General features: G+C 50.8%; 1 protein-coding gene across 1 annotated transcript; it reads right to left on the bottom strand.

The window, feature by feature from the left end:
• Positions 1-26,784: 26,784 nt before the first annotated feature.
• Positions 26,785-69,391, bottom strand: LOC102135860 (uncharacterized). Its single transcript, XM_065530687.2, has 4 exons — positions 69,295-69,391; positions 68,903-69,045; positions 35,829-35,880; positions 26,785-30,879 (listed from the first exon to the last, which is right to left on the bottom strand). The coding sequence occupies exons 1-4, from the start codon at positions 69,389-69,391 to the stop codon at positions 30,416-30,418; spliced, it is 756 nt and encodes a 251-aa protein (XP_065386759.1). The 3' UTR covers positions 26,785-30,415.
• Positions 69,392-71,578: the final 2,187 nt, after the last annotated feature.

The following is a 71,578-nucleotide window of genomic DNA, read 5'->3' as shown; positions in this document are numbered from 1 at the left end:
ATGCATAAGGTGATGGAGGATAATACGTAAATATTAATGCATAATATTTGAAACCTCATTTTCAAAGAAATCTAAATTTATCACATACTATCATTTAAAAGAGAAAATGTTGCCCAGGTGCAGTGGCTCACGCCTGTAATGCCAGCACTTTGGGAGGCCAGGCAAGCAGATTGCCTGAGTTCAGGAGTTCAAGACCAGCCTGACCAATATGGAGAAACCCCGTCTCTACTAAAAATACAAAATATTAGCCGGGCGTGGTGGCGCATGCCTGTGATCCCAGCTACTTGGGAGGCTGAGGCAGGAGAATCGCTTGAACCCTGGAGGCGAAGCTTTCAGTGAGCCAATATCGTGCCATTGCACTCCAGCCTGGGCAACAAGAGCGAAACTCTGTCTCAAAAAAAAAAAAAAAAGGAAATGTCAAAAATATATACATAATAATTATTTAAGAAAAATGATCATAATGGAATATGAAATCTACCAACAATAAGAATCCTAACTGGTTATCCCTGATTAGTAGAATTGCCAGTAATTTTTCTTTTCTCTATTTGCTTTTCTATATTTTCCAAGTTTTCTGCAAAGACATATTGCTTTTAAAAAAAGTTTTATTTGTACCATGTAATACATCACCTGATAACCACAGTGGAAAAAAAACCAACAACAAAAGAGCTTATGACGCAAGGCAAAGGTCTTACACTCATCCCTCTCCACCTCTCCGGGGAAAATCTGATAGCTGTTCCTGGATTCAGTCACCTGTGATTGCCTGTGATAGACGCCTCTGTTCTGACAAGTTATCAGCTGTGGGAAACACCAATTGACTTTCCACTTGAAAAGTGAATATTTTGCGGCCAGCCGCGGTGGCTCATGCCTGTAATCCCAGCACTTAGGGGGCCGAGGTGGGTGGATCACGAGGTCAGGAGTTCAAGACAAGTCTGGCCAACATAGTGAAACCCCGTCTCTACTAAAAACACAAAAATGAACTGGTGGAGCGTGCCTGTGCTACTCGGGAGGCTGAGGCAGGAGAATTGCTTGAACTGGGACCTGGGAAGCGGAGGTTGTGGTGAGCCGAGATCGCACCACTGCACTTCAGCCTGGGCTACAGAGTGAGACTCTGTCTCAAAAAAAAAAAAAAAAAAAAAAAAAAAAGGAAGGTGAATATTTTGCTAACTTATAGTACCTTCTTTTCCCAAAGTCTGACATTTATATTTACGATTTTAGTTAGTTTATTTGTTACCTTTGGAACTCTAAGAATATCTTTTGATATCTGTTTTACCAGCTTTCAGGAGTCATTCCTGACACCTTATTTTCTTTTTTTGTTTTTTTTTTTTTTTTTTTGAGATGGAGTCTCGCTCTGTCGCCCAGGCTGGAGTGCAGTGGCCGGATCTCAGCTCACTGCAAGCTCCGCCTCCCAGGTTTATGCCATTCTCCTGCCTCAGCCTCCCGAGTAGCTGGAACTACAGGCGCCTGCCACCTCGCCCGGCTAGTTTTTGTATTTTTTTTAGTAGAGACGGGGTTTCACCGTGTTAGCCAGGATGGTCTCGATCTCCTGACCTCGTGATCCGCCCATCTCGGCCTCCCAAAGTGCTGGGATTACAGGCTTGAGCCACCGCGCCCGGCCGACACCTTATTTTCTAAGATGAAAGAATAGCCATGAGAATAGCAATTCCCCCACCTTTGTTTGACTTTCCTACCTTTTTCTAAATGTCCCTTTCCCCGCCCCCACCTTTTACTTTTGACCATCTTCACTTTAGTGACAAACATGCAGCATGTGCTCTGTTTATAAATGATTTCTACCAGTTAAAAACAAATAAACATGATTCACATTTTTTTTTCCAGAGACAGAGTCTTGCTCTGCTGCCCAGGTTGGAGTGCAGTGACACGACCTTGGCTCACTGCAACCTCTGCCTCCCAGGTTCAAGCAGTTCTCCTGCCTCAGCCTCCCAAGTAGCTGGAACTACAGGCATGCACCACCACACCCAGCTAATTTTTTTGTATTTTTGGTAGAGACAGGGTTTCACCATGTTGGCCAGGCTGGTCTCGAACTCTTGATCTCAAGTGATCCACCCACCTTGGCCTTCCAAAGTGCTAGGATTACATTCACATTGTTATAACTATTAACTATTGTTCAATTCTGAGCCAAGTGGAGCTACCCTAGGAAGGAGCTTCCTTCTCTGCCCATTCTCCCATCCTGCAGGCCAGGAACAATATTCCCAGCATGAAGATCAACTAATTCCTCCTGTCTTATAGCTCTTCATGGCTTCATTTCATAGCATCCTTTTATTTGTTTCGTATTTGCACTACAACTCTCTCAGAGTGCTTATCATTTTACCGTGTTTTTAGTTACCTTGTTTTTATGGGTTTTCTTCCTTCTGTATTTGGCTTGATTACAGTCTCAAAATTGTTCCAGGCCCTGAATCACAATTTCTCTCCTATTGGTTCTTTTCCCCTGGATATGTCTTTTCCAGGCCTTGTCAATAAGGATCCGTCAGAATACAGTGCAGCCGAGCTTTAGTCGGGCAGTGCTGTGCCCTCGGCCTTGAGCTCTAAGAAAGGCGGTTGCTTTTAGAGAAACTTGAGGGGGCAGTACTGTAGCTCCTGAGGCTCTCCCGCCATGAAAGATGATTATACCCAGTTTATATGTGAGGACCGGGAATGTGTATACCCTTGTATGGTTTGAATATTCCCTACAAAGCTTGTGTTGAAACTAAATCCTCAATGTGGCAATATTGAGAGGTGGGGCCTATCAGAGGTGACTGGATCATGAGGGTTCTGCCTTTAGGAAGAGATTAATCTCTTCATTGATAAACAGATTAAAGGGTTATCTCTGTGGCTTTATGAGCAGAGGAAAGCATGCTCAGCCCCCTTACCATGTGGTGCCTTGCTGAGCATATGCTCGCCAGTCCCCACCAGCAAGCAGGCCCTCCCCAGAGGCACACCCTCGACTCCGGACTTCCCAGCCTCCAGAACTGTAAGAAATTCCCTTTCTTTATACATTACCCAGTTTCAGGTATTCTGTTACAAGCAATGGGAAATGGACTAAGACAGCCCTCTAGGTCATGTGGCTCTGATAAAAGTCAGAGGGGAGACTTGAAGCCCATCCGATTCCCAGTCCTGTGCTCCCAGGACACAAGTGGCTCTGAGCCCCTCCTGCCCCTCCTGACAGGTTTCAGGAGGGGAATGCTGTGGCCGGCCTGGCCACTCAGTAGGCACGTGTTTACATTGCGCATGTGAGTAAGTAATAAACCAGAAGCAGAAATTACAGACATATAGGATGGGCAGGTGGAGCCCTGCAGCTTCCCTTGAGAGCGTGAAAGAAATATTGAACAGGGGCTAATGTCATTCTGTCCTTTGACACTGAAGCCAAGAAATAAAATGCCCTACAGAGGGGAGGGGCCTGAATCTCTACACCAGTGTTCTCATTGTATAAACCACAAGGAAATACAGCTTTCCGCAGGCCTCCCTGGCTTCTGTGGGAAGCACTGGCTCTCTGGTCTCCTGTTTGCTGTCCCAGTGAATAGGCAGAGAGAGGCTGGGGCTAAGCTGCAGGTCAGCCATGCTGCGCCTCACCAATGGAAAGAGGGAGCTGGAAGTGAACTCTCGGGCCCCCCAGCTTTGACATCTGTGCCCATCCTGGCAGACTTTCACAGAGCTGGCATCCAGGGTTGGATGAAGGAGCACCCTGGGATCCATAGCGCGGGGCAGGGTACATGACAGCGAGATGCAGGCTTCCTGCCAGCCTGGGCTGGCCCCGAGGGGGCTGTAGGTCTGGGATACCGCTGAAGCCTTGCCCCTGTTAGGCAGCCGCCGGCCCTGTGCGACTGCCTCCTGGACTGCACCCCAGCGCTGGAGGTGGCCACCTGGGATGGGCGCAGTGGCTCAGGAAGCTGAGGTGACCCTGAGCCTGGCAGGAGGCCAGCTGGGGGCTGTCTGCTGACCACATCCCTGCAGCTGGGCAGCAAGGTCTTCCTGGAAGGGAGTCTGGAATGCATAGCAGGGTCCACCAATGCTTCTAGAAAGCTGCACATCATCAGTATCATAGCCATAGACGTCCTTTGTAGAGGGGCTTCTAGGCATCCTACATCTGATCTCTCACTTACCCAGGGGGAAACTCAGGCATAAGGAAATTGAGTGATCTGCCCATAAAGGAGAAGGAAATAGTTTTATAAAAGAGAAAGCATATAGTCACCAAGAGGAGAATGGGAATGGCAGAATTCGGTAGAACTGCTCTTGGGAGCTGCCTGGGCATGTTGTTCAGAACCACGTGAGAGCATTGCTGACTCTGACCTTGATGCTCCCTGAGGATGAGGGCTGAGCCTGGAGCAACACAGGTGGCAGGGCAGGAAGAGCAGGCCGGCTCCCTGGGGGTGGGAACCAGCAGAGAGGCTGCAGCTCCAGGCAGGAGTGACCAGGTAATGTTGGAACATCTGTCTGGGCATCCTGCAAGAGGCTGAGTCAGCAGCTAGCTAGGTGTGATTTAACTGGAGTGCATAGAGCTAGACGGTAAGAGAAAGGAGCATTTTTATTGTCTTGTCAGAAAATAATAATGCTCTTGTGGCCAGCGTGGATCTCAGGTGAGCAGAAAATTTCATCTTCTTCATTTCCCTACATATAAAGAGCAGGATCCTCCATACCACGTGGGTGGGAATTTCCATCTGGGCAGTTCCTGGGCCTCTCCCTTCCCCGTCCTGGAGTTTGTCCAAGTTGTCCAGGTTTACGCAGGGCCAAGCCACTGGAGAGCCTCCCAGTGCACACGGTCCCTGCCCTAGTTCCAATCTTCTGCCCAAATGGGCGAAACCTCTGTGAGGATGCTGGAAGCTGGAGGTGGAACATCTATGTCCACCAGATCCCCAGCTCCCCCAAAGAACAGGACACAGTCCTCCTGCTGGAGGGACACACAGAGAACCCTTGCAGAAGTCCCACATCCAGGGGAAATCTGTGTCCCCTGCGCCATTCCTCTCTGTGGGTACAGGCTGGAGTGGAGGAGTAAGACAAAGCAGAAACCAAGCAGATCAATTCGGTGATGGCGTCCCAAGGATGACAAGGGAGGCACCCAGATACTGACGCTGTGTCCGCTCCCATGCTCTGCAGTCAGGCCTGACAAGGAAGATTTATTTTTGGTGCAGGCAATAAGGCATAAAAGCCCGCTCACCGCACGTTCCTGTGTTTTGTGTGGCATGAATACATGCTAGCCGTGACCAGCAAGAACGCAAAACCATTACTCGGTGCCTGCAGAGGGAGGCCTGGCCAGTTCCTACAGCAGGACAGCAGCCCGCACTGTCTCCAGGGAGAACCCCCAGCCTGCAGCTTGATTCACACAGCACGGATCCAAGGCACCACCCATGCCTATTCAGATTGTCTCATGCTCCAGAGAAGTCCATGGAGTGCCGTCCAGATATTCCAGCCCAATAAACCTTCTAAGGGAGAAGCAGGCGCTGACTGGCCCTCACGGTCCCCTGGCTCTCTGCCGGAGCCAGAGTTCCCGACAGGACTTGTGGAACAGAATGTCAGCATTTGCTTTGTCTGGAAAGCTCAAGAGCATGTGGGTCTGGCCTCAATCAGCAGCCCAGAAAATCTGCCCCTGGCATTGGCGGGACATCACCCTGTTCCTGCTGAAAGCACAGCAAGGGCTGCCGATGTCCACAAGGGACCTGCCGGCCAAGGCAGATTCTGTCTCCCAGGTCTTCGGAGCTCTGCCCAGCTGCCAGCAGATAGGCTGTGCCCAGAGAAGGACAAAACTTTTTGCCCAAGGACCTTTATTATGCAATGACTCGAAAAATTACCATGTGAGAGAGACTTTTATTCCTCAAAAAACACATTTTGTTGGAAACCTTAAATGTTATGGTATTTCCTATGCTGTATATTTAAATACTTTATTTTTCTGGGCAAAAATGCCAGGAAAATAACTTGCCTCTCTTGAGGAATTACTCTACATTTCTTTTTTTTTTTTTTAAGAACTGGCACTTAAAAAAAAAAAATCCTTAGCTGTTAAGAAATGAGAGTTAAATATTAACTCCATGCCAGCATCCACTTTATCTTAGATTCCTGATGTATTCATTTCTCTTCCCCACTTTTCTACTAAAGTCTGCCAATGTCCTTGATTTCATTTTAACTTCTTGTGGGAGCATGCCAAGGCACCTGCAAGCCTTTTGAAAGAAGAGGAGGAAATAAAAGTAAATTAGCAGAGGCACTTGTAAGTAAGCAAGCGTAGGGCTTGGCATTTGTGCCCCATAATCTGAAGCAGCCTTGTTGAGGGCTGAGAGCTGGAAATGGCAGGAGAAGAACCCTTGGGCCGTCTCTCTGAGAATCTATGGACTGTCCAGGGAAGCATGGGGTTTCCTAGTCTGGATGGAGATGGGTAATAGTAGGGAGCATCAGGTATCCCCATTGTTTAGTGCTGTGTAACAAATCATCCCAAACTGAGTGCCTTAAAACCACAATTATTTTATGCTCTCTCCTGGTGTCAGGAAGGCTCCGCTGGGTGGCTCTGACTTAGGGCTTTCTGCAGTGTAGTCAGACAGTGACAGGAGCTGTCAGAGGATGGCCAGGCATCTCATCACACGGCCTCAGTTCTTCCCACGTGCTCTCTTCCCATGCGATATTTTGTGCTTCCTGGTGACATGGCGGCCACAGGTGGCAAGACTTGTTGGGTGTTGTTAACGCTCAGGGCTCCAGCGAGAAGCTCCCAGCGGCACTCAGTGTAGAAGCTGCAGTGCCTTTGAGTGCTCATCCTCAGGAGTCCGGCACCATCCCCTTCTGCTGGACGCTGTGGATCCGCCAGTCATGAAGATGAGCTTAGGTCGCAGGGGAGGAGGCAGACCTCACCCCTCAGGGGTAGGGCTGCTGAAGAATATGTGGGTGCATCTCAAAACTGCCACCCACAGTATGCAGCAGTCGCTGGCTCCAACCCCAGTTGGAAAGTAAAGAGGGATAAGACAGGTGGACTTCTTCTCACATAGTCCAGGGAGGTGATGACAAAGAGAGCTGGAGCTTCTGCTGCCGGCCAGGCGTGTCTTTACAGAGAGGCAGTGCTGGAGAAGAAAAACACACTTCCCTCTGAGAACAATCCACTACTCAGCATGTGCCACACAGACCCTCTCCCACAGCCCTGCCAGCCCCTCACCGGGGGCCAAGCGTATGCCTGGATCTGGCTAGGATCACTGCACCACCAAGAAAGCGGCAGCCTGCAGGCCCTCCTACTGCCCATGCCTGCCAGGGGCACACTTCGCTTTTGCTTTAGGGGACAATGAGGACACTACAGTCTAATTGCCCTCCGGCTCTGGGGCTAAGAGACAGCGCAATATGTGCTTTCACATTTTAAAAAATTTAATTTAAAAAATCATAGCTAAATTCCTACTCTGAAACCTATCTCTTCTGCTGAATGATCTGGAAATCGTACCTTCAGATGCCCCATGTTTTTGGTGGGGTTTTTTTTTTGTTTTGCCTTTTGTACACGGAGTCTTGCTCGGTCACCCAGGCTAGAGTGCAGTGGCACAGTCTAGGCTCACTGCAACCTCTGCCTCCAAGGTTCAAGTGATTCTCCTGCCTCAGCCTCCCGAGTAGTTGGGATTACAGGCCTGCGCCACCACACCCGGCTAATTTTTGTATTTTTAGTAGAGACGGGGTTTCACCATATTGGCCAGGCTGGTCTCGAACCCCTGACCTCATGATCTGCCCACCTCAGCCTCCCAAAATGCTGGGATTACAGGCATAAGCCACTGCGCCCAGCCTGCCCCATGGTTTTTGAGAACTTTAACATGCTATGGCAGATGAAGGTGGATTTGCAAGTCACTTGGGCCTTGGAAAAGATGCCAGTTCGAAAGAGGCAAGCCTAGGTACCTCCTCCAGAGCCTGGTGAGGCCAGCTGCTGAAGGCTCTGTGCTCTCTCTGGAGGTGTCTGTGGCCTCTCCCTCTGCCTCCAAGGGCTTGTGTCCCAAGATGTCACGAGGCCCCGCACTAGAGGGAACCTGCCTGTCCCCATGCAGGACTTCCACGGCACTTGAAACCTGTGGCAAGCAGTCTGACTTGTGTAGCTCCGAATCTCTGCGGAAGCGGAGAGATAAAAGCCAGGAGCAAGTAAGTACAGCTGACCTTTCTGCATTGTCTTCCCCAAGACGTCACTGCCCACAGGACCCTCCGTGTGGCAATGACACTTTGCCAATTCGACTCTCTACTAACACCTTCCGAGCTTGGGAAGGTCGGAAGTAGGAGCAAAACGGTGATTTGGGCCACAAATAAGCAAGCCACACGGGAGTCAGCTGAGTGCGGGTGTGTGTGATAGTGTGCCCTGAGAACATGCTGGGTTTTTTTTTAGTTTACTGTCAGTCTCTTTCCCCAGTTTCCTGAGCACAGGTCGTGTGCATGGACACGAGCATGGCCCCGGCATGTTGCAATGTGCTGAGTGAAGATTGTTCTGAACAGCAATGATTTCTTTCAGATCTTTTTCTTATACTCAGCAGACAAGCATGTGCAGCCGCAGGGAGCCATGCACGGTTCCAGGCACCCTGCAGGTGCTCACACATGGTGGCGAGGCTCTTCCCACTCACAGATGAGGACACTGAAGCTCAGAGAGGCCGTGTAACTTCAGGTAACCCTCCCTGCTTTGGGCCACCCTGCTCACTGACTTTGCAGGACAACATGCCATTTCTGAATTCTGTCTTTTATGGGTTCTGCTTTTTATTTTTATATGGAGCATGCAGACTCACTCCAGGGTTACTAGCACAAAATCAGACAGTGCTCAGTCAAGCTTTGAGGCGGCACGAGTATCGTGGGCCAGAGAGAAAGTCTGGATTCAGATGGAGAATGAAATGGGGCAATCCACCTACTGAGCAATCCTTTTACTGCGAAGAAGCTGTTGCTGAGAGGGCAGGTTGCTGTGCACATCCTCGGGCCACATCTGGGCTGGAAGCAGCTACTCTGTCAGGGGGCCCCCTATGGCTGAGGCACCCTGCGATGGTTGGGGGTGGGCAAGCTTCGGGTCAGCCTTTCTCACCTGCCTCCCAAGACGCCAGAAACCACAGCCTCCGGCCGTGTTGTCCCCAGCAGCTGGGCCTTTGTGCCGGAGGCCCCTGGTGTCCTGTGATCCGCAAAAGCCCCTGACCCCCTGCTGCCCTCCCCCAGCCCACGAGGCGGATGCCAGCGCCGAGCGACCAGGACGGTCACTGCTGCCTGCTGCCCTGAAACCTGCTTCTCACCAAAGCCAGCCCTCCGTGGAGGCATGGTGGAGGGCTGGCTGGGGAAAGACGTCGTCTGCATTGGCTCTTCCCATTTTTTTCTTCTTAAAACTTGTTTTACTATCATTACTATTTTTTAAAATAGAGAGCAGGTCTCACTATGTTGCCCAGGCTGGTCTTGAGCTCCTGGGGTCCAGCCATCCTCCCGGCTCGGCCTCCCAAAGTTCTGAAATTGCAGGTGGGAGCCACTGTGCCCAGCCATATTTTCTCTTTTAAAAAATTATTTATTTATTTAAATTGACAAGTAAAAATTGTATCTATTTATAGCTTACAACATGATGTATAACTCTGATATATGGCTACATTGTGGAATGACTAAATCAAGCTATTTAACATATCTGTCACTTCACATAATTATTTTTTTGTGGTGAGACACTTGAAACTACTCTCAGCAATTTTCAAGTATGCAATACATTGTTATGAACTTGAGTCACCATGATATGCAATGGATCTCTTGCACTTAATTCCTCCTAAGCACAGTGTTATATCCTTCGACCAGCATCTCCCTGTTCCCCAGGCCCCCAGCACCTGGCAACCATCTTTCTACCCTACTTCTGCAAGCCCCACTTCTCCACTCTATCTGCAGGTGAGATCACGCAGCATTTGTCTTTGCGTGCCTGGTTATTTCACTTAACATAATGTCCTCTAGGTTCATCCAAGTTGCTGCAAATGACAAGCTTTCCCTCTTTTTTAAGGCTGAATCGTCATACCGGACACACAGCTCCTCCCAGCAGTTCAACTAGTATTTCAGCAAGAAAGGAATTTCAGAGAGACCAGGGCTGACCATCAAACCCAGAAAAACGTCAGTGCCATGTATTCTCCGACGCCAAAAGCCTTCAGAGAAATTGAAATGACCTTATCAAAGAGCAGCAAAATGATTTTCTCCTGGTTGATAACTTTTGTTAGGTTTTTTTCAGTTTGGTAGCAAACGGCCCCAACGACTTTTTCCCATATCTCCTGTCCTTGGCATTCAGTTCCACTGAGCTCGACCTTGGAAGGCCAAGTTCCAGTGTTGCCTTTGGAGCTTACACCAGAGCCAGCGGGCTGCTGGGAGCACATTGGCCAGGCAGGCAGTCTTCTCGGGGTTTCTGTTCTCCACCTGCCTCTTCATATATATATATATACACACACACACACACACACACACACACACATATAATCATATCATAGATATCATACATACACATATGTGTACTATAATACATATATCATACATATACACACATCGTATATCATATCATCTATATGATACAATATATCATATATATAATTAAGCTTCTTTGCATGAAGAACAGTTGGGAACCCATCCAGCAAGGCTCTTTCATCTTTTGGGTCCAAGGCTGAATCAAGGGACCACATTTGTTGTTCCATGCTCTTCTCAACAGCCGTGCCTCTTCATCTTCCTGCAGACAGGGTGCATTTCCATGAGTTCTGGAGCCAGAGGAGGCACAGAGCTTATGCGGATGCCTTCAGATATGTTCCTTTCTAAATAAATGGCTCCAAGGCAGCGTCCTTACAGCCCCTCCAGACACACCTGGGTAACCCTCCGGTCCCCAGAGAACTGGGAGCACGCACTTGTTGTTGCCACTAACATTAGCTGAGTAATTGGCAGGACAGCTCAAGTCTCCTGAGTTCCATTCTATGCTTTGGAAGCAGCCCTGCTGCATCTGACATTGTGTAAAAACACGTACGGCAAGTGGTAGGTTTTTATGCAGCCTGCACTATGAACAGAAAGCAAAGATGGCACATGTATACCCCAGAAGTCCTGAAAGGAAGTGATTGAAACTTGACTGCTGAAATAACTGTGGCCAGCCCTTTCAATGGAGAGCACAGGTCCGTGAAGCATTCCTGCGGCTCTTGACCTATGCCAGCCCTGCCCATGGGGCCCTGCTGAGTGTTCACAGGAGCTGTGGGACATCTCTAGGTTTTGCACCATCAGGATCTAAGAAGACACTCACCTTCCTGCCATCAATGTCTAGTGTGTGAGCTTTCACCCTTTGCTGCTTGCAGTGCAAACTCCATGCTCTCCATGCATTCCTTGGCCCTGGCCAGCTGCCAAGGTTGGAATAGAGACTTTGAAATAACACCAGCCACTCAACAGCTGAGGTGGCCGCATTGTCTCCTGAAGCCACGGGTCAGCATGTCCCCATGCCTGACTCTGGCCCCCAGGACCTCTCTGGCACCAAGGTGCATGTGCAGGTAGCTGTATCCACACTCTTTTTTTTTTTTCTTTGAGACAGTCTCACTCTGTTGACAGGCTAGAGTAGTACAGTGGTGCAATCTCGGCTCACTGCAACCTCTGCCTCCCAGGTTCAAGTGATTCCCCTGCCTCAGCCTCCTGAGTAGCTGAGACCACAGGCATGCACCACCACGCTGGACTAACTTTTTGTATTTTAGTAGAGATGGGGTTGCACCATGCTGGCCAGGATGGTCTCAATCTCCTGACCTCGTGATCCTCCTGCCTCAGCCTCCCAAAGTACTGGGATTACAGGTGAGCCACTACACCCAGCCCACGCTCTTCTTGAGAACATGTCTAGGTCCTTGAGTCCAACCTACCAGACAGACCTTTGCAATGCTGAAAAAACAGTCAAAACCCCAATCTTGACTTTTCACAGCACAATAAAACACAGCTTCCACCTTTTCCCCATCCCCAGGGATTCTGATACAGCTATTCGGGGACAGATGAGGCCTGGGCATCTCTTAATAACCTCTCCAGGTGATACAAATGTATAGGCAAGAGGCAGGGCCAAAAGAGAAAAGTATCAGCTAATACCTAGCAGGAGAAGCAGTCAATTTAATGCAATGATCCAGTTATCACTCACTGTATGAAGAGAGTAGCTCATTGTAAAAACAAAAACAAAACAAAACAAAACAAAAAAAACAGCATGTTAGAGGTGGCCACTACCACAGTGCCCGGGGGCCTCTCTGGGATGTGGGTCTCCTGTCTCCTGTTTGCTGACTGAGCCCCTTGTTCTTCTGCCACAACAACCAGGTCAACTGTAGACTTGTCCTCTTGGCCCTGGGGAAACCTTCCCACCTGGGGACCCAATCACATCCCACAGCCAGAGCAGAGACTCGGATCTCTCCAACTGAGTCAACTTTGGGAGGACACTCTGTCCTTCAGGCTGGCCCAGGAGAGTGTCCGTGCCCAAAACAGCAGCCCTGTCTCCTCCTCCACACACTCAACACTGGACAACATAATCCCAGGTGGCAGGGACTGTCCGTCACAGATGTACTAGGAGCTGATAAGAATACCAGGCCTGGGCCAGGGCTGCTCTGGGCCCAGGGGATTGCTGGGCGAGGTGCCAAAATGTCCCGGAACTAACAACTTCCAGATGTGTCTCTACCTGGGAGGGGAACCAGGATGACCACACAGATGGTCTACACCTACACTGCCCCAGTTGGCCCTTTTAGCATTTGTATTTTGACATAATTTCAGACTTAGAAAAAAAGTTGCAAGAACAGTACAAAGAATGACCATAATCTTCACCCGGATTTCCCAAATGTTGATGTTTTACCACTTTTGCCTTCTCTCTTCCTCCGTCACCCCTTAATGGAGATATGTGTAGAGAGACAGAGTTGTAATTTTTTTGTGAACCATATGGGGGTCAGTTGTCGGCATGATGCTTCTTTACTCGGAATATTTACTGTTTATTTCCTAAAAAAATCAGAGACATTCTATTATGTAACCACGGTACTGTCCTAAAACCCTGGAAATGAACAAGGATGCAATCGTGTGGTCTAATCTGCAGAACTGATTCCGATTTTGCCGGTTGTTTCGACAATGTCCTTTACCACAGAAGAGCGTCTCCAGTGTGTGCTGCTCGCAGCTGGCCTGCCTCTCTGTCTCCAGAATTTCTCTGTCTTCCAGGACCCTGGCATCCAACTCGAAGCAGAGGTCATGTGGGTCTGTCAGATGTTTTCTCAAGGTTACCTCAGGTCATGCATTTTTGTCAGGAATATTTCTAGAATCAAGGCCTCACTGCCCTTGGAGCACCCTTGCAAACCCACGAAGCTGCCGTGGGACCCCACCAGGCACATGGGAAGCTCCTGAGGTGTGGCAGGTGCTTTTCCTATTAAAATGGCTATTGCTATCTTCCTTCTGTGCTGCCTGATTTGGGGGACTGACTTCCAACCTTGTGTTTGCTCAAGGTTCAAACCCTTTTCGTCACACACGGTGAAGTGCAGGCCAGGGGTCCCCCTCCAATGCTCTCAGCAGTGGCCAAGAAGAAACAGCAAATCTGAAAAGTCAGACATCCTGCCAAGGAACAACAACCACACCGGCGCGCTGTCTGCCAGCCTGCCTCCTGCGGCAGTCACCTTGCCACTTCATGGCTATGAGTGTATTTCATTTACCCGGCACCTAAATTAATATCCGCACGCGCTGTAGCAAAGACGTCCTGTGGAGTCCCAGCTGGAACTGCACTGATCGAATCCCGGGGTGCCAGCGTCCTTGCTGGACATTTAGGGGGCCCGGCCTCTGCCCCCCGGCAGTGGGCATGCTTGTTATATAAACACAGAGCAGCGCCAGGGTGGTTAGCCCATCTGCTCCTCTGCACACTTCTTGCCTACACTAATCATTTTCCATCCTCTTAGGTGAAAACTTGGAAAATGTAAGGGCTCCCAATCTCCTTTTCATTTGCAAACGAGCCATTTCAGCTAAGCGTGGCCCCCTATTCTTCTCAGGCATTTGTGTTTGTGAAAAGACCCGTCTCAAATTTCTGGGGCAGGAGCAGCTGCTGCAGGCCTCTTTTCACTTGGCCTGGCTCCCCCAGCCCTCTGCCTCCCGCCCCCTCCCTCCTTTTGTCTCTGTCAAAGCCAGCTCCCCTCTTTGACCCCTGGCCAACTCGGAGCCTCCTCCTTTGTCAGTCTCCCCAGACAAGTTTCACCCTAAATCAAGCATTGTTTGGGCTCCTGAGGCCAGCACGTGCCCATATCCCCTAATCTTTTAATTTCACCCCAGGAAAAAGCAGCTGTTAGTGATACACGCAATGCACAGCTGTTGGCCGGGCCTGCTGCCTGCTCTAGAGAACAATGAAGAAGAAAGGGCACTTGCAGGGCTGCAGGAATATGTACATCTCCCTCTCTCTTTCTTCTTCTTAGGATTTTTTTTTCTTTTTGCAACAGTTGGCAGCACGTGCTGTGAAATGCTGCCCTGCTAGAAAAGCCACCTCCCCCACCACGATTTTTGTCCCCACCCGTTCAGCGCTCCGCACACCATTTGGTTTGCAGTTGGGCTCATTTAAGAACCAAACTTTCAGTTTCAAAGATCCCTGGCGTGTGGCATGATCCTTTTGTTACAAACATGCATCTAATGAATTACAGGGGACCCAGACAGACAGACAGAGGCTTCACACTCACCGGCACATGCCCACATGGGCCTGCCAGAGCCCCCCACGCTGACATTCATGGGGGCAGGGCAAGGGGGCTGTTTAGGAGCATCCATGCTTTTTGGGACTTGGGCATGCATGACCAGAGGACAAGAGGATCTTGTGGAAATACATATTACCGAAGCCAACCAAAGTTGGCCTGGCACCAGGGAGGGGCCTCCATGAAGGTGTTTGGGGGCACCTCATGTTTGCCTGCTGAGTCTTTGCTGAAAGGCGTGTGGTAGCTTGATTTTCTGGAGCCTTTCTCTGGGCACACCTGTGCCCCCAGCAGCCTAAGGCATTAGGGAATGAGAGTAGAATAGCACAGTACTGCCCTACACTGCCAGTGTGCCCCGGAGCAGGGCAGGTCACCTTGTCAGGGCAGGAGGACAAGGGACTGAGAGGACTCTCCACAGCACACTGCCCCGTGGAACTTTCTGCAATAATGAGAAGTTTCTCTGAACAGGGTCTGCACTGTTCAGTACAACCACTGAGCACTCGAAATGCAGCTTGCACGTATAACAGACTAACTTTAAAAAATGCTAATACGTTTAAATTAAGGTAGCCACATCTGGCTGGTGGCTATTGCCTTAGATAGTACAGCTCTAAACGATGGGTTTTCAAACTTTGAATCACATGAGAAACAAAAAATTCAGATGCCTGGGTTGGTTCTACTTCCAGAGCGTCTGATTTAACTGCTCCGATAGTAGCCTGAGCATGGGGATTTTTACGGCTCCCCAGGTGGCCATGATGGGGAGAAAAGTTGGGGCCCTGTCTTAGGCTTCCAGCTCCAAATCTGGGCTCTGCAGGGACAGACAGTGCATTTGGAAGGCACACATCTAATTTAGCCATAAACGTTCCCTGTTTCTAAAATGCAGGGGATTTTTAAAGCAATTATCCACCCTGACATTTGTCCCTCCTCTGCCTGCCCTGCCCAGGTTTCAGGGCTGTCCCTACCGAGAAGTGGCCCATGCAGCCACAGGTTGGTGCGGGCCCCTTTCCACTCACTTTATCTCACCTGGCCGGTCATTGAAAGATGCTGGCAGAAACCCGACGCTCAGCACAGCATATGGTGAGCTGCACACCTGCCTCGCGGGCACCTGCTGGGCCTCCCAGGGCTGTGGGGCGGCTGTCTAGGGCGCTCCAGGCCAGTGCAAAGCCTCCGACTCATTTGCATGCTGGACGCCTGCCACGTGCCTGGACTATGGCAGATCTGACACGGCATGTCATTGCTTTGAAGACCAGCCAATCTGGAGAAGCCTGCGCCTTCAACAACAAAGCCGGCAGTCCGTCTGAGACGCGTGCCGGGGCCGTGCACAGGAGCCGGCACACATGTGCACACACGGGCCACAGACACTGCCACCCGCAGACTGTCTTCTGTGACTCAGGGCCTTGAGAAGGTTGTAGCTTGGCAGTGGCCAGGGGTCAGCCCCTGAGCTGTGTCCAGAGTCCCCTACAGATGCTGCCCAGGAAAGCTGGACTCTGCCCACGCTTTGATAAATGAGACCCTGGTGGCGTCTGTCCTTTGACATTTCCTTTTCAAACAAGGAATCAGTCTATGTTTTCATCATCTCTAAAGCTAGGCAAAAAGGCAATGAGTGGCCATGTTTTAATAACGCTATCGTACGTTGCTTCATCCTAATGCTGATGGTTGCATTAGGTGAAAGCTCACTACGACTGAGCCTTCAAACGCCTCCAAAAGAAGCGAATTCTCTTTTTGCCAGATGCAGTGTAAATAACTGGAGACCTTTGGCTTCCCCTTTTTGCTGCACGCGTCGATAATAATGAGGGCGAGTGTGAAGGGCTGATCCAATTTGGATGAATTCTTTCCCCCGAGGATCCAGCCCTTCACTCTGGAAAGGGTTAAAAGTCAATGCAGCCACTGCTGCCCTGTCCCCTCTGCCCTTGCAGGGGGACGACTGGATAATCAGTGAATGAGCTCCTGCCAGGGCCAGAGGCCAGCAGCCTCCAGCCCACCTCAGCCATCTGTCCAGACACGGGGACAGCCACGCTCTCAGTGGAGGCAGGGCTTGGAAAGCACAGAAGCTGGGCCATGTGGCAACCCGGCCAGTTCACCAAGGGCGGGGAGAGGCATCCCATAAAATATTGTGACACTTGAGGCCTGGCTAATGGCTGCAGCTGAAGGCTGGGTGGCCGGCTCACATCCCTGTGCCCAGGCTGGCATTCCTGCCACCCGCCCGAGCCAGGATGGAGTAGAGGAGGCCTTTCAAGTTGGGGGAGATGAGGCTTTCCTCCAGCAGCCAGCAGGGCTAGGGAAGGTAACAGGCAGGCATGTTTTAAGGCCATTAGCAAAGAACAATGGGAAGCTGAAAGGTAATCCCAGTGAATAGAAGACACAAAGTGGGCTTGTGCCAGCAGCCTCAGGGTCAGCTCATTATCCCAGACGGCAGATGGAGGGGGCCTGGTTGCTGGGCAGAACTCCGAGCTGCCTGCTGGGCGGGGAAGGCAGGCGCTGCGAGCCCAGGACTCCTCCCATCAGCAGCACGAGCAGCACTGCCCCGTCCCGAAGCCCTGTGCAGTGAACTCACCGGATCAGCGGACTCAGAGTGAGGGGAGTGCTGCCTTCTCGGTCCCCATAGGAGCCCTCACTGATGGAGCATTTTCACTCAGCTAAGACCCCCTCAGCCCTGTCCAGCAGCCTTCTCCAATCTAAGCACTCTGACCCTGGGGACTAGAAGGTGCTTGAGAGTGGGGACCATGTGCCCCGCATCCTGTCCTTATCATCATCTCAGCACAGGCGCTTCTGACTCTGCTGCATTGTCCTCATGTGCCTACATAGGCTGAGCCTGCACAGATGTCCTGGAACAGGCTGGCCGGGGGCTGTGGATGCTGGAGCATGTGAACACTGGGGGAAGGATTGCTCATTGGGGGCTGTGCACACCAGGTGTATTGGATGTACACACTGGGGTGTAAATGCTGAGAAAGGGCACACTAGGAGGATATGCACACTGGGGGGAATGCACTCTAGGTGTGTGTACATTGGGGGGATGTGCATACTAGGGGAAGTGCACTAGGAGATGTGCACACTGGGGGCATGAACACTGGGCTGATGTGTACACTGGAGGCATGTGTACACTTGGGGGCATACATAATAGAAGGACATGCACACTGGAAGAATGTGTACACTAAGAGAATGTGCACACTGAGGGAATGTGTACACTGGGGGCATCTGTACACTTGGGATGTGTATACTGGGGGGCATGCACACTGGAGGGATGTGCACATGGGGGATGTGCGCACTGGGAAGATGTGCACACAGAGAGGATGTGCACACTGTATAGGTGTACACACTGGGGGGATGTGTGCACTGGGGGGATGTGTGCACTGGGGGGATGTGCACACTGGGTAGATGTACACACTGGGGGGATGTGTACACTGGGTAGATGTACTCACTGGGTAGATGTACACACTGGGGGGATGTGTGCACTGGGGGAATGTGCACACTGGGTAGATGTACACACTGGGGGGATGTGCGCATTGGGGGGATGTGTGCACTGGGGGGATGTGTGCACTGGGTAGTTGTACACACTGGGGGGATGTGCACACTGGGTAGATGTACACACTGGGTAGATGTACACACTGGGGGGATGTGTGCACTGGGGGGATGTGTACACTGGGTAGATGTACACACTGGGGGGATGTGCGCATTGGGGGGATGTGTGCACTGGAAGGATGTGCACACTGGGGGGGATATGTGCACTGGGTAGTTGTACACACTGGGGGCATGTGCACACTGGGTAGATGTACACACTGGGGGGATGTGCGCATTGGGGGGATGTGCACACTGGGGGGATGTGTTCACTGGGAAGATGTGCACACACAGGGGATGTGCACACTGGGTAGTTGTACACACTGGAGGGATGTGTACACTGGGAAGATGTGCACACACAGGGGATGTGCACACTGGGTAGTTGTACACACTGGGGGGAAGTGCACACTGCATAGATGTACACACTGGGGGGAAGTGCGCACTGGGGGGAAGTGAGCATTGGGGAGAAGTGAGCATTGGGGGGATGTGCGCACTGGTGGGTTGTGCACGCTGGGGGTATGTGCACACTAGGGGGATGTGCACACTTGGGGGATGTGCACACTGGGGGGATGTGCACACTGGGTAGTTGTATGCACTGGGGGGATGTGCACACTGGGTAGATGTACACACTGGGGGGATGTGTGCACTGGGGGGAAGTGAGCATTGGGGGGATGTGCGCACTGGAGGGATGTGCACGCTGGGGGTATGTGCACACTAGGGGGATGTACGCACTGGGGGCATGTGTGCACTGGGGGGATGTTTACACTGGGGGCATGTGCACACTGGGAGAATTTTTCACTGGGGGCATGTGCACACTAAGGGAATGTGCACACTGTGGGGATGTGCACACTGGAGGAAACATAAGTATGTACATACTGGGGACATGAACACTCAGTTAATCACACCTGGGATGTGCACACTGGCCAAGGCACTTGCGTTCACTGTGACACCCATAGAGCAATGGCATTAGCAGACCTCGATCACCCTCCATGGAAGGGCACCTTTCAAATCTGCGTACTTGGAAAGCCATCATCGGTTGTGGGGTGGTGAGATTGCTGAACCACAGAGGTTGGAATGCCCTGTCCTCCTCCTCAGCCTGCTTTGAAATCTCTATTACGTCTTTCCTGCTGCCCCTGCTGCCAGATGATTCCAGCAGAATCTTTTGCTTTTTAGAATTTGAGTGTTTTGTTTTGCACAGTTGAGTTTTCATTCTGCTGCAGCCTCTTCAGGCAACAGTGAACCCAGCCTGGAGCATGCTCTCAGCAAAGCCTCAATGACCAAAATCCACACTGAAGTGCATTTTGCCCCTCTGCTTCTAGGCAGTCAGCTCTCCAGCCGTGGCTGCCTCACCATCTTCTATGTTCTCTGTGCTAGAAAAACAGTATTTCAAGAAAACTTCTCAGTGAGCTTTCCAATTTTAATTCAGCCTATTGCTTAACAAGCAGTCATATAGAATAAATACCAGTGCTGAACCCATGCTGAGGCTGCCATAAAGAATGCACAGAGAATTGACATTGTTCTTCTAGACTAAAGTTAAAAAGCACAATTTTATTCAGGGGAGATCTTTATAAGCCATTCATCCAGCAGAGCTTGCACTACTGGATGTAGAGGTGCACACAGAGATACATCCATACATTTTGCGGGGCAGCTTCTTGACAGAAATGCAATGCTAGCAGCTGCCTGCTTCTGTTCCTTCAATGTCTTAATTCCTATAGTGAAGCAACAGGAAGTAGTGCCCTTTGTGCAGCATCCATATTACGGTGTCTTCAAGAGCCACTGCATGCCACAGACAGAATTACATGACTCTGCCCACACTGGCCATCATCAAATTCTACCCAAAGTGTTTTCTTCTAGATTTCCCTTTTGTAACACAGAGTGTCAAAGTAGTATAAATCTTTTAAGAAAAATTTTATAGCACATAACATCTTTTTGTTTTTGTTGTTGTTGAGACAGAGTCTTGCTCTGTCACCAGACTGGAGTGCAGTAGCGTGATCTCAGCTCACTGCAAACTCCACCTGCCAGGTTCAGGCAATTCCCCCGCCTCAGCCTCCCAAGTAGCTGGGACTACAGGTGCGTGCCACCACACTCGGCTAATTTTTTTTGCATTTTAGTAGAGATAGGGTTTCACCACGTTGGCCAGGATGGTCTTGATCTCCTGACCTTGTGATCCGCCCGCCTTGGCCTCCTTAAGTGTTGGGATTACAGGTGTGAGCCACCACACCTGGCCCACATAAAATGATATTTTAAAAATTCAATCTCTTGACAATGGTAGGAACATTTCCAGTTGAGAGGAATTCTCTTTCTGTGCTTTCTGTGTCCATTTGCTAGGGCTGCCATAACAAACTATCACAGACTGAGTGGCTTATACAGCGGAAATTTATTCCAGAAGCCAGAAGTCTGAGATCAAGGCATCGGCAGGGTTGGTTTCTGAGGCTGAGAGGGAGAATCTGACCCAGGCCTCTTTCTAAGCATCTGGTGGTTTGCTGGCCATCATTAGTGTTCCTTAGCTTGTAGATCTCTGCCTTCATGTTCAAATGAAATTCTTCCTGTGTGCCTGTGTCTCAAAACTGCCTTTTTTATAAGGACACCTGAACCAGTCATTTAGGATTAGGGTACACCCTCATGATCTCATTTTAACTTGACTGTGTCTGTAAAGACTCTGTTTCTAAATAAGTACCCAAGAGTTGTCATCAACATCACCAGCATCTCCACCATCTCGATCACCACCACCACCATCACCACCATCATCACCACCAACACCACCATCTCGATCACCACCACCACCATCACCACCATCATCACCACCAACACCACCATCTCCATCACCACCACCACCATCACCACCATCATCACCACCAACACCACCATCTCCATCACCACCACCATCACCACCATCATCACCACCAACACCACCATCTCCATCACCACCACCACCATCACCACCATCATCACCACCAACACCACCATCTCCATCACCACCACCACCATCACCACCATCATCACCACCAACACCACCATCTCCATCACCACCACCATCACCACCATCATCACCACCAACACCACCATCTCCATCACCACCACCATCACCACCATCATTACCACCATCATCACCACCATCTCCATCACCACCACCACTGTCTCCACCATCATCACCACCATCACCACCATCACCACCATCTCCACCACCACCACCATCATCACCACCATCACCACCATCTCCACCACCACCACCACTGTCTCCACCATCATCACCACCATCACCATCATCACCACTATCATGACTACCACCGTTACCATCATTATATCTAAACTTTAAACTAATCCTGTGTGAGGTACCATGTTAAATGCTTTATCTGAATTCACTCTATTAGTCCTCCTTAGAGCCACCTGGTGCATGTGGTATTATTATCTGCATTTTAAAAAGGATGACTCTGGACCATAGAAGGCCACACAGGCAGGTGCTGGGAGGCAGAATTTGAATCACAGCAGTCACGCTTAGGAACCTGTGCCCTTAAGGGAATATTCAGGTGGGCATTGTTTGCAGTAGCAAAAGCTGTAAACCCTTTGAATAATTCCTACAAGGGAGCACTGTGAAATGATTGACCAGCAGGTATAAGCCTCAACATGCACACATCTCATGAGCAGAAAAAAGCAAGTCACCAAATTTGTACTGTATAACTTTATTGACAAATGTTCAAAAACAGATAAAGTTTAGCCATCTATTGCTTGACGACTCACACATTTACAGTAAAACTTTAAACAAGACAAGGTAATGATTAACACATAATCCGGGTCAGTGGTTACTGCAGTGAAAGTGGAAAAAAAAAAAAAGAAGAATGTTATGGGACCATTTAGAGGTCTGTGTAACATTCAAACTGCTAATCTGGGTGTATCTTCATTTATTATTGCTATTTTCCATGTATATGTAAGTTACAGGTACTCTTTTGTGTGTATAGTTCATTTCAGAATTTTCAATTTTTTTTTTTAATTTCCAACCAGGCAAAAAAAAAAAAAAATTCCGGAAGGGATGATGAGAAGCATCTCTAGAGGCTACTCTGACCAGGGGCTCCTGCCTGTGGCCATCTACCCTCCACAAGTCTGGCCCTAGGTGCCTCTGTCTCCACAGAAGGCCTAAAGTGGTAGACATAGTGATTATAAATCTTAGGCCAACACATTACATTTTGTTATTCCTGTTTAATTTGATTTAAAGCTAAATCTAGAGCTCTTTCTTCCAGGCAGATAGGAAACCCAATCTCAGATTTAGGAGAGCCTTGAGCAGGCCTGAACCTGGAGGCTCCCCTCAGGACTGTAGGTGGGACGATGGATCCCCACAGCCCCACACACTCAGGATGCAGGACAGCTGGCACCAGCGTTCTTAGTGACGGGACTCACAGAGCCCTCACGTCTGTGGCCTCCTTACCTGCCAGGGCACTGGGGAGGGAGGCTCCCCTTCTCGCCTTCCCCCTTTGCCCCTGTCCCTGAACATGGGCTACTTGGCCCAGGTCCAGCCTCTGCTGGGTCCACTGGGACAAAAGGCAGCGTGACATGGGACAAAGGAGCCACCCCTCTCTTACCCCAGGACACTCACTGGGCCAAGCAGATGAACTCTTAAGTACTTGGTGCGCACACCAGAGCCACTTTTTTTTTTCTTTTTTCAGAGACTTGCTCTGTCGCCCAGGTTGAAGTGCAATGGTGCGATCTCAGCTCACTACGACCTCCTCCTCCCAGGTTCAAGCAATTCTCCTGCCTCAGCCTCTTGAGTAGCTGGGATTACAGGCACGTGCCACCATGCTTGGCTACTTTTTGTATTTTTTTAGTAGAGACAGGAGTTTCACCATATTGGCCAGATGGGTCTCGAACTCCTGACCTTGTGATCCTCCCACCTCAGCTTCCCAAAGTGCTGGGATTACATGCCTACACCACTGTGCCCAGCCCAGAGCCACTTGTCTCTGGTCAATCCTTTGGCTGTCCTGGCTGTTGCCCCACCCAACCTTCCTGGGGGCTCCAGACTATCCAAGGGTTGATTCACCTCAGCAGAGGCTGGACCTGGGCCAAGCAGCTCATCCTCAGGTCGCTCCTGCCCCAGGTCTCTTCCCTGTAGCATCCACCTCTGGTGCTGGCCTTTAGGTCCCCTACCCAGCCACCGCTTGAGGGCACAGGGCCTATCTGCAAACAGAGCCAAGTCCTGTGGCCAAGAAGGGGCCTGACTTTTGGGTCAACTGGGTTTGTTCGGTCAACTGAGTTTGTTGACTTTTCAGGTCTGAAATTGCTAAGCAGTCACTCAAAACCCAATGAACTTTGAGAACTGACCATTACTCCATAACTCATTTGGAGGCCAAGCTTGACCTGAACGCCCGTGAGTCTTTATTTGCCTGATTTGGTTTCACTGTGAAACACTAACCCATTTGCTTACAGGGTGCTCCCCACACCTTGAGGGGTGGTGTAGGGTATATAGTATCCACACCATAATCCAAAAAATTCCCAGGTCCAAATGCTGTTTTGCTCCAAAGGTGCAGGTGAAGGTCCGTGGGCACAGAAAGTGGGCACAACACCATCCTCAAGGAAGGCTGGGGTCTCCATGAGGCTCCACTGCTCGGCCACCATTGCCAGGGTCTGCTTGTCACTGGATGGTGCAAGGAGTTGCAAACACACACAGGAACACATCAAGTCTCATGTGCACCCATCTCTCAAACTGGAATAGATGTGTCCACAGCTTAACGAAGCTCCTAGAAGACCCAGAGGGAGGCCTCCAAATGCCTGTCAGAGCCAGGCTAGGTCCTGTGAATCCTGCCTGCCCACTGCCTGCTGCAAAGGGCTTCTGGGGGCCTGTCTGTCCTCTTCCTACCCCTCTTATGACCCTCCCCAGGCACATGAACAGGCATGCACACCCATGCAACACAAACACACAGTTGTACACACATGCTCACAACACACGTACACATGTGGGCACATATACACACAGCACGTAGGCACACATGCACACACACACTCTCCCTATCCAAGTTTTTCTCAGGACAACAGTCCACGGGACTCCATAACAACCAGCTGCAGCACGCACTCATGGTTTCCAACTCAGAATAGCCCAGAATGTGCACATGGAGTGACCCTAAGCCTGGTGTCTCCCCAGAAAACCACCAGAACTTACACAACCAAAGTCACGTTGTCTGGGGATGGCCATCCACTTCTTTCCAGGATTTTATTCTAGATAGCTTTGGGTCCCCTCTTCCAGAATTCTTCTCAAAGCTAATTTCAGAATCAACAAAGAAACATGACCCATTGCACACCTGCCATGAGGAAACGGAAGCAGTTGCCGAAGTCAAACGACTGCTTCAGATCGGTCCGCTCCCTGGTGCACATCAAAGGCTTTGCCTCTCAAAGGGGGATCCCCAAACCCAACTCAGCTGCCACATGGAAAGCCATAGGGCCTCTGTGAGAAGGTGGGAGGGCATCCTACTGGATGGAGGCAGAAGGGCTTCAGGAAAATGCTTTTAAGTGTTCTAAACCTGGAAAAGGGGAATTAGGAATTTACCCTCGTCATATTCAAAGAGGTCACAGCTCAGTGTTGGTGCCTATTTCATACGCACAGTTTCCAGAGTCCTCAAGAAGTGGCTCTGGGCTCCTTTATGTTTTCCTCCCACAATATTGAGACGAACCCAAGGAATCGCCCCCAATCTTGGGATCCACAGGCCTCCCGGCTGCCTGCCGGGCAGTGGCCGCCTCCTTCCTCTCTTCCCATCTGACCGTCTTATCTCCTGTGTCAACACACATTTCCCAGTACTACTGAATGTCCTGAAAGCAAACACTCAGCCACCTCCAGGAACTGGCTGGATGTGATGTTCTAAAGGGAGCAGGTGCCTCGGCCAGGACAGACTCAGCAACAAACTTCCAGGCAAGTTTGACAGAGGGAGAGACAGAGCCAGGGCTCACTGGCCTGGGGGATCCGGCCCAGCGCCTGCAGAGCAAAGCAGCAAGGGCATGGTGAGCCTTAGGCAGACCATTTTTCCAAAGGCGGGGGCTCTGTGGAGGGAGGCTGGGCTCCAGGGCCATTCCATCAGCAACTTGTATATGAATGCTAGACTCAAACAGCACCTTTAATCCTGAATAATTTTAACATTCTCTCTACTATCCTGCAATGAAACTTTTGGATAACATAATGTGTCTATAACGTGATGGACAGATGATGCTACAGATGGATAGATGACAGAAAAATAAAGATGATATAGATAGACTAGATAGACAGATGATAGATGATATAACAGATAGCTGATACATGGATAAATAGATAGATCATATATGTAATGCTTTAACGGTAATACAAAAACAACGGAAATAGATACAATACACAATAACATCTGATAGTAAATGTTTAGGCACAACTACCCTAGATGACAAATCAAGTCCTCAGATGCGTGCATTCAGGTAAAATTTCTGAGGATTCCACCAGACAGTGAGCCTTGCTTTGGTAATTCTAGCATTCACTAGGGCTGTGGTTTTCTGAAATTATGACCAAAGCTTGGCAAAGCTTGGAGCAAAACAAAGTCTGGATCCTCCCTTCGTCTGTGCCATAGCTGCAGCACTGGGAAATCCAGGGTCTATCACAGCCATGAGAGAAGTGGGTGGTGTTGACAGAACACAGGCATGGAACTAGACCAGACCCCCAAACACAGATCTGCCACCCAAATCAGAAGCCAAGGGAGTGACGATAGCCACAGTGCCGTCTGTCTGTGTGGGGCTTTCTCTGCCTGGCAGAACCTCGAGCGTCCTCAGTCCTGGACCACAAAGCCAGTAGTCCCTGTGGTCATTGTTTCCACCAAAAAATGCCCCCACAAATTTCCAGCATGCCCCTTTGAGACCCACTCCCACAGTGAGTGCTGACGCAGGCAGCAGAACCCAGCCCTGCAGTGAGGGTGAGCAGGGGCCAGCCCTTTGCCACCATCCATGCCCAACCATGATTCCTAAACTCCATCCTCAGCACAGGCATAGAGCCTTTGGTGGCCCCTCCGAGTCCTCTTTGTCAGCCCCTGGACTGTGTGGTCAAACCTGTGCAGAAGCACAAAACCCAGGCCATGCACAAAAAAAAGTCAGCCCTTTTCTGAGTGCCGGGGGGGGTCCAAGCAGGCAGCTGGTTAGCTCTGCCTCTGGCACGCCAGCCTCCCACAGCCAGCAGCGTGGGCCCTAGGCCAGCTCAAAAGCACTGGAGAGTTCCTCACATGTCAGCCCAAACCTGTAAATTACCCATCAACCCTGCATCCACGTGTTTTGTGTTTTGGATTCTAAAGAGTTGCCCTTGGATGACCGGATTCTGAACCAGGAAGCCTCCTCCTCTCCCAGTGGCCCCAGCCCTGCTCCCTGCACATTGCACCTTTTTTTCTCATTTCTTGCCCACTTTGCTTAGTACTGAACATCTTCATTCTAGAGGCCCCTTGGCTTCCAGAATGTGAGTATGCAAATGGGATACGGTGCCCTGCCCTGTTGGTCATCAACCAACCCACTCTTGCTCCTCTCCTCGGGTGTTCCTCTGTCTAGGTCCCACAGAGAAGACCACAGCTGTGTGGGAAGGTTACGAAAGCTATGGGGCCAATGATCTTGTGGACAGCCAAAGTCAGCACCTTTGCAAACCAGGATTCATAACTAAATATACCGGCATTTCTGGCTTTATTCAAACCACTTCCCAACAAGATCAGCACATACACAGAATATCAGGTTCTGGACATAAACATGGGTCTCCTTCCAAACATGAAACAAGCTAATGAACCAGCGAGAGTCCCAGTCTTTGACTGGCTCATGAACTCAGTATTTAAAACAGTAACACTAGGCTTTTGTGGGAATTATTGATGCACATTTAAGTCTTTTAATAAGGTTAAGTAAGAAGAACTCATTCTAAAAATGACTCTGGGGATGTTTTCTGGGCTAGTACTAAAGCACATGGCCAGAGCTTGCTAACTCGATGCCCAAATCTGGTGTCTGCTGACAGCTATCCTCAATAGTGAGCAAATTTCTTGGGATCTGGTTTTCTCAGTCTCTAAATGAGGCCAGGTGTGGTGGTGCACACCTGTAACCCCAGCACTTTGGGAGGCTCAGGGAGACAGATCACTTGAGCTCAGGCATTCGAGACCAGCCATGGGCAACATGGAGAAACCCTATCTCTACCAAAAATGCAAAAAAATTAGCTGGTAATGGTGGTGTGTACCTGTGGTCCCAGCTACTCAGGAGGCTGAGGTGGGAGGATCACTTGAGCCCCCGGAGGTGGAGGTTGCAGTGAGCCAAGATGGTACCACTCCACTCCAGCCTGGGTGATAGAGCGAGACCCTGTCTCAAAAATAAATAAATAAATGAGGCTAGGAATGGTGTGGACACACCCATCCGGGAGATAATGAGGACAGTGATGGTGAGGGGCTAGGTGACATGACAGCAGGAGGCCCCAGAGCTGCCGGGAGCCCCTCCAGCTGGGAGGCACGATGGGTACAGCAGCCCAGATGCTGCTGCAGGGCCACCCCAGTGTGCTATGCTGGGCAGAGCCCTCCCAGGTCTCAGCAGCATGGAGGAAGCAGCAGTGGGGTGTTTCATGGGCCAACTCTGTTCTCCTGAGCTGGGCTGGCTCCCGTCATCTGGACCTAAAGTGGCCAAACAGGTTTTCCAGGTGGCAGCTGAGCTCCTACAGCGCCGGGAACACTTTGTTCCTAGTAGTGTCCAGGACGGCTGTGTTCACAAGCCAGGTTCAATGTGCGCGATGGGAGCCTGACAAGAAGGGCGTATCCTTCATGTGTCCCCAAGCGTGACCCGGAGCACTCCAGAGAAGAAAGTCACCCTCTGTCGGGTTAAACAGGGCTGTGTTTTTAGAGCAAAGGACAGAGGGAAAGGCCAGAGGCTCTCTCCTTCGTGCCCTTCTCAGGAGGACTCTGAGCTCCCACCAGAGAAGAGACCTAGACAGGTGACACATCTCTAGCAGGGCCCCAGAAAATTACATTTTGGAGAAAAGAATGCCTTACCTCATTCTTTGCTTCATTGTCTATGGTCGTGGTTCCAAATCTGGGGAGGTATTTTTACACAGATTCCCAGGCTCCAACCCAACTAGAATCTCTGCAAGGGGAACCTGGGAATCCGTGATTCTGATGTTAAGGTGTACAGGACTAATGTTCAGGTGCTGTGACCCACACTCCCAAGATTTCTGGGATACTTACTCCCCAGTGTTGAGATGACAAAGCCTGAGGCATTTCTAAAAATATCAGTCAACTGGTTGAATTTCATCTCTGGTCATGACCACTAAAATTCAACTGAGTTCTAGAGCAAAATTCAGAGATAGCGCATTTTTCATTGTTTTCTTGCCAGAAACTTTGGCTCCGTATTCTGATGCCATCCATTACCATTAGCTGTGTGCTCGCCTGCCAGGGCCGGCCCTGCATTTGGGTGGCTCACACACCCTCCAGCCCTGGACTTCTGGGCCTGGCCAGGGGCACCTATAGTCAATAAGCCACTCACATCGGTAAACCTGGTTTAACTCAACTCTCCTGGTTTCTGTGTTTCAAAATCAGAAATTGGCCAAATGTCACTCCCAACCTGGACGGCCAGCTCCGGAGGAAGGGCTGTGGGGTCTGGGTGTCTGCAGCTCAGCTCGGCACCCGAGGGTGCAAGGAAGAAGCCAGTGGGTACATGAAGGACAACTTGTTTCTCTTTCTTACTGCTGGCTCTCAGCCAATGTCAGAGGATTCTCATAGCCCCTACTGCCTCTCCTCTTCTAGGCCTCCACTCCCTCTCCTCTTCTCCAAGCTGCCATTCCTGAAAGCTGCTTTCATCTGCCTTCCTTCTTCAATAAGGGAGAAAGGAACTAATAGCAGTTGAATTTTACTGTGCTCGGTGCTTTCATTCTATGTTATCTCTGAAAGCATCCCATTTCTCAAGCAGCCTTTTGTAATATTATCCCAAAGAGAAAGTAAGGCCCAGAGAACTTAAGGACTTTTTGCAAGGTCACACAGCAGGTAGCAGAGCGAACATTCAGGCTCCAGCCTGCATAAGGCAAAGTTGGCCCTTGAGCCAAGCTCCCTGGAATTCAGAGGAAATGCTCTTGTTTCAGAAATTGTCATCTCTACAGGGCCAGGTGCCACGAGGTAGAAGAACAGTCCTGTACCCATCAAGACCCACAGCCAGAGCCCAGGGCAGGAAACCCACACAGGAGAGCCATGGCACCCACAGAAGCCACTCCCATCAGCCCTGCAGGACCTGACAACACCAGGCCACTGCTCTTCCCTCCAGCCCCGCCCGGGGGAGCCAGTGGGATAGAACATTCAGGGAGAAGGGGGTGCTGATGGGAATCCCTGGGACTTCCCCAAGGTGCCCAGATGGCCCACAGAAGCACCAGGAGGGTGAGCCACAGCAATTGCTGGTGACCAGCAAGGAGACAATGTGGATGTCAGAGTCCACTTCTGGGGATTCTTGGGCCCGTTTTCTTTGTGCACCGTCTGGGGGCAGTGGAGGGGGTCAGTTCCTCTTAGATCCTTCCAAAAGTCTTCTCAAGGACCCCATCCGAGGACTGTTCCTCTTCCCATCCCCCACTCCGAACACCCCCGGCGACACCTCAGGGGGACGTTTGTGCTTGGACTTGTGTCTTAGTCCAAGCAATGACCTCCCACTGGATGTCTCAAGCATCAGCTGCGGCACTGAAAGTGTGTGCTTTGCCGCACACGGGCAGATCCCTGGGGTCCTGCTGTCACTCCTTGGTCAGCTGAAGAACGGTGTGGGAGCACCGAGCAGGAAGCAGCTCCAGCAGCCTCCATCCAGAAACTGCCCCCCGAGCTCTGAGAGCAGAAGGAAGACAAAGGGGAGGGCCTGGCTGACCCAGTCACCGTGCAGCCCACCGGACACCTTGCTTAACTGCCTCGCACAGAACAGCAGCCGCTGTTGCCCTTCATCACAGCCCCTCAGCTACAGGCCAGGGCAGCCATGGGCAGGGCGACAATCGGCAGCCACCCAGCTGCTCTCTCATCTGTAAAATGAGAGAGAACGTGAGGCTGAAACTATAGGACACAGCACAGACGCCTGCCCGGTAGAGTACCCCAGGTGGCTGCTAATCACTGCATGCTGACCCCCCACCCCCCCTCCCCACCATGCACCCTTGGCAGATGGAGAAACTGAGGCTGGCAGCAGCAGTGACATTGTTGGTGTCCGGATAGCACCCCCAAGGCTGGCGTACACGCCCCGAGCCCTCGGCCCCTGAGGGTGGCTTCCAGATGGCCTCTTCGCACAGTCAGCTGCCTCTGTTTTCTTAAGAATCTTCAGCAAAGGGGACAGATGACCCGGTTGTGTTGTGCAATTTGTGTAGTGCTCCGGGTCTGCCTCTCTGGGGTCACTGTCTGCTGCCGTGGCCAAAACAGCATGTGCTGATTTGTAAATAAACACAGTGAGGAGCTCCCTGAGCCCGCAGGAGATGATGATGGTGCTGGGGGCTGAATTTCACAACGGCGTCCCTTTTTGTTTTCAATTAGCTGGGGAGGTGGCTGCCTGCAGGAGGGCAGGAGGCGAGGAGGACAGGCTGTTTTCCCTCTTGTTCTCGGGGTTGCCCCAGGAAGAAGCCATTCCACAGACAGACAGGGCGTCCCTCCACTAAGATCTCGCTCCTCCTGGGCTGCCCTCCGGATTGGTGGATCAGTGGATTGGTCGCTCCAGGCCCAGCCCAGCTGCACTTGGCAGGAGTCCAGCAAGAAGCTGTTGTCCAAGAGCCAGGCAGAAGCAGGTTCCTCTGTTAAATGCAAAGGGCAGCTCTGCATTAGCAGGCTATTCAGACGTGCAGATGCAATTTTAAGAGCCCTTTAGTAATGACAAACATCGTGTTTAGCACAACGAAGGATAAACAGGGATCATGACAGGGAGAGGCCCTTAGATCTCAGTGTTCCACCCTGGAGAGCAGGAGTGGCCCAGCCCAGAATGAAGGCAGCAGCCACTGAGTCCTATTGCAGGGCTCGTGTGTAGAGAAAAAGAGAATGGCCAGAAAGAAAGATGACTTCTTTCTGCACTATGGGCTGTCTCCCCAAGAGGTGGCCTGATCTTTGCATGCTCGCCCTGAACAGCACACTGCACTACTCTTCTGCCTGTCACATGTCCACCTGGGGTGTGTCCCCTAGTCCCCGCTATCTATGGAATGCTGTGTGCAAAGCTCCCTGGCATGCACCACGGAGAAGAACATTTGGTGGCCATACCGGAGTGGCAGATGCTCGCAGAGGACAAAAGGCATGCAGGATCTGTTCTCCACAGCCATGAAGGCCTGGACAAAGCTGCCCGGGGAGGGCTCAGCTGGTGAGAAATCAGCCAGCCTCCTGCAGGCTCCGCAGCTTTCTTCTTTCTGCCCCTCCCCTGGTGCATGGGCAGAGCATGGCCCCTCTTGCTAAAGAAGAAAAGTATTACCTCTTAGAAGTTTTTCTTCTTGCAAATTCAAATTAACTATGCACTTCTCAAATATCATCACTAAACACTATAGAAAGCGTTAAGAAAACAATGCAGAGAGAGCGTTAATGCTCCCAAAATTGTCCTTCTACAGAGCACAAGACTTTGCTGAGACATGATGCTTCCTAAGTGATATCCCATCATTGTTGGATGATTCCATTCAAGAATAAGCAACAGGGTTTTTCCAAAACCCTAGTGGACATGTGACAGGGTTGTCTATCAAATATGTGAAAGAGTCTGGGGGCCACACATGTCTTGGTACAAGAGGAGCAAGTCTGCAAAGCATTCTAGTACTGCGCCTTCAGCTTCTTGTCCTTGAGGCTTTGCTTCTCCCATCCCGACATGGCACTCACGGGCTCCCCTCTCCCTCTGGAGGTCACCCAGCTTTCTCCTCCCTGTGCCCAGCACCTCAAGAGCATGGAGGGCCTAGAATGCAGAGGAAGGAAAGAGACTGCACCCCACAGCCCCGGTCCCCACCCCTCCAACCCCGCCCTGCTGAGGAGCACAAAGGGTTTGAAAGAGGCATAGATGGTGAAGTGACAGCACTGATGCCAACGGGAGTCTGGATTTGGCCAGAAGGACCTCAGGGAGACCTAGGGGCATGCCGGGGACCCAGTCTTTTGGCGCAGGGAGAGACAACAGCCCTGCGGATGGCCGTGAGGAGCTCCTGTTCTCAGGAAGTGGTCGGTCCCATGTGGGTTGCAGGCCAGAGTTGCCTGGTCGGGGCAGACAAACTCCTTGCCCACCAGCCTCACGTGACCTCAGGTGTCTTTTCCAGTGTTAGGGGAATGACACAGCATGAGGCCAAAGCTTCTCTGCTGCATTTTCACGGTGGAGGTATACGTGGAGCTGCCTGGGGGTGTGGTGTCAAGGGGAGAGCGGCCTCCAGGGTAAGCAATGGCCCTTCATTTGTCAGATACTTGGAGAAGTAGAAACTGCTAAGAAGAGGAACCAAAGCCTTTCAATGTCGTGGCCTGAAGAGAAGAGACACTTATAGGGATGACATGGATGGAGGCAGCAAGACCAGCCAGGTCCACTGGCTCCTGGGCCATGCAGCCTTGGGTCAGGGCACTGTCAGAGAAGGTGCCCTCAAGTAGAACCAGTCAATACAAGCGAGTTATTCATTTCCAAGAAGGAAGCCCGAGCTTCCCCTAGAAGGAAGTGGTTCTGCATCTGTTCTCACTACGAAGCCACTTTTCCTCCTCCTTAGCTTCCCTCCCTTCACCGTGATGCCTCTGAATTAGACCCACTGGCCCCGGGGCTTGCCTTCCCTGCCCCTGCACCCCACTTCAGGATTGCAGACTAAGGAGGTCTAAGTCAGCCCTTCACCTTGCATGGCCCAGCTTCAGTGAGCGGTGGGGGGCAGGGATGGGCTCATGTGAACATCCTAGTGTAAAGGTCACAGCAGTAGCAGAAACCCAGAGGGGCATTTGCAGATGTGAGGGGCGGGAGGAGCTGCAAGGAAGAATGCTCATTCCTTCCTTCTTGGTTCATCTTCCCACCCCCTGGGTTTCCCCACATTCCAGGACACTCCCCAACCTGCCTCCCCTATCCCTCATCTCTGCACCCATCAGAGTCTCAGTGAGGAGCTCAGTGGGCACAGCCTGGCCCGGGGCTCACTGGAGTTCCAGATCGGCCTTGTCTCTCCTGGGCCAGCCAAGGGCTCTGGGTACCAGACATAACACCCCTGTCTCCATTTCCTCACTGTACACTTGAGGTGCTCACAGCCACATGACCCTGCTGGCAGGCTGCGGTGAGGATCAAATCAGAAGCATCAGTGCTGCCTTCTGAATACAGGCGTGAAGGAACCCGGGCACCTCAAACCCTCCCCAAATGCAGCATGCACTCAGCCTCACCACCCTCACCACCCACACCCAACATAGGACTCAGAATTCTGTGTTTTTCTTCAAGAAAATATGAGGGCAAGCCCTGTGAGCCCGGACCCCCTCACCCACCCTCCTGAAGCAACAGGATCACAGAGGGGAGCTGGCATTTATTAACCACCAACAGTATGCTGAAGTCTCCTCTTCTGGGGGCTGCCCAGTGGAATCTCTTTCTGCAGATAGCAGGCATCTCGAGAGGGGTGGGGAGCGCGTCTCACACGTGGACTGTCTGATGCAGAAGCTACCGCCTGCAGGCCACACCCCATGCCACGCCTCCCAAGGTGGATGGAAAGTGCCCAACACGCCCGCTGGCCACACCCTGTGCCACACCTCCCAAGGTGGATGGAGGGTGCCCAATGCACCGAGGAGACAAGCCGAGCCGAGTGCCTCACGCTACCTGGGCAGCAGGGCAGACGTGTGATCTCCTGCTGGAGATTAGGGGTTCTCCCGCGCCTGGTATCCGTAAGGTGGAGCAAACACTTCTGCATATTGTCAGTTCCAGAAGGGCCTTGATAACCCCTCAGACACTCCAAAGAAGGAAAATCTTCCAAGTTACTTTTTAGCTTGTATCATTTTATTACAAATTGATCATGTAATTTTTGTCATTTTGTTATCGTAAAAATATGATTAATTCTTTTTGAATATGCCTTTGGGGTCAGGCCCATGTGGAAAACAGATGGCACGGGCACAGGGTTAACAGAAGAGGGACTCATGAAGGGAGGTGTGCACAAGGGCAGTGCAGCAGGCGTGGCCTAGGGGCAGGGGTGAAGAGCAAGGGAGAGGAAGATGCTGTTGCTAAGGGCCAGACTCAAGGGGCATGGAGTTGGCAGAGAGGCCACAGAGCAGTGCGGAGGGGCCTGGCAGAGAAGCAAGCACATAGGCTCAGCCCTGCCTCCTCACGGGAAGGGCTGGTTCTCCCTTCTCCACGGCACACTGCACTCATCTCAGGGCCCGTCAGTCTGTACAGATGAAGGTTGGCTGCAAAGCCTCTGCTCCTGCTCTCATGGAGAAGTGGAGCCAGTTCCCAGTCCCATGAATCTGGGCTAGTTCCATTGACTTTTCCAGGGGACGTACCAGGAGAGACGCACATTGGAGGCTCACTCACAAAAGCCTGGCAGCTTCTACCTCCTCTCTTGCAACCTTCTCCCTCTGGGAGAAAGTCCACAGACCCCAAGACAATTGAGATGGAGACACGTGTGGGTGCTCTGGTCAATGGCCCCTGCCAAGCTCAGCCTCTTGGCCACCCCCATAGAGGCCCCAGCATGGGAGTGAATCTGTCTTGGACTTCCCCGAACAACCCATGTGCCAGATGTGGTATCACAAGTAACCTCCATCAGCTCTGTGGGGCAGGGAACAACTGTTCAAATTCCTGATCCGCACAATTAGGTGATACAATAAAACGATGGTTGTTCCCAGTGTCTACATGGGGGTGGTGTGTATGCAGCAACATCATCAGGACCTGAGTCTCTGTTTCACCTTCAGTCCCCTCTATGAGCTCATTCCACGTCTCCAGCAGCACCAACCTGTCACAGCAGTGACACGGCACGGTCGTGGGCTCTCTGTGCTGCATCCTGGTGCATGCAACCTGGTCAAAGCAACGCTACCTGGTTTTGACAGTAGTGACATATCTGCGTGCAAATGCACTTTCACACACACACCTCAATACATGCAGGACTCATGCTTGGGTTAATGTGCTTGGACAAAGAGGCATTATTAGCACAGACAAGCATTTAACTGATTTTTAAAATTTTCAGTGAATACCTACTGAGGCTTTAATAGATCCCAGGTACTGTTTCTGGGATGCCAGTGATGGAAAATTGCTTTCCACTCAAGGAGATCGTCTGTCTTCATTATAGGAACCACATGTGGATGCCTGGAAACCTGATCTCGCTCAGCTTGGTCCTAAGAGTGTGAGATTCTGACAGCAGAAATGCATCGTCAGTCCCATGGGCGATGGAGCCAGTGACTGATACTCTACCACTCTGGTTCTGATGGAAATAAAGAGAACAGCTGGCCCTGCTGCTGCTTGCATCACCAACTGTGGACACCTGAGCCAGCCTCAGTGTTTTCAGGTAGAAGCAGGCACAGCCTCCCCAGTGTGGGCTTCTCCCTGGGGGCTGGAGGACCACACAGGGAATGCGTATGATCACACGCATAGTGCACCACATGCTGTGAGCAAAATCAGCTCCTCACAGCCATGCTTGTTAGAACCTGTAACATCAACCACATACACAGTCCCTCAGAGGGAGCCCCAGAATGCAGTGTCCTCAAGCTGCGCGTGTGGTCCCCACCACTCCACAGGGCCCAGTGGCCCACAAGGCATGCCTTGGAATGCTGTGCTGGACACGGATGGGGCGTCACTCACCTTCTCTGTGCTTCTGTGTCCTCGTCCTCTGTATTAGTTCATTCTCGCACGGCTATAAGGAAATACCCGAGACTAGGTAATTGATAAAGGGAGGTTGAATTGGTTCATAGTTCCACAGGCTGCACCAGAAGCATGGGCAGGCCTCAGGAAGCTTTCAGTCATGGCGGAAGGCGAGGGGCAAGCGAGCAGGAGGAAGCAAGGGTGGGGGCAGGGGTTACACAGTTTTAAACAACCAGATCTCGTGAGCACTCACTATCACAAGAAGCATCCCCATGATCCAGTCCCTCCTACCAGGTCCCACCTTCTATATTGAGGATTGCAAAGGGATTTGGGTGGAGAGACAGATCCAAACCATGCCATCCTCCAAACAAGAGAGTTGAACTAGAAGCCCCAAGGCGCCCCTGACCCCGTTGCCAACCATCTGTGATGATCACTGTGGACATGGTCAGAGTTTTCCCTCGAGCTACAACAGGCACCTTCAGAGGTGTCTCATCACCGCCCCAGCAGCACGCACGGTCTGCAGCGCTCATTTCACACGGTGGTTCTCCTCCAGTGTTGAGAAGGATTCTGAGGCTATGTTCAGACGCAGCCTGTGGTGAGTTCATGGTGGCTGCCCAAGAGGAAGGAAGTGGTGGCGACTTACATGTTGATGCTTTGCCAACCCAGGTTTAAAGGAAGTCCGGTGGGGAGAGGACTGCATGTAACGTAGATGGACTGACAGAGAAGGGACAGCTAAACTCTCCTTATCAGGGGCAGGGTCTGCACCCCACTGCTAGCCAACTTCTGAGGCTGAAAAGCAGCTGGTTCTCCTCAGTCACTCCGTGCTGAGAGGACGAAAGGCCAAGGTGACCCAGCCTGTGACCGGACCTGAGCTCCAGCCAGGTCAGAGTGTGTGCTTGGACGCAGCAGCCAGCCCTCCGGATGACTCCGCACTCAGGGCCTGGAAAGCCTCCTACCGAAGCCTCTTGCTGAAGGCAGTGGAGGGCAGCATCACTTTCACTCCAGGGGCTTTAGGGAAACGCATCCAGTGGTGTGTGTGCCCGCACAGGCAGGGCCCGCCTGACCCCGCGGGAGATCCCAGTTCCAAGACATCTTCGCAGTCATCACTCCCTCTGAGGGGTGTTGGGGGCCTTGTGCACAGCACGGTAGTTCTAGGAGGGCTGGGTGAGGCTTTGGAATGTGAAGAACAAATGCGTGCTTTTAAAAAGAAGTTTCGATCAAGCTGGGCAGGCTCCCAGCCGTGGACCCTCCCTGTTGTGGCGCTGCAGCTGAATGGACAGACAGGGCAGAGTAGGCCTGAGCTCCCGCAGCAGTGCCTGGCGTGGCTGGCTACTTACTCTTGATGCCAAGGCCCACCTGACCTATACAGGGACAGCCCCTGCCCTCCTCGCCTTCCAAGACCATCTGTTTCACAGCTTTATTCTCATCAGGTCCCCGCCGCTGCGAGGCACCAGGCACTGGGAGCCGAGGGCGGGAGGACTGGGGCTCTGACCTCCGGGAGCTCAAGGTCTCATCGACAACTGACAGTGAGTTGGCACACCAGAGCCTCAGGCCAAGCTCGGCGTGCGCAGGCTCTGCCGGATTGTGAAGTGGCAGAGAGGAAGACCCAGTCACTTGGCAGGTCAGGGGATATTGCAGAGGGTGTAGATTAAACCGGGCTGCAAGGAAACAGGCATTTGCCAGAAAGGGAGCTGGAGGAAGAGTTCTGCACAGAAGACGTGGCCCCTGCAAAGCCATGGAGCTATGGGGTGTCAGGCTGCAGGAAGCGCAGGCAGCGCCATGGTCTGGAGCAGGAGTCCTTGAGTAGGAGGAAGCTGGAAGGTCACTGGAAACAAGGTCTAGGCTGGGAGGAGGGATCGGCTGGGTCAGCCATACGGCCAGAGTGGAGGGGACCTGTCGGGATGGGAGGGGAAGACAGAAGTGCCTAGGGTCTGTCGGTGAGGGGACGAGAAAGAGGCAGGTGTCCAGAGAGGGAAGGTGTGCGGGCACCTGCAGGGGGCTAGCCAGTGGCATACAGACCACAGAGGCTGGCAGGAGACAGAGGCACGAAACCAGCTCTGAGGCTCCTGGGGAGGGCTCTCCAGCTAGGCTGGAGGAAGGGTAATGAGGCGGGGGGGGCGCCAAGGAGGATCTTGGAAGGAGCAGTTGCAGCAGAAGGATGGAAATCAGGGTCAGAGGCCTCTGTTGAGGCCCAGGAAGGAACTGCGAGAAAGGAGTGGGCATCACAGCCAGCGGCGTCACAGGGCAAGGCAAGGGGAGCAGGAAACACAGCCCTGGGATCCAGTCCCTCAGAGGCCAGCAGTGTCCTAGCGACAAGGGATTCAGCAGGGTGAAGAGAGCTGCCCCGAAAATCCCACACCCTCACAATGTACATGAAAACAGATGCCAGCTGGGTTAAATATATCAATACGCTTTAAAAACTATCAACTTAATAGAAACATGTGGAAGGAGATGTCATAACCTTGGCACAGGACAACCCCCCCAAGCAAAACATGAAAATCCAGAAGCTCTCAGAATATTGCTACCTGGAAACACATAAAGCCGAAACATGTGTGTAGGGCGAAAGAGAACACAGAGTTTTAAAACAAACAATAAAGTGGGAGGAAATATTTAAGCCCCCCATGACAAAACTAAGGGTTATGGTCCATCATACATCAAAAGCCTTTACAAATTAGTAAAAGAAAAAGACAAATCAATAAAAACACTGGCAAAGCAAAACTTTGCCAAACATTGCCAAACTTTGCAAAACTTTGCAAAACAAAGACAAACTTTGGTGACAGCAAGAGTTTCCCAACTTCCCTGGCAGGGGACAGACCCACCAGTCTGGCGAAGGAGACAGGGCATCAGGTGACAAGAACCCCTGCAGAGCTGAGGCAGACTGAGCACGTTGACTCCTGTGCCCCTCCCTTCCCTGCGTCAGCTGCCCTGAGTCCAAGGGCAGGGCTTTAGACAGAGTAAGCTAGAAAATACAACCTGATCGTGTTAGCTCATTCGATCATGGAGTCTGTCTACTGTAAGAGTTAGCATTCATTTGGGTTGAATTAAGTTGGGTTAAATGTATGAGGATTAAAGCAACTTTGAACTACGGTACTACTTCTGACCCATCCTCAATATTTTTAAAATATTGCTAGCATCCAGCATTGGAGAAGGCATGAGGAAAGAGGCCTTCCAGTAACTCTGTCGGTGGAAGTATACATTCGTACAATGTTGTTGGAGAATAGCTTGGCAACAACCACAGAACATTTAAAATACATACCTAGCAATTCTACTTCTAAGAATCTGTTCTACAAACGTATTGCTGGTGATGTAAATATATATGTATCTATTTCTACTGATTTCTCTATATATTTATGTATATTTCATTGCAGCACTCTTTGTATAAGCAAAAAAAAGTTCAAACAACTTAAATAGCCACCAAAAAGGCGTGAAGTTAATAAAAGAGGACTCATTCTAAGGAATATAATGGAACTGACAAAATCAGTGGGAAAAAAAAATCTCTATGTGTTAACATGGAGGACGTCCATAATTTATCACATGAGGAGCCAAATACTGATTGAGCATCCTAAATCTGAAAATCCGAAGTGCTCCACAATCCAAAACTTTTTGAGTGCTGACATGATGCTCAAAGGAAATGCTCATTGGAGCATTTTGGACTTTGGATTTTCAGATTAGGAATGCTCAACCACTGAGTATAATGTCAATATTCCAAAATCCAAAAGAATTCAAAATCTGAAATACTTCTGGTCCCGAGCATTTCATATAAGGGATACTCAACCTGTAGCAGGATATTTATATTGTGATTCGAAATATGGGTTTTATTCAAAACACACTATGTGACTGCAAGATAGATTATAAGCAGTTATTTTGTATGTATACATGAACCCCCACCCCGCCCCCGCCGACCACACACACACAAATACACACACATAATTTAAAAATACCTGGAGGATAAATCAGAACACCTGAGGGAGAATAATCCAGTAAGACAGGGATAAATTCGGACTTTCTCTTTGATTTTATTTTTCTGCATTATATTACTTTTGTAATACAAAAGAAAAAATAAGAAGAAGGTAGTTAATAAAATGGAGTAAGACAGTGCATGTAAAAACTGGGTGTGAGAAGAGAAAGAGCAGGTGGCCCATGTACCTGTGGACCTTCCAGGTTAACTGGAAAATCTCACATACGTATGCATACATTCATTTTTCGTTTCTAAAAGATGTTCTGTCATTTTTATCAATTCTTAAGAGCGATCCACCAGGTACAGGGCTCACACCTGTAATCCCAGCACTTTGGGAGGCTGAGGGGGGCGGATCACAAGGTCAGGAGTTCAAACCAGCCTGGTGAAACACCATCTCTACTAAAATTACAAAAATTAGCTGGGTGTGGTGGCACATGCCAGTAGTCCCAGCTACTCTGGAGGCTGAGGCAGAAGAATTGCTTGAACCCAGGAGGTGGAGGTTGCAGTGAGCCAAGATCCTGCCATTGCACTCCAGCCTGGGCGACAGTGCCAGACTGTGTCCAAAAAAAAAAAAAAAGAGGTCCAAAAAAGTTAGAAGCACTGATGTATACTATGTTTTCGAGAAGTTTGACCATAAAGGAAAACAGACATGGGACCCACTTGAAGGGAAAAGCATGTCAGGAGGGTACCTGTAAATTTGGGATAAACACCATACTAGATGAGGCTGCAGATCTTTCAGAATCTTCTGAAAGATTCTGTGTGAATCTAAACCAAGGAAAATGTGGACACTTTCGTAAGCAATCAGTCAAGTTTTCTAGCAGCAAATTTACTCATTGAGCTTTGCACCTTACTGAAAGTTTGTCTGAGTATGAAATTCTAGGATGCATGTCTTTTCCCCTCAGGGTGTGGAAGGCATCCTTCCACTGGTGTTCGATTCCCATGGCTGTTGAGCAGGAGTCTGAGGTCAAGTTCATCTTAAATCCTTTGCATAGAATCTATTCTCTCTCACTGTCTCTCAGTCTCTCTCTCTCTCTCTCTCTCTCTCTCTCTCTCTCTCCCTTCGTTCTTTTTTCCCACTCCTCCACAACACGCCTTTAATATCTTCTCATTATCCCTGGAGTCCTGAGTTTCATGATGATATGCATTGATGTGGGGGGGTTTTGTCCACCATTGTGCCAAGCACTTCATGGTTCTTCCAGCCTAAAAAATTCCCCTCCTTCCATTTTGATAAATGTCTGTAATGATTTCCTCTCTCTCTGTTTTCTATTTCTGGAACTCCTCTTTCGTCAGATGTATCTCCTTGATTAGTCCTTGAATTTTCTTCTTGTATGTCTCTTTGGTTTTCTGTTCCATTTTCTGGAAGATTTCCTCAACACCGTTTCCCAAACTCCTATTGAGTTTTTTACCTCTGCCACATTTTTTTTTTTTTTTATTTTCTAAGAGCTCTTTCACATACCCTAAAAGTTCTCTTTTTAACATCTCACCATTGGCTATTTCTTGCATTGTCTTTGAGTTGTCTTTGTTTTTCTAATGCATTGTACTTCTTTCCCTGAGTTCCTTTTTTCTGTTTGTTGCTGTTTCGTCTGTTTGTGTGTTTGTGTCTTCCCAACAGAGGTCTTCCCCAGCTGCCTAGGTGTCTAGGGCCATCTCTTTCACTAATTAAGGCCCCAGTCGGCTGGCTGGAAGCTCAGTGAGGATGAGTGGAGCTTGTCATAGGATCACTTCACTGTAGGTTTATCAGGTGGGTACCTGGTGGTCTTATGTCAATTAATAGGTCATTTTTCTTTGGTTTCTCAGTTTCACCAAAGAAGAATCCTTTGACATTCTGGGTAACGGGCATAATCCTGGTGGCAACGTTCCCAAAACCGAGTGGAGGGCTGAGTGGGAGGGGTCTGACTATTCAAAAAGCAGGTTTTCACTTAATTCATCTGCTCTCCATCTGGGTTCTGTGTCCTCAACTCTGACCGGAATCTCCAAGTTCAGAGCCTCCCTGGTCAGTGTCTCCAAGGAGTAACTTTCCTGCCTTCTACAGGGTGGCTGTGCCACATCCTGGCCTTTGGTGCTTCTGATTGCAAGTCTCCTGGGGTTCTGTGTGACCGTTGTTGCAGTTGTAAAACATGGTTCCACAGTTCTCTGCTACTGTTTTGTTGAGAGGTAGGAGTCTATGGACCCTTCAATCTGGCAGGCTTGTGACTGCTTCAAACAACTGATTATGGTTAAAAGAAGGGCAATGTGGCATCTGCAACTAAGTCAGAAAAGGCCAAGCGGCTGTCATCTAGAGACTTGGAATGTTCCCACTGTGCACTTAGCCACCATGCTGTGAGGAAGCCCTGCCACATAAGAGGCCACGTGGAGGTGCTCCGTTGACAGCTCCAGCTGAGTCCAGCTTTTGAGTATTCCCAGCCAGGGCTCTTGACACAGTGGATCAGACATAAGGTAGCCCTGCTCTGCTCTGTCTGAATTCCTGACCCACAGAATCTGTGGGGATGACAAAATGACCTTTGTGTACTCTCATTTGGGTTAGTTTGTTGTGCACCAACAGTAACTGGAACAACCATAGCTTTTCTTTTTTGTTATACCAGTACCTCTCTCTCTCTCACACACACACACACACACACAAACTTGCTGGTACATAGGTTTTAGTTAATACCTGTGTATTAACTAAATACACAGGTATTAACTAAGCTAAGCCATGTATTTTCTGTTTTCCAAAATTGTGTTGACATATCTGATCTGCTGGTATCCACATCCCTTTGGATTGATATCTTTTCCTATTCATTTACTATAATTTTGTGATGATTCAGAGGGAATGCAGAAAAACACACATGATCAATGTGCCAATTTTAACCAGAAATTGCAGCAAAGCTTTCCTTAGTGCTTCTAAATGAGTAAACCCAGAGCCAAATTAAAATCACTTCAGGTAAACTGAGGCAGTAACTTGGGAAACAGGTGTGCCCCACGGTCGCCTTCAGCCACAGCAAAATCACTGCCATATCTGTACAGTCATTCTGAGCCCAGGCAGGCTTCACCTTCCATTGCTTCTTGTACATGTACAATATCAAGAACAAAGGGGGAAGCTTCCTGCATTGATCTCCACGATGCTTAGAGCTCACCACTAATTTAAAATAAAAGCTTGATCCAAAATGAGGCAAGAAATCTCCCCAAAGAAAAAATATCTCTCAGTGGAAAGTAGCTGAATGTCCTGTGAGTTGGGCTGGGTCTTACTGTAGCGGGGGGATGGCTGGGTTCCCATAGAAACACAGGCTTGACATTGGAAACAGTGAGGTCCCCTCAGCCACTGGAGCAGTCACAGTGCAACCCTCACTCCCCCAAGGAGTGTGTGGCATTGACAGTGACTTCACCACAAATGGTAAATCTGGTCGACTGACTTTAATTGTGAGCTCCAGCTAGGAACAGGTGGAGTCTCAGGTTTAATACTACTTAGATCAGTAACTTTAGATTTAAAAACATCGTTTCAAGGTCACAGGCTGCATCCATAAACCTGGCAGCCCTATCAGATACTTCTCTGTTGTGTGTGAATCAGCAGGACCTGTCACGGTTCCTGGAAAAACAACTCCAAACACACTGCCCCGCCTCCCCCATAGTTTCATGAACTTGGAGAGAAAGCCTGACCACGGTGATTTTCAGTACATGCAGTGGTACCCAGAGCAGAGAACTGCTACCATTTCCTAAACGACTGGCTCAAGCACCATTTGGTTTTATAAGAAGAAAGAGAACGAACAAAGAGTCCAACCAGGGACTCAGGCTCCCAGGCTCTAGGTTGTGGCGGCCACTCCCATGCTGTGTACCCTCCCCAGGGCAGGCTGCCCTCCCTGGGCCTTCCAGGCCTAGACTAGTGCTTGTCGACCTGGGGTGGTACTGCCTCATCTGCCCTGTCTGGCCTTGTCTCAGTGACTGAGGGCTTCTCCCAGGAGTCAGTGCCTGGGAGCCAGGGCTGCTGACTGGCCTGCAGGAGGCAGCCTGTCCTCCACCACAGGGTGTCCTTCCCAAGAATACACACCATGCACTACCAAAGGGCAGGTGTCCCATCTCCAGTTCTGTATGCTGACAGTGCGATCAATGCAGAGTAGAGACATGAGTGGGCGACCCTAAGGGGCCCCATGACTCTGAGATCACCCAGTGTTTCACTGTGAACATTTCCAATCTCTAGAAAAGCGGAAAGAATTGCACCCTCAACCCCACGGTGTGCATGCACCATGAACATTTTGCCATACCTGCTTTCTCTCAAATCTGTCCACCCACTCATCAGTCCATCGTGCTATGTACCTACTTCAAAGACAAGGGCAGGCATCCGGACCTTTGCCCTAAGCACATGGGCGTAAGTGTCATGAACTCAGCTCGAGGTTTGTTTAATTTTTTTTTTTTTTTTTTTTTTGGTAACATGTGGGTAGTGCAGCAGGAACACGTGCTCCTCCGTTCCTAGACAGAGAAGGGAAACATCCGGCCAGACTCATTTTGGAAGGAGTGATTAGCTCACCATACAAAGAACTTTGTTAAAAGTTCACTTCAAGGAGATGGCTGCGGGCACTGGGTCCCACACAGCAAGGAAAGTAGCCCCCCAGTGCTGACTCTCCCAAAACTCTCCCTCCAGCTCTCAGTAGCCCCACTCCACTACCCAGACAGAGTTTACACCAGCAACCTCACTCACAAAGATACAGCATGAAGGACCCACAGCACAGACAAGGGGGACCCAGCGATGGAAAGTGGGGCCTCCCGGGTACTTCTATCAGGGAGTCTCCACCAGCAAGAGTTCTGTTCCCAACCCTGTATTTGCACAGGACGGTCCATCCTGCTCTTGCCTCACACCCAAGCTCTGCCTTGGTGTGTCCCCGACTAGATGCCTTCTCAGACTCAGGGCTATGACAGCTCACTTCCCCGTGACTAGAATTGAGTCTCCTGGTTTCTCTCACGTGTGGGGACAGTTTGCTCGCTTCTTCCAAACAGACAGCCTTGCTCTCCGTGTTACCATATCCCATGAAAGCAGACACTGAGCTGGAGGCCACCCAGAGCCCTGAACTCGGTGCCTTCCTTTTCCTTAGAGGAAGCTCCAAAGCCCCCAACCCTGCAGCCACTCCGTGTTTCACAGCCTGCAACAGCAGCAGTGGCCCCAGGCTTGCATCGCAAACACAGAGTCACAAATTCCCAAGCAAAAGGCATTTGTCAGACCACCTCCTTACACAAGAGACGATGAGCTTCCAGGAGCTGAGCCACCCAGGAAAAGAAAACACTGTGGGGCATGCAGCTCCGTCTGGCTGTGTTGTCCACAAGCACAGACAGAAGGAGTCCTAGGTGGGCACGCTTGGCTGGGTCTGGGGTGGGCGGCTCTCTCCTCAGTGCCCTCTCCTCCTGACTTCCTATGTCTCTTCCTTCCCTCATCCGAGAACTGCCCACCTGATGTTTATACCCCTAATGACAGATAGAAGCCTCAGCCTCCCAACAGGACAAGGCTTCAACAAAGGAGATGATTCCAGGTCACAGCCATGAGAGCCATGGACCAAGCCGGGCCTCAGCCCACTCTCCCTGTGCTTGGCTGCTGTGGAGTCATGGGGTTACCAACTGTGAAGGGCTGCTTGGAGAGGGGGACCCCATCTCTCAACTGGAGGAATATCACAGAATTCGGGCTACGTTTTAAAGCCACAACCCACCACACGTGTCCCTGAAATCAGTCCATGTGGGTGCGCGCCCCAGTGACGTCTCAGGACCTTTGCTCTGGGGCGTCTTGCCTAGGCAGTGAGGTTTTGCATTTCTGCTCAGTTTAACTCAGGTTTTATGACTCCCACATCTTGGGAGGAGATAGGGAGGAGGAAAAGTTGGGGCAACACAACCTCTCTAGCATCATCACCACTACCCCCGCCTCCCAAACCTCAGAAAAACAAGTCTATCCACCAGAAAGAGTAAAGCGTTCCCCCACAGGCAAATCTGCCCCACAAATGCAGAAGGCGCTAATAAACATGATCATAAACTTGGAATCCACAATCCACAACATGTCAAAGGATTTGGAAGAAAACCTTAACTCCTGTGAACTACATTAAATTCTAATCTCCGAGACATTCAGAATGAAAATGCAGCTTGCTACAGCTGGGCTTCCGCTCTGTCCTTTGCAGACTCAAACATCCTCGGCATGGTGTTTGTGCAATAAAAACTTTAAGTCGAAGCCTGTACACTGAACAGATAGAAGGACATGACCAAGATTCTTCTGGTAGTTCAAAATAAATACATATGCATGCTTTTGGACTCCATCCATAGGGGATTTTAGCCCTATTTTTCAAAGAGCCTCGTAATCTACTCATGAAAATTGGGTGTTTGTAGCCACTAAATGTAGTAAAATCCATCCAAGGGTAGGCAGGTACAAATGTGTTGACCACAGCACATAGCCAGGTCTACAATGAAGGAAAATGTAATAACCTATGGAAGTAATTGAGCCTATCAATGTCTCCGTTTAAAACTCCCTCTTTGACATGAAGATCCATAATAAAGTTATTTAAGGAGTCAAAAATCTACTTGGTATGTTCTAATAAGGAACACATGAGTTTCTAAAAACTTATTCCAGTCCTTGTGTACCATGCGGCATTTTGCATGTTTCTCTTCCTATATTTTTTCAGTAAAGCATGGTGGTTGTTGGCTGTCCATGAAAGCCACCTGTGACGTGTGGAGTTGAACATGGAGGATGTTCATGGGTTGTCTGATTCTGAGCAGGCTCATGCAGCCTGGAGGTGAAAGTACCTGGAGTTACATTTTTATGCATGGGGGAGGGACAATTTAGTACCTTTTTGGAAATACACACACAAAATATTCAATGATATGTGATATGGTTTGACTGTGTCCCCACCCAAATCTCATCATGAATTGTAGCTCCCATAATTCCCAAGTGTCATGAGAGGGACATTGAATCATAGGAGGTAATTAAATCATGGGGGCAGGTCTTTCCCGTGCTATTCTTGTGACGGTGAATAAGTCTCATGAGATCTTATGGTTTTATTAAGGGGAGTTTCCCTGCACATGCTTTCTTGCCTGCTGCTATGTAAGATGTGACTTTGCTCCTCATTCACTTTCTGCCATGATTGTGAGGCCTCTCCAACCATGTGGAACTGTGAGTTAATTAAATCACTTTCCTTTATAAATTACCCAGTCTTGAGTATGTCTTTATTAGTAGTGTGAGAACAGACTAACACAATATGCTTGTGTTCACCTCAAGTTTGCAAATTTAACACTAATGTGGAATTTCATTTTGACCTAGGCTCTTTCCCAGTGTGATAGGATTTTTGTCTGCAATTCTGAACAACCAGAGTTTCCAAGAACACAGTCAACTAAAGGACATTATTATATAAAACTTTCTGACTCATTTATTCTTTTCCTACTAAATATGATTATTTATGAAAACAATTAGGCATAACTGTTAAGATGACACCACTCTGACCATCAGATGCGTCTACAGGATAGATTTGAAGAAAGGTAAACACAAGGAAAACAAGTTCCTGTTCTCTTGGTCCCTCCAGGGCAGTGCTGGCATCAATAACTCTTGATGACTTTATTCTTCTGTAAACGAATAAGAAGATGCTAAGAGCTAGGAAATCTCCATTTTTTCTATTTAGAGTGCTGTATTAGTCCATTTTGGCTGCTATTACAAAATACCATAGACTAGGTGGTTCTTAAACAACAGAAATGTATTTCTCACAGCTCTGGAGGCTGGGAAGTCCCACAGCAAGGCACTGATAGATTCAGTGACTGGTGAAGGCCCTTTCCTCACAGATGATGACTTCTCACTGTGTCTTCACATGGTAGAGTGGGGAAGGCAGTGCTGTGGCCTCTTTCACAAGGGCACTAATCCCATGCATAAGGGCTTCATCCCCCATGACTTCATCACTTCCGAAATGCCCTACCTTCTAACACCATCACTTTGGGAGTTAGAATTTCATCATATGAATTTTAGGGGGGGCACCATCAGACCATAGCAATGTTTGACCTCAGCACTTTCTTCTTCCATCATCTTGTGAAAACAAAAGGAAAGAAAAGCAGAGCACCATGCTGCCCTAAGTAAAGACACATTTATCTCTCACTTATTCATTCCGTAAACATCCTTGTGCCCATTACCAGCTAGACTCTGCAAAGACAAGGAGCACTAACAAGTGTCCCTGTCCCCAAGGTGTTTGTAGGTATATTAGCCAAGATGAGTTAACACCTATGAAAACCACTCTTAACTCTCAGTAACCTAATAAGCTATAAGTTCGTTTATCCCTTTGTCCCAGTCTACCATAGGTTGGGGGAAATAGTACTCCACACAAACCTTCAGGGACTCAGGCTTTCCCTCCTCAGTGGCCCTGTCACCACCACGGCCTCGGAGGTCTCCAGGCCCTCTTTGTCTGTCTAGCAAATGAGAGGAGAGAACGTGAAGGAGACACAGAGAATTTAAAAAGCTGCCACATCCGCCCACATCCCCTGTGCAGGACTCCATCCCAGAGCCAAGATGGCCTGCAGCAGAAGCTGGAAGTGTGGTGCCCATGAGGAAGAGGGTAAAGAGTGAACACACGCTCTGGTACTATGGATGAACACACACTCACCATGGTCTAGTCACCCCAATCAGGAAATAGAAGTCCCTTTTCCACCTGCACTTAGCACCAAACTCCTTTCTGCCCAGAGATGAGCAAGCAACTGGAAGTTTGCATCCAGCACTTACATTCTTTTGTTGGAACTCCAAATCCAAGAACATCCTTCCATTTCAACCCCTTCGTTTTCTTCTGACAATTTCCTTTAACCGGCACAAGTGTTCCTTTCTAACACATTTAACCAGAACAGAGCAAAGTTTAAAGTAGAAATATAAAATACTTTCTCAGCAGAGAATTATTGTTTTTTAGTCTAGTGAACCTAATCATTTAGTAATTGAAGCTCTCCATAGCAAATGTGTAATCTCCTGTAGATCAAGTGAAAATATTTAAAATTATTTTCCAAATGTCCAGGCAACCCTGTGGGTCTCAGTCCCCTTCTTCTTATTTACAGAGCTTTCTGGTTGGAAGGGGAAAGAAAGAAACAAGAAGTCCAGTGCCCAGGTACGCTGAGCAGTAGGTGAAGAGCCATGCTTTTTGTCTCAGTTTTACTTCTAGTTGTATCAGAGCCAGGAGAGCCACATTCAAAAACCTTAGAAGTTCAGCCCGGCCAACATGGTTGAAACCCCATCTCTACTAAAAATACAAAAATTAACCAGACGTGGTAGTGCCGCCTGTAATCCCAGCTACTCGGGAGGCTGATGCAGGAGAACTGCTTGAACCCGGGAGGTGGAGGTTGCAGTGGGCTATGATGAAGCCACTCCACTTCAGCCTGGGTGACAGAGCAAGACTTGGTCTCAGAAGAAAACAAAACAAGAAAAAACCCTTAGAAGTTGATACCTAAATAGTCAATGGGCACAACGGAAATGTTATTCATAAATTAAAGCATGAGGCTTGGCAATTGAGCTAGCAAGTTTCTGTCTGCCTATAATCTAAAATCCAGTAAGGCAATAATGATTTCTTCTTATTGCCATGGACCTGTTCAGGGCATCATACTAAATAAAAATTAAAAAAGTAAAAATAATAAAAAAAAATTTCAGTGGCTGAAGACAACAACAATGGTTTATCATCTCTATGGTTTCTGTGGGTCTTGGCTCACTCAGGCATTTCTGGCTGGAATCCCCTGAGGGCTGGGCTGTGGTCCCTCATCCTGGGTGTCGGCCACTCCTCAGGGCTGCTTGAGTGTCCTCGCAATATGTCAGCTGGTTTCCCACAGAGTGAGCAAACCAAGAGAGTGCGGGCCAGGCGCCGTCTGTGATCTGTATCACCTGTTATGACACAGCTTCGAGTCACATAAGGTGACCTCCATCCCAGTCTACTGAAGGAAGCAGGTCTTAGGGAAGGGGACAGAGAGCTCACCTCCCAGAGGAGGGGTGTCAAGCCATACTGCAAGAAAAGCTGATGAGAGAGTTTTTAGGTTGATGTGACTGCCTTTTGAAAATGCAATCTTTTTTAGGGCCTAGCATGCAAACCTTGGCTTCTAAAACTAACCCTGAGATCATTTGATCTAGCTAAACCCACACAGCCAGGAAGTGAGGGAGGGGTGAGGAGAACAGAGGCTGTGGACTCCGGAGCCCCTTCCCCAGCACTCTGAGAGGTCTCCACCAAGGGGGAGATTTTGCTTTTTGTTTGGAGACAGAGTCTTACTCTATCGCCTGGGCTGGAGTACGATAGCACAATCATGGCTCACGGCAGTCTCGGCTTCCTGTGGCTCAAACGATTTTCCCACCTCAGCCTTTTGAGTAGATGAACTACAGGCATGTGCCACCACGCCTGGCTAATTTTTTTTTTCTTTTTTTTTTTTTTCTTTTTTTTTGTAGAGGCACGGTCCCACTATATTGCCCAGGCTGGTCTTAAACTAAGCTCATGTGAGCCTCCCACCTCAGCTTCCCAAAATGCTGGAATTACAAGCATGAGCCATAGTGCCTGGCCAAGATATGATTTAATACAGCACTCTTGCTGGATACTCAATGTTAGCCCTCACTGAGCAGGTGGTGGACAATCCCAGCCCTATCAGAGTAACAAGAAAGGAGATAAACTCTGTGAAAGGCTTCAGGGCAAGGCTGTTATCTGTAGCATCAATAACAATGATAAATCCTGACCTGGCCTGAACTCCTCCCAGGACCCACCAAACCAAACGCCCTCCATCCCACATGCAGCTGGGTCAAACACCTGATGCATAATGCTGGGTGCCCTTCTGGGTGCCATTAAAGGAAGAGAAAAAATTAACTGTGAGAGTTTTAGAGACCTAAAAATGTGCAGGGCAGAAGCTGCAAAATGGCAGCAGGCCCAGCGCCGACTGGATGCAAGTATGACTTTCCATGGGCCCACAAGCAGCTCTGAGGTCCTAGGCCTGGCTGGTCTGCGACTGTGGAACAGTAAGATTCAGGGTTCCAGGAGTGTGATGGCCAAGAACCCACGCCACCCCTGCCCCAGGCAAAGGACTCAGCTTTCAGCTGCAAGAACTCCACAGAAGCCTATATAGGGTCTTGGAAGACAGCAGGGATCTGCCAACAGAGTCCTGTCTCTGTCTTCGCCTCCCTCTCACTCCTCTCTCTGCTGCTTCACTAGACTTTGAAAAATATCATGGACGGAGCCATTGGGTCTAGGGCCAAGAAAGGGGCTAAAAACCTCCAACCTGGGTAACTATCATTAACACTAAGATCGTGAAAGTCAAGATAAGCCCTCTGCTCTCTGATCCCCACCCCACCACGAGATTTGCAGGGCAAGTCTGGGAGGGAAAAGAACCAAGTCCTGATAAACGTAAATTGACAGGCGCTCCTGTTCACAATCTGTTCTAGATGCAATTCCACGTGGCTCCCCCAAGACAAAGATGTTCCCCTTTGATGGTTCTGCTGTCTTGGGGAGAGGCTCAGGCACATTCTGACTGGCCAGTTCTTGCTCCCTAAAATAGCCTGTGGACTGTGCCCTCCTTGGGGTCAGGGAGGCAGGACAAACAGCTCCTCTCCAGCCCACCCTCATGCTCCCGCTCTGTTCTCCTCGCTGACCTGGCCACAGGCTCTCCCACCCCAAAGGAACCCACAGTATCTCCGGAGCTCTGCCCTGAGCAGCCCCGTGCTAGGGAGGAGGGCTGGGAAACAGGACCTCACCACCAGAGCATGCGACACAGCCTGTGAGATGGTGACAGTGGGTCTGGCTTTTTCGTACAAGTTGACCAGCGCTTATGCTCCTGCAATGCCAGGTCAGAAGCACAGCCACCAAGTTCTCCTCCAAAAGCTTGACTCCTTTGGAACTCACTTCCTGCGGGGGCCAGAGCAGAGTGTACCCCTACCCCGAGTCCTGGCACAGGGACACGGCCATATAACCTGGAGACTCTTCCTGCTACAGCCAGGAAGTCACCTCCTGCCACCAGGAGCCGGGGCTGGAGAGGGCTGGGCTGCCTGCCCGGCTCACACCAGGAGTGGTGTGGCTAGGACCGAAGAGGGGACTCTCAGGCCTGTCTGGAGCACCTTGGGCGTGGAGTCATAGGGGAGGGTCTAGACAGTGGCTATTCATTGCTTCTCCTTCCGCAGCTGCAGAAACTTCCTCCCCAGTCTGAGTTGGGCAGGGCCCACTTGCGTCTGCCTTCAAATCCCTTTCCTGCTGGTCAAAGGCAACCCCTCTGACTCTGCCAGAGAGGGCCGGAAATCCAGCTGCCCACAACATATCCTGCCATGGCCTCACAGAGAGGACATGGGACCCGGGGAGGCTGAACAGGAAAGGCAGAAAGGGGATCCCATCCACCAGGACAGCAGATTCGGTGCCTTGCATGATGGCAGCTGACCGTGGTGGGTGCCGCCATTTCAGGAACCCCCAATGGGCCTTTGGTGCCTCCCAGGAGCCCAAGGTGGCAGTGACTGCACACAGCCAGCTAGGAACGTGTCTGTCCGTGATGTGGTCCCCACTGGGCAGGAATCTGGGGCTGAGGCACAGTCTCTGCTCCTCTGTGCAGGGGTGGGACTGCCTGATAGGTGTGTTTTCCCACTGCCCCCACTCCCGCCAACAGCCCAGAGAGGGGAAGTCAGACATCCCTCATCCGCCACAGATGGCAGTAGCCAGAAGACAGGGGCCCTGGGGCCACCAGAAGCAAAAGTCCACCGGTGGGCCCTTGGTTATGATGAGGATCGAGTGGAGCGCATCTTACCAGTGTGTCCCAGAGACCCAAGCTCCTCCCCAGATAACACGCAGACTGAGCGCCCACTTCACCTACCCCAGCTTCTGCTCAGGGCCTCCAATCTTGGGCTCTTGGGGTTGGGAGGCTGCATCCTCTGTGGTCGGGGGCCCAGGCTTGGGTCTCACAGGTGCTCCAGACCCATCCTCCTTCCCCCCAGAGCCAGGATGAGGATCAAAAAAGCCAGGAAAGCCAGGATAGCAGGAACAGGGAAGCCACTGGGAGGAGGAAGGAAAGACAGAGGGGTGGAGACCAGCAGCTGCTCTTTGAATGAAGAGAAAGCATTTCAGGCAGCCAAACAGAATGTCAGCAAACCTCAGAAGCAATTCGCTCCCCCACGCCCAGCCTTATGGGGTTCCCACTGGTGCACCAGGCGCAGGCCAGGCCGACCCGGAACATTCAGTACAAATGCTGGGCTGCCAGCTTGTCCCTAAAATAAGACTCCAGCTGTTGGCCACAGAACTGCTTGGAAAGTAGAGCTCCCTGGGACAGGAAAGGAGCCCTGCAGGGCAGAGAAGCAAAGCTGGGGGAAGCGAGGCCTGCTTCCATGTGGCCGAGGCTGGATGTGAGAGCTGTGTGACTGCTGCCAAGAGCTGCTGGGGTGGGGCCCCAGGGGAGCTGCCGACGCTGGAGCCATCCTGCCATTCTCACAACGGTTTCTTCTGAAATCGACATCCTTCTTTTTCTGCACTTTGACCCCCACCTGGTCTCGGCAAGGGTCCTTGGGCCACACAGGGCACGCTAGCATAGGGGTCCTTTTCCCCATTCTTCAACATCCTGGCCCTTGAAGGAGTGAAGCTGGGGCCCCAGGAGCCACACTGCAGGGACCAGTCCCTAAGCAGGCAGGCAGGCTAATTCACGTGGGCTGCAGAGGAAGGCGAGGGAGGCAAGGAGCAGGCCCAGATTCCTCAGCAGGGCTGAAAATACCCATTAGTGACGACGCTGCCGCAGGGAGAACCAAGCTCACACTTCCGGGCGAGTGTGAGTGCAGGGCTATTAAATGACACGAGACGCTTTGAAACGAAAAACAACTTGAGACTTCCTCCTCTGTGTCGCCATCCATGTACAGAGGAAGTAAGACACTAGCAGGTCCTCCAAGAGGGTGTCCGCCTGTACATCATTCCTCCACCCCACACTATTGGGTGAATATGTAACAAGCGCACTTCTTGCTCTCATCAATGAAACAATGAATATTTGTGAGTCTTTCCTACAAGGCCAGCACTGTCCTAAGCACTTTCTCTGCATTTCCTTCTTTAAACCACATGGTAACCCTAAGAGGTAAGCACTGTTATTATCCTCGCTGTGCAGATGAAGAAACTGAGGCAGGGAGAAGTAACATAGCTTGTACCAGGCCAGGCAGCTGGTGATAGGGGCCTGGCTGGAGACTGTGTCCTCTGCCTTGCCCATGTTACCCCAGGTGGTGGCAGCTGCTCAGAGCCGTCCACACCGTGCACACTTGCCAGTTCATTCTATGGAGCCCACACTTCTCCACAAGGAATGAAGAGGGATATTGCAAGGAGGAGCAGGGGGAGGTCATAACTGGGATGGTTGAGCCTTCAGAAAGTCCCTAGGCACATCCCAGGCTACCTGCTCCTCCTCTTCCAGAGCCACTGTGTGGTGTTGGACAGGCTGGCAAGAGCTCAGGGACTGGGGCTCCTCGCCTTTAAGATGGAGCAAGGTGAGCCCAGGCCACGTGGCTGTGACTTGTGTTGGATTCACTCCTACGGTGCAAGAATGCCTCCAGAACAAAACAAGAGCCTGCCCCTGGAGTCTGCATTTTAGCAGAGCGGGGAGTGCTGGATCACCAGGACACCGTACAGAAGTGAGTCCTGCAGAGATGCAGTCTGGAACAAGGCTGTGAAGAGCCAGCAAGCCCAGTGGTGTCCAGAGCAGATGGCGGGTCTCAGGGGGAGCCTGCCCAGAGGTCCTGGGGAGCTGAGCTGCCCAGAGGGAGGCGGGAGGCGGGGCAGAGGGGCAGGTCTTGATCACGGAGCTCCAGACCCTTGGAGAGGTTAGGTGAGTCACCCGAGGCTGGATTCGCAGAGTTCGGCCAGTGAGGTGCAGCCCACAGGAAGAGACACGAGGGGAAGCCCCACCTGGTGCACGTGCCTGCATGGACAAGGCTGCTTGTCCCACATCCCAGAGCCCCCTGGTACCTGCCCATCCACGGGCCATGGTTCTGGACTGACTTGGATTCATGATGCCCACGTAGTTCAGATTTAGAGGATGGCAGGTCCTAACACCTTCACTGGCTGGGCCCAAAGCCAGGAAGCCCATGTGGACAATAGGGAGGGGTGGGGTGCTCGGAAAACTGGAGGCTGTGGGCCCAGCAGACCACAGGTTTGAAACACAGGATTCTGTTGTTAAATTTGTCTGGGACCTGGCCGGGCGCAGTGGCTCAGGCCTGTAATCCCAGCACTTTGGGAGGTCGAGGCAGGCGGATCACGAGGTCAGGAGATGGAGACCATCATGGTTAACACAGTGAAACCCCGTCTCTACTAAAAAATACAAAAAATTAGCCAGGCGTGGTGGCGGGCGCCTGTAGTCCCAGCTACTAGGGAGGCTGAGGCAGGAGAACGGTGTAAACCCAGGAGGCGGAGCTTGCAGTGAGCAGAGATGGCACCACTGCACTCCAGCCTAGGCTACAGAGCGAGACTCTGTCTCAAAAAAAAAAAACTTGTCTGGGACCTGAGTCGTGTCCCCCAGCCCCTGGCGAAGCTTCCAGCTTCGTGGAAGATCAATTTTTAACCTAGTTCAAACCACCTCTACTGAGACAACTGAAAAAAAGACTTGAGGCCAGGGACAGGATGCATGTGGAGATGGACTTCTGGTGCAGATGATAGGCCTGGCCACAGAGAGGAGTCCTGCAAGGCTCCTGCTAACCTGGGAGAGGATGAGGCAAACACCTGCTCCAAATGAAAAGACATCCAGACACACAGGCCCAGACACACCGCTCTATAGACACATAGTCCCCGGACACACAGTCCCCAGACACAAAACCCCCAGACACACAGCCCTACAGACAACCAGGCCCCCAGACACACAGCTCTACAGACACACAACCCTACAGACACACAGCCTCCAGGCACACAGCCCCCTAGACACACAGTCCCCAGACACACAGCCGCCTAGACACACAGTCCCCAGACACACAGCCCCCTAGACACACAGTCCCCAGACACACAGCCCCCTAGACACACAGTCCCCAGACACACAGTCCCCAGACACACAGCCGCCTAGACACACAGTCCCCAGACACACAACCCCCAGACACACAGCTGCCTAGACACACAGCCGCCTAGACACACAACCCCCAGACACACAGCCGCCTAGACACACAACCCCCAGACACAGCCGCCTAGACACACAACCCCCAGACACACAGCCGCCTAGACACACAACCCCCAGACACACAGCCGCCTAGACACACAACCCCCAGACACACAGCCGCCTAGACACACAACCCCCAGACACACAGCCGCCTAGACACACAACCCCCAGACACACAGCCGCCTAGACACACAACCCCCAGACACACAGCCGCCTAGACACACAACCCCCAGACACACAGCCGCCTAGACACACAACCCCCAGACACACAGCTGCCTAGACACACAACCCCCAGACACACAGCTGCCTAGACACACAACCCCCAGACACACAGTCCCCAGACACACAACCCCCAGACACACAGCCCTACAGACAACCAGGCCCCCAGACACACAGCTCTACAGACACACAACCCTACAGACACACAGCCGCCAGACACACAGCCCCCTAGACACACAGTCCCCAGACACACAGTCCCCAGACACACTGCCCCCAGACATGCAATCCCCAGACACATAGCCCTACAGACACCCAGGCCCCCAGACACACAGCCTGCCGACACACAGCCCCTAGAACACGTGGTGCTCAGCAGTGAGACACAGGGAAGGAAGCCCGCAGCCAGCTCTTGGAAAATCACGCATTTGGGATAGTCATTAAAATCTTCTGAAGCCTCCCTTCTTCTTAGGGCTGCTGCAAAGTACAATAGAGCTCACATGTGATAGAGAACAAGTACCTGCAGGTGCAGAACTGACTTCCTTTAATTTCCTTAAACACAGGTCAATTCTTTTTAGTGTATTTTGTTTTTGATGAAGTCTTGCACTGTTACTTAGGCTGGAGTGCAACGGCACAATCTTGGCTCACTCTTGTCTCTACCTCCCGTGTTCAAGTGATGCTTCTGCCTCAGCCTCCCAAGTAGCCGGGATTACAGGTGCCCGCCACTATGCCCCATTACTTTTGTTTTGTTTTGTTTTGTTTTGTATTTTTAGTAGAGACAGGGTTTCACCATGTTGGCCAAGCTGGTCTCAAACTCCTGGCCTCAAGTGATGCGCCCACCTCAGCCTCCCAAAGTGCTGAGATTACAGGCATCAGCCACGGCGCCTGGCCTATTTTTTTAGTGTATTTTTAAATTTGTGGAAAAGGCCTATGTTTTCTTTAATGATGAGTATCTGTCACAAACTGGGGATTAAAAAACTAAATCTATCTCAGGGATTTATTTCTATTAGGAAGCTAATCAGCATAAAAGTAGCAGCTGGATACCTGACCATAAGGCGGAGGCATCCTGTAACTCAGCGAAGAGATCTTTGATTCCAGGAGCCTACGCTTGGGGTGGGCCTACTGCATCTCTCCTGAGGGAGCCGGGGCCTCCTGGAGCCCTGGAGAGGTGGGCCCCCAGAGCGCAGGCAGGACGGACCCTCAGCCCTTTGCTCAGGAGGGTTTTGGCAAGTGTCTTGTGGAATGGGAGATTCTTACATGTGGCAAAGATGGTAGCAGATGTGGCACCGTTTCCGGAAGATCCAGTCCCTGCTAGGTGGGTTTTCGAGCTCCAGTACGGTGTTAGGGCTCTGTCAAGTGGGGCGTGACTGCCAAGACCAGACGGCCAGGTGGAAAGGAATCTATCAGCATCTTGCAGTTTGTGTTTCTTTCATTCTTGGTCCCAAATGTGTACTGCTTGTTATCTACAGTCATCAGAGATTAGTTTGTGGTTATTCTCAAGGGAGGCCATACAAGGATGGAGAAGCATGTTGAATTCCTCTACCTTGGTGAGTCAGATGAAAGAAATCTGAGTGGACCCTGGGCCATGCATCCAGGAACCATGGCTCACCCTTGAGCAGCCTGTGTGAATTTCAGGCATATCTCTGCAGCTGCTAGGGGAAGAGCCATCTGTGTGAAGCACTGGCCATGCAAATCTACTGTCTCTACATGAATGGCAGCTGGCATGGTTGGAGGACTGCCCTGGTTCATACATGGCGCAGCTAGAGCTGTCTACAGAGCCATCCAAGGTGAACAGTGGTTGGCCAACGTTAGCAACCCAGCCACGATGGGCTTTTGGAGCTTCTCTGAGCACACATGGTTAGCACCTCTAATGGCTTAGCAGAGTGAGGGTGCTGCGGGGGTGGGCCTTGAGCCATGGCCTGGACCCTGAAATGCGTGGCACTGACCAAAATCCCAGAACCTTCCTGATTGTGTTTTTCCTAAAAGATGCCACCCACAAACACTAGGTCCTTCCACCCTCGGGTGATCTGCTGGGCTGCCTGCTGTTCAGGTGGCACCCTGGGCTGGCCGCTGGGGGAAAGCAATGCAGAGCACCCCTGGCCACCTGGAGACACTCTCAGTCTGGCTTAAGCCATCTGCACTTTACCTTACCAACATGGCAGGTAGACTAGATGGCTGGGTACATCCCAGGCTATGGGTTGGTGTGTCTGAGCTGGCTTGTTCAAGGCCATTTGGACTGTCACTCCCTAGCTAACCCAGGCCAGCAACGATCCTCCAGCTCCTGCAAAGAGCTCTGGGTGGCTCTGTTCCTGCTTCTCCACACAAAGTTGCCCTTGCAGGGTTGCCTTCTGAAGAACGTTCTATCTGTTTTCAACGAGGTACTATCTAAAGACTGACCACAGCAACTCCCACACACCTCCTTTCCACAACAAACAGTAACAAAGGAAAAAATTATCTTCTGAGCTGACAATGGAAAAGAAAGATTTTGCCTCCTGCACTTGTTTAAACTGACTCACTCTGTTCTATTCAGAACATGCCAAGTGACTAATGGACACAGTAGAGGCACAGCTTTAATGGGAAAAAAGGTGGGGCAGGAGAGTTTCTCAACTATAATTGTGGGATTTAGGTATTACACGGCTTTTAAAGAAACTAGGGTTACTGGAAAGTGTGTTGCTATTTTGGTAGATGGCTTCAGGGCCTGGCTTTCACTATGGAATACTGCTCACGCCCTCCGTGAATATCATTCCCAAGTTTGCCCAGGAACACCCTGGGCTTTGTCCTCCCACTTTTTAGCATTGGATCAAAGTAATCCTTGACTTTGAGTTTACAAACCCATTGTTAATATTAGAGCTCAGCTTTAGGTTCTGTCTTTGGAAACTTTCCCCAGAGATACGGATATAAACAAATTTAGTGTTTTGTTTTGCTGCTGGTACATTTTAATTTATGTATGATTCAACCCATTTTTCCTACTGGAAATTGTGTAAAAGATGAATTCGGAAATGTGTGCAATGTCTACTTATCTTGATGAGCAGAGTGTAGGAGCCAAGAGATTGGATACTAGAGTATTTAATTTTGTCTTAAAGATTTTTTTTTAATCTTGTGTATTCATAGAGAAAGCAAAAAGAGGGCATAAACGTAAGAAAACTGGGTAAATCACATTGCACAGAAGACTGCGCAGTCCTGGGCAGTTCTACGGATCTGTCACTAAGCTGCCTCCGAGCCTCAGTTTCTTCTTCTGTGTGGTGGGGATGATGATGCCGCCCAGCCTGTCATTGTGAAGATGAGCTAAGTGATGCAGGTGGCTGGGCCGCATGGAGTGAAAGCACTTGGCTTCTGGGTTTAACTCATCCAGTGACCCGCCGAGCACAGGAAGAGAAGCGCTGATAGGGTGGGCCATGACAGCAGGTATAACCGTGGCCCAGGAGAGCACAAGGACGTGTCATATCATGGGGTATGTGTGGTGTGCTAGGGCTGCCATAACAAAATATCACACACGGGGCAGCTCAAACAGCAGAAACGGATTGTCTCACGGTCCTGGAGGCCTGGAGTCAGAAACTCAGGGGTCCGCAAGGCCACGTTCCCTCTGAGATTCCACGTGGAACCCTTCTGTGCCGCCTCCTAGCTCCTGCCCCTGTCATCCGTTCCTGGCGTTCCTTGGCTTGTCCACGTACCCTCCAGTCTCTGGCCCATCTGCACTTGGCTGTTTTCCCTGTACATCTGTCTCTTTGCTTTCTTATAAGGATACCAATCATTAGATTAGGGCCCACCTTAATGACCTCCGATTACATCTGCTAAGACCCTATTTCCAAGTTAGGTCACCTTCACGAGGACTGGATCTCAACAAGTCTTTGTGGGGAGGGGATGCACAATTCGTAGCAACAGGGAGCACCTGGCACTGGCTGGCCACGGGGTCAATTGGCTTCCAAGGCCCCCCAGCTGGCCTGGGTCCACACCAGCCTCTGAGACTGAGGATGTGATGGAAAGCAGGCATCAAAGTGTCCCACCAAAGGGCCTCTCAGCCCTGTCCTGTGGATGCAACTCCATGCAGAAGGGAAGCCCTCAAAAGCACCCTCACCTGCCATCCCATGGAGGGCCCCCAGGGCTGAGCCTGCTCCAAGGCCTCCCAGGGAATCAGGTGTGACCCTGGAGAGGTGGGGTGGCCCCATCCTCGTGGCTATCCTGGGCACCTTCAGCCCCAGATCAGAGGAGGGGAGAAAGCTGATTAGGGACATGCTATTGAGTACCTGGAACTGTGGGCAACTGGAGCTCCAGCCTTGAGGAGCTCAGGGGTAGGGATGTAGCCCCAGTGTCATGTCATGGAGGGGCAAGACGAGGAGATTTATGCAACAACCCTCAGCTCTCCTGGACTGAAACTGTTCTCAAGGACATGACTCCCATGGCCAGGCATGGCCAAGCTGGGCCAGGACGTTTCTGCCAGAGACAGAGAGCTGCAGAGGTGGCAGGTGGATCCCCCAGGAGGCATGGTCAAGGAGGCCTTGCCTAGTCCCTTACTGCACCCCAAAGCAACATTGCATTACTGGGGTCCAAATGTTCCAGGCAAGCCCAGGTTACAGGTTCATTTGGGGTCCAGCCAAGGCTTAGCCAAGCACCTCAAAGAGCACCCTTAAGGAATAGAGGACTTACATCCCAGCTGCTGGACCCACTCCCTGGCCCTCCGGGGACAGCCTCGCTGAAGCGCACTGCCCCACTCCTCCCAGGCAGCCTGCCCCTGGGACCGGCCACCTTGGGGTACAAAGGCCTGTCCTCTCGGCCTGACTCAGGACACCTCTGCAGGACCACCCGACTGAAGGTTCCAGTGCCCTTGCAGGTTCGGCTGAAGCTCCCCATCTCCTTCCTTCTACAGGCATTAATCCCAAGAGCGCCCCAGAAGTCTCCTCCTCAGTAAGTGTCCCTGGGAAGGCCATCCGCAAGACACTGCTGCATTTGTCCTCCAAGCCAGAGTACTCTTCAAGTGTTTTACTTCTTAGGATCTCTGATAAGAGCCGGAGCTGGATCTGGAGCCTCTCGCCTCCCCCCAGCCCTTTCTGTGATGGCAGTTTACACAAATCTTTAAACAAACTTTGGTGGGATCAACATGGTCGGAATGCTTTCAACATCTGCCGGCGTTCCGCATGCCAGTCCTGAAAGATCTGTAGCATCAAACATCCCATTTCCTTGTAAAACAAAAAGATTTCCCTCTCTACGAGCTGCTAATAAGCAGATGCAGACCGGCATGTCAGCCCAGTAAGCTCAGGGAACAGAGGCTCCCAGCTGGGCCCTGGACACCGGCATGCTCTGCATGGCTCCCAAGCTTGGACTCGTGAAGACCTTAAAAGCAAATGCCACCACTATCACTTAAAACCGGCAGTCACATCCTGAAGGAATGAGGAGTCCAGACTGCCCAAAGGTTGCATGTCCAATCAGGCCCCATACCAGATGCACTGGGCAGAAGATCTGTGAGGGGGTCACCCACTGCAAGTCAGGCACTGTCCTGTTCTCACTTGACTCCTCTGTGCCAATCCAGGAGATGCTTTCAGAGCAAGCCTCCAGGAAGTTCCAGCCACGGGCCACATGGCCCAGCAGCCTCACCTGGGAACTTGGAGATTCTGGCATATTAACTATGCTGCAACCCCCTCCAGAGGGTGGTGATCCAGGGACCCTAGAGCCAGGAGGTCAGGCCATCAGCTGTACCCATTAAAGCGGGTCACGTCAGAATGTGGCCTGCAGCTGCTCAGAGAAAGCAATCATCGTTCTCTTAGTTCAAGCTCACTTATATTGGGTCCACAACAAACCTTGACTACAAGCTTCCAGGTTTGATACCCTGTTTATTTTTAAAGGTAAAGACAAGGAGCATGCAGAAGGACCCCAGTCATTCAGGGAATAGCCCTACCCCTCAGTGCAATATGTATGTATCCACTTTGGGGTGAATGTTCCCCAAATTTATAAAGATGTTAAAATGAACAGATACAGTACTTGGGGGGAAAGGCAAAACCAAGGGACCATTCATGTGGCCTATCATGCTTTTAGCAGGCTGCTGAAATGTCCCACGCCTCACTTGGCATCACCCTGACAGCCCAGCAACATTGTAAACACCAGAAGGAGAGCTGAAGGCAGCTCCTCCTGCCATGACTCAGAGCCGTGGCTTATTTCCCACAGCCCGCAGACACATGGAGCTATTGACAGGAACACTCAGTCAGAGGCTGAAGAACACGGTGGAGGGCATGTGCTCCTGGCCAGGTATCTCCTCCCTGTCCTGCAGGTAGCTGGGCAATTGGTCCTTACCTCAGAAGAGCCAAAGGGTCCTAGTGGACCCGAGCAATATTGTTTCCAAGATCTAGCACATAGGGTGAGGATCTTCACAGAACACGATCAGGAGCCGCATTTTATACCCAGTTTGGAGTTTGGAGTTTGCCAGGCCAACACTTCAGAGACGTTTCTCTTTCTAGTAAGACACTGTAACTTGGGACAGTACCACCAAACCAATGGCCATTTCTGCAGACCAGGCACAGGATCCAGCAAGTTAGAGTTTTGCATAGGGCCCTACACAACCTGGCTGCCCAAGGATGCTCTGAATAAGAAAAGTGCTGAGTACAAATAGCAATGCCTCAACACTGCCATGTGCTGGAAGGAAAGTCACCATGGGTCCCTGTCACACCTTGCTCATTGTCTGGGTCCATTAATACAGATACAACAAAATCGCATAGACTGGGTGGCTTACACACAACAGAAATGTATTTCTCACAGTTCAAAAGGCTGGAAAGTTGAAGATCAAGGCTCTGGCACTGTGCTTCCATGATGGCTCCCTGTTGCTGCATCCTCTGGAGGAGACAGAGAGGCTGTGTGAATCCTCTTTGAAAAGGCCTAATCCCATTCATGAAGGAGACACCCTCATCATTTCATTGTCTCCTAAGGGCCACACCTGTTAATACTACCGCATTGAGATTTAGAATTCAACATGAATGTGGAAGGGAACACAAACATTCGCACCATAGCATTCCACTGGGGAATGCCTAGCAGAGCCGTGGAGTCAGGGCTACAGCAGAGTCCTTGTTAGGGAATGTTCGGTGCAGCCCTGAGGGCAGGGCCACCTTCAAAACCCCAAAACTATGAGAAAATAAATGTGTGTTCTAAATTACCCAGTCTCCAGTACTTTCTCATAGCAGCGTAATCGGACTAAGATACTCACCAAACATCCATTTTTTTCAGCTATTGCCTGACCCTGTATTTGTCCTGGCCTCAGGAAAGCTTTTATCCTGAGATTTTTTCAACCTGGTAAACTTTACCTGCTTGTACCTACTGATGGGGAAAGTGGGAAATTCTGCCTTGGGCCCTCCTGCTCTGAGTGCAAGGAGCCACTGGGTCCCTACTCTCTGCGCACGAATACCAGAAACTGGAACTCGTCTGCAAGAATGTGACTGCTTCTAGAAAAGGAGGAGGGGTGGGTTCCATGCACAGAATAGTGACTATTTGTTCTCCTTTGCCAAACAGAAATGTTAGAGCTTTCTTCCTCTCTTCTATGATCTGGCTTAGAAGAATATCGTTATTACACACACACACACACACACACACACAGACTCAAAAGATGAAATTGCATACTAGCCACCATCAGCAGGCACACTGCTCTTTCCAAATGGACAGTGCCATTGTTTTTGAGGAATTGAGACTTCAAAACATGATTTTGTAGAAGGAAACTTTTTAAACTACTGCATGGTTGGTGGTTTTTCTAGAACCAGGAGCTTGGAGGGAATAAAACAGAAATGGAGCCAAATCCAAGAGAAACTTCAGCATGAGACATCTCAGAGGCTCACCGAAGGCACGTTGCCTGCAACCAGCTGGGTTTTATTGTTGACTCTTTTAATACTACAAAAATAGTGCATGTTGCTGGAACAAGTGACATAGTACACTTGCATGAGGGAGCACTTCTTAGTCCTCTGCTCACCCTCCGCCCCACCTCCAAGACCCAAAGCCATGGCCCTGACCTGTCCTGCAGCACCCTGCCTTCCTGCACCATGTGCACACACACAACCCAGAGCCCCACTCGGGGCAGGCCACCCTGGGCCCTGGCTGGACACTTGCTGCTTTTCCGTAATTTAACATTTCCTGGGCATTCCTCCAGATTAATACTCACACATCTATCTTGTTCCTCTTGAAAGCTACCTAATATTCCACTGAGTGGATGTCCTATCATGTATTCATCTATTCTCCTCCCCAGGAACATTCAAGCTGTCCTGTTTTGTGCTATCTTTGTATAAAGCTGCAGTACACACCCTGTGCATATATTCCTATACATCAGCTCACTTATTTCTGAAGGATAACTTCCTAAAAAGGAGACCGCTGAGTCAAAGTGTCCAGGCATTTTACAGTGTAACGAAAACGGCCACGGTGGCTTCTCTTGCCTTCGCTGTGGTTCACCATCCCAGCAATAATGTAAAGGAAGTGTGCCCACTTCCTTGCAACTGGCCACCATTGAGGTTGTCCATTTTTAAACGTGCCAACCTTAGAGGTGGAAAATATACATCATTGTGACTTTTATCTTCATTTTGCTGATTACTAGTGAAATTGAGCATCTTTTTATGTAATCTTGGCAACCAAGGTGGCCTCTTCTTCCATTTTTAAAATCTTTGCCCATTTTTGGTTTGCGTTTAATTGTAAAGCTCTTTGCATATTGTGGACACTGACCTTTTATCTTTCACAGAAATTGCCAAACATTTTCCCAGGTTCTTCTTAGTCATTTTACTTCTTGCCAAACAGAAATGTTTAACTTTGATGCAGCAAGTTTGTCTTTTCCAAGATCAAATCTGTCAGCCTTCGGGATGTCCTTTCTATTTTCTGGTCCTGCATGTTTTAAAGGGCAACTCCTACCCCAAATCAGACAAAGGTATGCCTAAAATTGAATCTGTCGTTGTCAGAGTCGCATGTTTTTACAAGTGATTCCCCAGGCTTCCTAAGACTTTCTGCCCCACTGGAAGCAGTTACCACATGACTGTCCATAGGCAAGGTTTCAGACCACCAAGGTGCCCAGGCCAGGGACTCAGCATTTTCCTTTTTCCTGGTGTTAATTACCATGCACAGAGAACACTGTATCGGAGTCCAGAGATTCCTAGGGATACCTCCTTTATCTCTGGAAAATTTCTGAGTTTTCCAGAAAGAAACTGCCTGAAAGCACGAAACTAAGCCTGGGGACACTCAGTCACCAAGGAAAGCTGCCAGGGACACTGGGGAAGTCAGGGTGCTGGTGAGTGCCTGCATGGGTGATTTGGTACATGCCCCACCCTGCTTGACCCCGCCCAGTGCTCCCAAAGACCCCACAGGACACCCCACAGGAGAGCAGCTCTGCAGGGTGTAGAACAGGAACCAGGGGTGCAGAATGAAGTTCGCGCAGATAGACTGTGCTCCGTCTGTGCCACGGCATGGGCCACGGTAAGATGTTCCACTGGTGTCTCACACTTGTAATCCCAGCACTTTGGGAAGCCGAGGCGGGTGGATCATGAGGTCAGGAGTTCGAGACCAGCCTGGCCAACACGGTGAAACCCCGTCTCTACTAAAAATACAAAAATTAGCTGGGCGTGGTGGCTGGCACCTATAATCCCAGCTACTCAGGAGGCTGAGGCAGGAGAATTGTTTGAACCTAGGAGGCGGAGGTTGCAGTGAGCCGAGATTGTGCCACTTCACTGTAGTCTGGGTGACAAGAGTGAAACTCCATCTCAAAAAAAAAAAAAAAAAAAAGATGTTCCCCTTAGTTGTTCTCAGAATAGCCCAATATCCAAGTGACTTTGCCCCAATGTCACAAGTGAGAAACAGGGTTGGTAAGCTCACCTAGCTGGTTAGCAGGGCGATAGAGACCCCAGGTTTACCCTGACCCCAAGGTCCTGGTACTTGGCCCCTTACACCCCAGCCCCCTGACCTGGTCTTTACCGCTCCTTAGTGCATTGGGTGTCATTTAGACCCATGGAAGGACTCGTCCAGGCCAGTGAGCTCAGAGGAGCAGAGGGGAACGCTTGTCCAATGCCTGCCCCCAGGGAAGGCAGAGCAGGGCCAGTGGGGCAGGTGCCACACAGTGAGCTGTGCCTCTGATCAGCCGGCCCAGCGCTCTTTTCCGGGTTTCTCACTGTGCCGAGGTGTGGGGTCTCCTTCAGGACAGCTCGCCCCAGGGAGCTCAGCACATGTCACCAAAACCTTCCATCTGATGGCATCTCAGCGCCTCATGGCAGTGGAGCCCTCAGCCTGCCTCAGAGCAACTGAATCCAGGTTCCTAAGCGCATCCCCTCCCAGGCTGAGCTCATGCCTCCTCCTTAGAGGAGCTGTTCTTGCCTCGGAGAGTGTGTTCTTGCACCACTGTTGGCCTTTCTTTCCCACACGCCTCTCACTTTGTCACTGCGTGCTTACTTCTGTGATCACTGGCTGGCATGCTGTTCTCCACCTACAGGTCCATCTGCCTGAGGGCAGGCTCTGCCCCCTGCAGTGGGCATAAGAAATGTGGTGGGTGAATAGCATAACACCAGGAACCCCTTCACTGAAACCCCAGCCTGCACCATGTCCCAGCCCCACGCTATTCACACCAAGGTCAGCGGGGCCTTAAATGGCCAAGGCCCCAGCCTGACACAGCACTGGACACTCATCGGATCCCCTGTCCATGCTGAGAAATGATGGGAAGGAAGACAGTTTCCCTTTCAGGGTTCCAAGGCCTGCAGTTGATCCAGAAAAAGAGCGCCAGGAGCTGTGTTCACTCCCTGAGGCGTGTCAAAGCTCTCTTTATCTGCCCCTGGAAGTTCTGACATCAGGCAGCTCTCCCTGGGTCTCAGCCAGAGCGGGGACACAAGCTCTGCTTCTCCTGCTCCTCAGAGAGGTTTTGTGGGGCTGTAGGTCACACCCTGTGGCCACAGGCAACTCCACACCCACCTGAGTGGAATGTTCCCTGATTTTCACAAGAAATGTGAGCAAGCTGAGAACTCAGCTTGGCGGTACAACTCCGATTTGCATTCACCCACAGATCACACAGGTCTCTGGGGCCTCTCTGCCTGCACTGAGTGCCAGCCCACTGAGTTAGGCTGTGGAAAGAGCCTTTGCAGGATAGGAGCCCCTCATGCGAGCAGAAATGCCCCAGCAAGACAGGGACCAGGTCAGTGGGGGAGTCAGCGGCCGCAGCTAGCCTGCTGCTGGCCTCTCCGTAGCCATCGGCTTCTCAGGGTTCCTGTCTCCTCGAGCCAGGGGCCTCTCTGACTCAGCTTGCACCCATCTCCTGGGTGCTTGGCAGTTCCACAGCATGACATCAGCAGGGTCGCATGCTTCCCAGATCCAGCTGGGCTCTGCTCAAAGCCAGGAGGGGCTGCAGCCCAACATTTAAGAAACGTGTGCTAACAAAAAGCTGCCTGTTTTTGAAGAACGAAGAAAAACTTAGTGTCCCCGTGGAAAGGATTAGGCAGAAAAGCTAGCATTTTGCTTTAAGCTAAAACAACACCTATTATTGACAACCTTACAAAGGTCAATGTATTATCCTACTGCTCTGGGCCCCTGTTTCAACAACAGTGGAAAATGCCTGGAGAAGGGAGAAAGCTCATAGAACTCACATTGCTCAGTGCTCTGTGGCGTCACTGCAGACTCACCGGGCACTGAGGGTGGTGGTCTCATCCCTGCCTCCACAGCGTGGGGGAACCCACGGCCATTTTACACACAGATTGCCTCTACCTGCAGGCCTGGCTGTGGTGGCCACGTGACTGTCTCAGCTAAAATGACCATGAAGTGAGCACTGCAGCAGACCCCCCCTCCGTGCACCCGAGCTAGGAGAGTGGCCTGCCGCAGACGACCAGTGGCTGCTGTTCCGGAGCAGAGTCTGCAGCCTTGACCCTGCATGCTGCCTGTGGGCGTACCTGGTGCCCTCCCCTCCATCCTGGACCACCGGCTTCTCACCTGGACTCTCGGTTCCCTGAGGGTGGAAGTCCTGGCCAGCCCATCTGAGACCTCACACTGCCCTGCCGTCTCTCACACACAATGAGAGCTCACTAACAATCTGCATGGTAACTGCATCAGCCCCTCTGCGGCCATCAGAAGGACCCCCAGAAAACAAGTCTGAGTCAACCTCGAGAATAATCAGAAGCCAACAGCCAGACAGTGAGGCCTTTTCTGTGCACTCCAGTATGCTCTGTGGAGGCCGTGCCTGTTCCCAGCCACTACAAAGGGAAGGCCTCGCTGGGCACAGTGGAGATCTTAGCTCCTCGCTGGAGGAGCTGCAGATCCTGAGGCTATGGTTGCTGTGCTGGGTAGAGAAGGGGGCCAGGTGAGCTCTGAGGGACCCTCTGAACCCCAAATCCACAGTCCTCAGGAGCCGTGCCCATGGGATCCTTTGTGCCCCCACAACTGACAATTCTGAGCCTTGAGCAAGGCACCCGGGGCCTCAGGACAAACCCAGAGTGGTTCTCACTATGCTCAGCACCTTTCCACCAAACTGCTGAGCCCAGCCGCTTCCTCCCTGGCATAGTCAGCCCCCAAACCCAGGTCTCCCAAGAAAGTAAGATGCCCTCCAATAATCAACGTCACTAGCAGCACAGCAGCCCGGAGGAAGCTCCCGCTGGCCGTGGACTGAGCGCCGCCTTGCTGGGAGAGGCACCCTCTCACTTTACTTTTTTGAAGGGTGGGCAGGGCACCCAGAGAAAGGGAAGCTGGTAGATAGAGCTGCCCTTAAAACTGCCACAGGCTGCCGGCAGCACACTTTGTTCAGAAGTAATAACAGCTATTAGGCTGCATAATTAACCCACAGAGGGAAGTCATCACCACCAAGAAACAAAGGGCACTCAGTGCTTCTGGCCGCAGACCAGCTGGCTGGGGGGCGCCAGGGCCTCCTCACCTCAAAGCGGCAGCAGCCCTCCGTGGGGGTTTCTGGCCTGCTCCCCTCCTGGTTCCCGTGCGTTGGGCTGTGCACAGTCTCCCTTGCTGAGCAGAACTGAGCCACTCTGGAGACGCAGGCCGAGGAGCTAAGAGCCCAAGAGCCTCACTTGGTTTTCTTGCACTTTCTCAATGCAGCCCATGGCTGCAAAGAGCCTGCTGGTGTTCCTGAGCCTGCCAGAAAGATCTGAAATGCAGGCAGGTGTACGTCTTAAATGCCAAGAAAGGAGACAGCAAGGGAAGCCCACAAGCTGTGTTTACGGGAAAGCAGAACAAAAAGGTAAACTCCAGCCCGGCACAGAGATAAAAATAACAGCGGTACAGGAGGTCCTGCCAGAAGCAGGCTGTGCTCACAGCTCCTCATTGCCACTGGGCCTGGGGCCGGGACCCGAACAGCGAGGACAGCAGGCAGTTCACCCCCAGCAGCCGTGGGGGCTGGCTCCCTCCTCATTCTAGCTTGTACAGTTTCTCTCCCTCTCACTGGCTCCCTGCTTCTGCAGACATCTGAGAAGCTCAGTTGGGATACCCAACTCCTAGCAGAGCTTTCAATCAGGCCTTGTAAACAGTTCCCAGACAGGTTTCAGGATGGCTGCAAAGCACTCCCCTGGGCCTGTTCCCAATGCCTGGAGTCATCCACTCGCTGGTGACCTTGAGCCAGTCACTTCACTGCAGGCGGCTTGGGGTCTCCCCTTCCCAGGATGGAAAATGATACCCAGCCTTTGAGGTCATGGCAAGCGAGGACCATCAGCAGCAGGGCTTTAAATGCTGAGCTCTGCTTAGTGAGAAGCCCTTTGTTTACAGAGGAGCTCAGGGTGCAAACCTCGGCCTAATCCCCATCTGCACAGTTCAGAACATCCCACCCCAGCCAGGGAGTGTGTCCTGGTGCGGACCTCCCTAGCTAATGCCAGTGCCCTTGCAAAGGCCAGGTCAGCTGCCCTTGGGCGGTGCTGAGCCTGGGCCATGATTTCTCAATCTAGTTGCCAGCATTGGTTCTATCTGAGGACTTAGCAGAAGTGTGATATATAAACATGTACACAGGCACACACATATACATATATACATATAGTTGCTTTCTGGTTTATGACACACAGGGTTTGCAAACGTATTTGTAACTAACTGAAGAGAAATTTCATCCACATGTCTGCATGGTGTTCACTCTGCCAGAATAATAGCCAGGGAGGCCCCATGGCTACTTGGGGGGTCTTCTCTCCTTCTGTTTTTCAGTCGGAAAAAAAATGGTACCTTGCCATGCACCAGAAAAGCTTTAATCCCACAAAAGATGGATTCACTTTCTCCGGGCTGAAGCTGGCCGTGGCTCTGCTTCCTTGCTCACCGCACCACACTGCTCCTGGGGTTACTTTGGTGCACCCTGAGTTCGTTCACTCTGCTTTCTGGAAACTCCAACAGACCTTCCTCTCCTGAAACTTCCAGGGTGAGTGTATTCAGAAATACACATTCCTCTGAAAGCAAGTAAAGAAATAGGGTGCAAGAACAGTTTCCCAGATCTCCACCTCCTGGCATCGCGGGCCCTGGGGTGGCCAGTAAGCGTGAATAGCAAAGAAAACCCAAGGCCAGACTGCCCCAAGGGGACTGTCAACCTCTGTGGCTTGTAGAGAACACAGACAGGAACCCCACAGCGGATGAAAAGGGGAAACCTTTGGGTGAAGTTGCAGCTGCAGGCACAGTCGAGTGGTGGGAAAAAGAACATGCTTCACATTCCAAGTGTGGGAAGGAAACTCACTTTCACTACGCATCCACTCCAGGCAAGGCCCTCTCCTGGGCACACACCCTTCATGCGTCTTGTCTCAGTCTTTGCAACAATGATAGCAAATTGTCTGAGTGGAGTTGTTGGATAGAACAGGAGACTGGGAGAGGCTGGGACCACATTAGTGGGCAGGAGAGGGTGTGGAGGTGCCAGGGATCTGCCTTCCAGCAGGTGTGAACTGGAGGGCCAGTCCCTTCTCCACCAGGCCAGACCCCAGCCAGAGAGGTCTCCTCCTGCCCAACTCCTGGCAGATATGCTCATGGCAGCGTTGGTGCTGAGGCCCAGAGCTTTGTCAGCCAGGGAACAGAACCTCTCGGAATCTGCTATCTGCTGCCAAATCCTGGCCCTGGGACAAACAAGACAGGCTCCAGGAGAACCCTGCAAGCTGAAGTCGTTCTTCACTAATTGCTAACCTGTGCAAGACCAAGCAAGAGAATCAAAGCAACCAACTTCCAGCTCAGAACAGAACATACTGTGCACCAGCTGCTTGTCCATCACCTCACCCGGGGATTCCACAGGGTGCAATGTTCCCATAATATGATCGTTTAATAGAAACCAAGCGTTCTGGCCATTGCTTTTTCTGTGCTAGCTTGTTTATTTGAAGTAATTTGCAGCCCTGAAAATAAATAAATAAATAAATAAATAGGGCAAGTGCTAGATAGAGAGGACGCTTGTAGAAAAAATGATTTTGTTCAATTTTACCCTGTGGAAAAAGGCAAAAAGGATCAGTCAGCTTTGAAATAGGGCCTTCTCCTTTCATGTTTATGAGATGGATGTCAGCCTCCACGGAAAGGAGCGGAAGCAAGCAAAAGAAGCCACAGCCTCATCTAGCACGTGACTGGATGGTGACAACGTCAAAACCAGAGGGAACAG

This window comes from Macaca fascicularis, chromosome 15, assembly GCF_037993035.2.
Source record: "Macaca fascicularis isolate 582-1 chromosome 15, T2T-MFA8v1.1".
Lineage (NCBI taxonomy): Eukaryota > Metazoa > Chordata > Mammalia > Primates > Cercopithecidae > Macaca > Macaca fascicularis.
Note: the sequence above shows the minus strand (reverse complement) of the source record. Positions and strands in the feature narration are given on the sequence as shown.

Coding starts and splice junctions, on each gene's coding strand:
- LOC102135860 (XM_065530687.2), bottom strand. CDS start 69,391: ATGAGGAGGGAGCCAGCCCCCACGGCTGCTGGGGGTGAACTGCCTGCT. Junction 35,881..68,902: donor AGGGCTGCTGCCGCTTTGAG/GTGAGGAGGCCC, acceptor ATTTCCTTATAG/CCGTGCGAGAATGAACTAAT. Junction 30,880..35,828: donor GACACAGAAGCACAGAGAAG/GTGAGTGACGCC, acceptor TGCATTTAACAG/AGGAACCTGCTTCTGCCTGG.